The sequence below is a fragment of the Salmo salar genome, chromosome ssa01 (genome assembly GCF_905237065.1).
Source record: "Salmo salar chromosome ssa01, Ssal_v3.1, whole genome shotgun sequence".
NCBI classification, from domain to species: domain Eukaryota; kingdom Metazoa; phylum Chordata; class Actinopteri; order Salmoniformes; family Salmonidae; genus Salmo; species Salmo salar.
Window position 1 is genome coordinate 38,324,740 of NC_059442.1, and position 64,632 is coordinate 38,389,371.

Below are 64,632 nucleotides of genomic sequence, written 5' to 3' on the forward strand. Positions count from 1 at the left end.
AGAAGAAGCGGTCTTCTGGTCAGGCTCCGTAGACGGGCACATCGCGCACCGCTCCCGAGCATACTACTCGCCAATGTCCAGTCTCTTGACCACAAGTTAGACGAAATCCGAGCAAGGGTTGCCTTCCAGAGAGACATTAGAGACTGTAACGTTCTTTGTTTCACGGAAACATGGCTCACTCGAGACACGCTATCGGAGTCGATACAGCCACCTGGTTTCTTCACTCATCGCGCCGACAGAAACAAGCATCTCTCTGGTAAGAAGAAGGGTATGCCTTATGATTAACGAGACGTGGTGTGATCATAACAACATACAGGAACTCAAGTCCTTTTGTTCACCTGACTTAGAATTCCTCACAATCAAATGCCGACCGCATTATCTACCAAGAGAATTCTCTTCGATCATAATCACAGTCGTGTATATTCCCTCCCCAAGCAGAAACATCGACGGCCCTGAAAGAACTTCATTCGACTCTATGTAAACTGGAAACCACATATCCTGAGGCTGCATTTATTGTAGCTGGGGATTTCAACAAGGCTAATCTGAAAACAAGGCTCCCTAAATTCTATCAGCATATCGATTGCGCTACCCGGGCTGGCAAAACCCTGGATCATTGTTATTCTAACTTCCGCGATGCATATAAGGCCCTCCCTCGCCCTCCTTTCAGAAAAGCTGACCACAACTCCATTTTGATGCTCCCAGCCTATAGACAGAAACTAAAACAGGAAGCACCCACGCTCAGGTCTGTTCAACGCTGGTCCGACCAATCAGATTCCACGCTTCAGGATTGCTTCGATCACATGGACTGGGATATGTTCCGCATAGCGTCGAACAACAACATTGATGAATACGCTGATTCGGTGAGCAAGTTTATTAGCGAGTGCATCGGTGATGTTGTACCCACAGCGTCTATTAAAACATTCCCCAACCAGAAACCGTGGATTGATGGCAGCATTCGTACTGAAAGCGCAAACCACTGCTTTTAATCCGGAAACATGGCCGAATACAAACAGTGTAGCTATTCCCTCCGCAAGGCAATCAAACAAACTAAGCGCCAGTATAGAGACAAAGTAGAGTCGCAATTCAACGGCTCAGACACGAGAGGTATGTGGCAGGGTCTACAGTCAATCACGGACTACAAAAGAAAAACCAGCCCCGTCGCAGACCACAATGTCTTGCTCCAAGACAGACTAAACAACTTCTTTGCTCGCTTTGAGGACAATACAGTGCCATTGACACGGCCCGCTACCAAAACCTGCAGGCTTTCTTTCACTGCAACCAACGTGAGTAAAACATTGAAACGTGTTAACCCTCACAAGGCCGCAGGCCCAGACGGCATCCCCAGCTGCGTCCTCAGAGCATGTACAGACCAGCTGGCTGGTGTGGTTACGGACATATTCAATCAATCCTTATCCCACTCTGCTGTTCCCACATGCTTCAAGAGGGCCACCATTGTTCCTGTTCCCAAGAAAGCTAAGGTAACTGAGTTAAATGACTACCGCCCCGTAGCACTCACTTCCGTCATCATGAAGTGCTATGAGAGACTAATCAAGGACCATATCACCTCCACCCTACCTGACACCCTAGACCCACTCCAATTTGCTTACCGCCCCAATAGGTCCACAGACGATGCAATCGCAATCACACTGCACACTGCCCTAACCCATCTGTACAAGAGGAATACCTATATAAGAATGCTGTTCATCGACTACAGCTCAGCATTTAACACCATAATACCCTCCAAACTCGTCATTAAGCTCCCTGGGTCTCGACCCCGCCCTGTGCAACTGGGTCCTGGACTTCCTGACGGGCCGCCCCCAGGTGGTGAGGGTAGGTAACAGCATCTCCACCCCGCTGATCCTCAACACTGGGGCCACACAAGGGTGCGTTCTCAGCCCTCTCCTGTACTCCCTGTTCACCCACGACTGCGTGGCCATGCTCGCCTCCAACTCAATCATCAAGTTTGCAGACGACACTACAGTGGTAGGCTTGATTACCAACAATGACGAGACGGCCTACAGGGAGGAAGTGAGAGCCCTCGGAGTGTGGTGTCAGGAAAATAACCTCACACTCAGTGTCAACAAAACAAAGGAAATGATCGTGGACTTCAGGAAACAGCAGAGGGAGCAGCCCCCTATCCACATCGATGGGACAGTAGTAGAGAGGGTCACATCACGGACAAACTGAAATGGTCCACCCACACAGACAGCATGGTGAAGAAGGCGCAGCAGCGCCTCTTCAACCTCAGGAGGCTGAAGAAATTCAGCTTGTCACCTAAAACGCTCACAAACTTTTACAGATGTACAATCGAGAGCATCCTGTCGGGCTGTATCACCGCCTGGTACGGCAACTGCTCCGCCCATAACCGTAAGGCTCTCCAGAGGGTAGTGAGGTCTGCACAACGCATCACCGGGGGCAAACTACCTGCCCTCCAGGACACCTACACCACCCGATGTCACAGGAAGGCCAAACAGATCATCAAGGACAACAACCACCCGAGCCACTGCCTGTTCACCCTGCTATCATCCAGAAGGCGAGGTCATTACAAGTGCATCAAGGTGGGGACCGAGAGACTGAAAAACAGCTCCTATCTCAAGGCCATCAGACTGTTAAACAGCCATCACTAACATTGAGTGGCTGCTGCCAACATACTGACTCAACTCTAGCCACTTTAAACAATGCCACTTTATATAATGTTTACATACCCTACATTACTCATCTCATAGGTATATACTGTACTCTATACCATCTACTGCATCTTGCCTATGCCGTTCGGCCATCACTCATTCATATATTTTTATGTACATATTCTCATTCATTCCTTTACACTTGTGTGTATAAGGTAGTTGTTGTGAAATTGTTAGGTTAGATTACTTGTTAGATATTGCTGCATGGTCAGAACTAGAAGCACAAGCATTTCGCTACACTCGCATTAACATCTGCTAACCATGTGTATGTGACAAATAACATTTGATTTGATTTGATTCTTGGTCACCTCCCTGACCAAGACCCTTCTCCCCCAATTGCTCAGTTTGGATGGGCGGCCAGATCTAGGAAGAGTCTTAGTGCTTCCAAACTTCTTCCATTCAACAATGATGGAGGCCACTGTGTTCTTGGGGACCTTCAATGCTACAGAAATGTTTTGGTACCCTTCCCCAGATCTGTGCCTCGACACGATCCTGTCGCGGAGCTCTACGGACAATCCCTTCGACCTCATGGCTTGGTTTTTGCTCTGACATGCACTGTCAACTGTGGGATCTTATATAGAGATGCGTGTGCCTTTCCAAACCATGTCCAATCAATTGAATTTACCACAGGTGGACTCCAATCAAGTTGCAGAAACATCTCAAGGATGATCAATGGAAACAGGATGCACTTGAGCAACATTTTTAATCTCATAGCAAAGGGTCTGAATACTTATGTAAATGAAAATGTACTTTGTCATTATGTGGTATTGTGTGTAGATAAGGAAAAATGTGTATTTAATACATTTTAGAATAAAGGCTCAGTTAAGCCTCAAAATATGCTTAACTCGTGTTTTTATGAATTTCTCATGCATTTAAATGGCTAGACAATTAGACGGCTAATGTAACGATCTAGCAAGGCTAATGTAGATAACTAGCTAAGCATGTGCCTTCAGAAAGTATTCACACCCCTTGACTTTTTCCACATTTTGTTGTGTTACAACCTGAATTAAAAATTGATTAAATTGAGATACATTTTTGTCACTGGCCTACACACATTACCCCATAATGTCAAAGTGGAATTATGTTTTTTTTTATAATTTTATAAATTTATAAAATATGTAAACTGAAATGTCTTGAGTCAATAAGTATTTATGGCAAGCCTAAATAAGTTTTACATTGACATTTAAGTCATTTAGCAGACGCTCTTATCCAGAGCGACTTACAAAATGGTGCATTCACCTTGTGATATCCAGTGGAACAACCACTTTACAATAGTGCATCTAAATCTTTTAAGGGGGGGGTTAGAAGGATTACTTTATCCTATCCCAGGTATTCCTTAAAGAGGTGGGGTTTCAGGTGTCTCCGGAAGGTGGTGATTGACTCCGCTGTCCTGGCGTCGTGAGGGAGCTTGTTCCACCATTGGGGTGCCAGAGCAGCGAACAGTTTTGACTGGGCTGAGCGGGAACTGTGCTTCCTCAGAGGTAGGGGGGCCAGCAGGCCAGAGGTGGATGAACGCAGTGCCCTTGTTTGGGTGTAGGGCCTGATCAGAGCCTGAAGGTATGGAGGTGCCGTTCCCTTCACAGCTCCGTAGGCAAACAAGTTCAGGAGTAAAAATTTGCTTAATAAGTTCCATAATGTTTAACATGATTTTTGAATGACTACCTCATCTCGGTACTTCACACATACAAGATCCCTTAGTCGAGCAGTGATTCTCAAACACAGATTCAACCACAAAGACTAGGGAAGTTTTTCAATGTGCACCTATTAGTAGATGGGTTAAAAAAAAGGAGACATTGAATATCCCTTTGAGCATGGTAAATTTATTAATAACATGAATACAGGCCAGGCAGCAGGCTGTTAGCCAGCCTGCCAGCTTAGTGGAGTCTGCCACTAGCACAGTCAGCGTAGTCAGCTCAGCTTTCCCCATTGAGACCGTGTCTGTGCCTCGATCTAGGTTGGGCAAAATTAAAAAGGGCGGTGTTCGCTTTAGCAATCTCACTAGTATAAAGACCTCCTCCATTCCTGCCATTATTGAAAGAGATTGTGATACCTCACATCTCAAAATTGGGTTACTTAATGTTAGATCCCTCACTTCCAAGGCAGTTATAGTCAATGAACTAATCACTGATCATAATCTTGATGTGATTGGCCTGACTGAAACATGGCTTAAGCCTGATGAATTTACTGTGTTAAATGAGGCCTCACCCCCTGGTTACACTAGTGACCATACCCCCGTGCATCCGGCAAAGGCGGAGGTGTTGCTAACATTTATGATAGCAAATTTCAATTTACAAAAAAAAACAATGACGTTTTCGTCTTTTGAGCTTCTAGTCATGAAATCTATGCAGCCTACTCACTCACTTTTTATAGCTACTGTTTACAGGCCTCCTGGGCCATATGCAGTGTTCCTCACTGAGTTCCCTGAATTCCTATCGGATCTTGTAGTCATAGCAGATAATATTCTAATTTTTGGTGACTTTAACATTCACATGGAAAAGTCCACAGACCCACTCCAAAAGGCTTTCGGAGCCATCATCGACTCAGTGGGTTTTGTCCAACATGTCTCTGGACCTACTCACTGCCACAGTCATACTCTGGACCTAGTTTTGTCCCATGGAATAAATGTTGTGGATCTTAATGTTTTTCCTCATAATCCTGGACTATCGGACCACCATTTTATTACGTTTGCAATCGCAACAAATAATCTGCTCAGACCCCAACCAAGGAGCATTAAAAGTCGTGCTATAAATTCTCAGACAACCCAAAGATTCCTTGATGCCCTTCCAGACTGCCTCTGCCTACCCAAGGACGTCAGAGGACAAAAATCAGTTAACCACCTAACCGAGGAACTCAATTTAACCTTGTGCAATACCCTAGATGCAGTCGCACCCCTAAAAACTAAAAACATCTGTCATAAGAAACTAGCTCCCTGGTATACAGAAAATACACGAGCTCTGAAGCAAGCTTCCAGAAAATTGGAACGGAAATGGCGCCACACCAAACTGGAAGTCTTCCATTTCCATTTACATTTTAGTCATTTAGCAGACGCTCTTATCCAGAGCGACTTACAAATTGGTGCATTCACCTATAATATCCAGTGGAACAACCACTTTACAATAGTGCATCTAAATCTTTTAAGGGGGGGGTTAGAAGGATTACTTTATCCTATCCCAGGTATTCCTTAAAGAGGTGGGGTTTCAGGTGTCTCCGGAAGGTGGTGATTGACTCCGCTGTCCTGGCGTCGTGAGGGAGCTTGTTCCACCATTGGGGTGCCAGAGCAGCGAACAGTTTTGACTGGGCTGAGCGGGAACTGTGCTTCCTCAGAGGTAGGGAGGCGAGCAGGCCAGAGGTGGATGAACGGAGTGCCCTTGTTTGGGTGTAGGGCCTGATCAGAGCCTGAAGGTATGGAGGTGCCGTTCCCCTCACAGCTCCGTAGGCAAGCACCATGGTCTTGTAGCGGATGCGAGCTTCGACTGGAAGCCAGTGGAGAGAGCGGAGGAGCGGGGTGACGTGAGAGAACTTGGGAAGGTTGAACACCAGACGGGCTGCGGCGTTCTGGATGAGTTGTAGGGGTTTAATGGCACAGGCAGGGAGCCCAGCCAACAGCGAGTTGCAATAATCCAGACGGGAGATGACAAGTGCCTGGATTAGGACCTGCGCCGCTTCCTGTGTGAGGCAGGGTCGTACTCTGCGAATGTTGTAGAGCATGAACCTACAGGATCGGGTCACCGCCTTGATGTTGGTGGAGAACGACAGGGTGTTGTCCAGGGTCACGCCAAGGCTCTTAGCACTCTGGGAGGAGGACACAAGGGAGTTGTCAACCGTGATGGCGAGATCATGGAACGGGCAGTCCTTCCCCGGGAGGAAGAGCAGCTCCGTCTTGCCGAGGTTCAGCTTGAGGTGGTGATCCGTCATCCACACTGATATGTCTGCCAGACATGCAGAGATGCGATTCGCCACCTGGTTGTCAGAAGGGGGAAAGGAGAAGATTAATTGTGTGTCATCTGCATAGCAATGATATGAGAGACCATGTGAGGATATGACAGAGCCAAGTGACTTGGTGTATAGCGAGAATAGGAGTGGGCCAAGAACAGAGCCCTGGGGGACACCAGTGGTGAGAGCTCGTGGTGCGGAGACAGATTCTCGCCACGCCACCTGGTAGGAGCGACCTGTCAGGTAGGACGCAATCCAAGCGTGCGCGGTGCCGGAGATGCCCAGCTCGGAGAGGGTGGAGAGGAGGATCTGATGGTTCACGGTATCAAAGGCAGCAGATAGGTCTAGAAGGATGAGAGCAGAGGAGAGAGAGTTAGCTTTAGCAGTGCGGAGAGCCTCCGTGACACAGAGAAGAGCAGTCTCAGTTGAATGCCCAGTCTTGAAACCTGACTGATTAGGATCAAGAAGGTCATTCTGAGAGAGATAGCAAGAGAGCTGGCCAAGGACGGCGCGTTCAAGAGTTTTGGAGAGAAAAGAAAGAAGGGATACTGGTCTGTAGTTGTTGACATCGGAGGGATCGAGTGTAGGTTTTTTTCAGAAGGGGTGCAACTCTCGCTCTCTTGAAGACGGAAGGGACGTAGCCAGCGGTCAAGGATGCGTTGATGAGCGAGGTGAGGTAGGGGAGAAGGTCTCCGGAAATGGTCTGGAGAAGAGAGGAGGGGATAGGGTCAAGTGGGCAGGTTGTTGGGCGGCCGGCCGTCACAAGACGCGAGATTTCATCTGGAGAGAGAGGGGAGAAAGAGGTCAAAGCACAGGGTAGGGCAGTGTGAGCAGGACCAGCAGTGTCGTTTGACTTAGCAAACGAGGATCGGATGTCGTCAACCTTCTTTTCAAAATGGTTGACGAAGTCATCCGCAGAGAGGGAGGAGGGGGGAGGGGGAGGAGGATTCAGGAGGGAGGAGAAGGTAGCAAAGAGCTTCCTAGGGTTAGAGGCAGATGCTTGGAGTTTAGAGTGGTAGAAAGTGGCTTTAGCAGCAGAGACAGAAGAGGAAAATGTAGAGAGGAGGGAGTGAAAGGATGCCAGGTCCGCAGGGAGGCGAGTTTTCCTCCATTTCCGCTCGGCTGCCCGGAGCCCTGTTCTGTGAGCTCGCAGTGAGTCGTCGAGCCACGGAGCAGGAGGGGAGGACCGAGCCGGCCTGGAGGATAGGGGACAGAGGAAATCAAAGGATGCAGAGAGGGAGGAGAGGAGGGTTGAGGAGGCAGAATCAGGAGATAGGTTGGAGAAGGTTTGAGCAGAGGGAAGAGATGATAGGATGGAAGAGGAGAGAGTAGCGGGAGAGAGAGAGCGAAGGTTGGGACGGCGCAATACCATCCGAGTAGGGGGAGAGTGAGAAGTGTTGGATGAGAGCGAGAGGGAAAAGGATACAAGGTAGTGGTCGGAGACTTGGAGGGGAGTTGCAATGAGATTAGTGGAAGAACAGCATCTAGTAAAGATGAGGTCAAGCGTATTGCCTGCCTTGTGAGTAGGGGGGGAAGGTGAGAGGGTGAGGTCGAAAGAGGAGAGGAGTGGAAAGAAGGAGGCAGAGAGGAATGAGTCGAAGGTAGACGTGGGGAGGTTAAAGTCACCCAGAACTGTGAGAGGTGAGCCATCCTCAGGAAAGGAACTTATCAAGGCGTCAAGCTCATTGATGAACTCTCCAAGGGAACCTGGAGGGCGATAAATGATAAGGATGTTAAGCTTGAAAGGGCTGGTAACTGTGACAGCATGGAATTCAAATGAGGAGATAGACAGATGGGTCAGGGGAGAAAGAGAGAATGTCCACTTGGGAGAGATGAGGATTCCAGTGCCACCACCCCGCTGGCTCGATGCTCTAGGGGTATGCGAGAACACGTAGTCAGACGAGGAGAGAGCAGTAGGAGTAGCAGTGTTATCTGTGGTGATCCATGTTTCCGTCAGCGCCAGGAAGTCTAGGGACTGGAGGGTAGCATAGGCTGAGATGAACTCAGCCTTGTTGGCCGCAGACCGGCAGTTCCAGAGGCTGCCGGAGACCTGGAACTCCACGTGGGTCGTGCGCGCTGGGACCAGCAGGTTAGAGTGGCAGCGGCCACGCGGTGTGGAGCGTTTGTATGGCCTGTGCAGAGGAGAGAGAACAGGGGTAGGCAGACACATAGTAGACAAGCTACAGAAGAGGCTACGCTAATGCAAATGAGATTGGAGTGACAAGTGGACTACACGTCTCGAATGTTCAGGAAGTTAAGCTTACGTTGCAAAAATGTTATTGACTAAAATGATACAGTACTGCTGGCTGGTGGAGTAGGCTAGCTAGCAGTGGCTGCGTTGTTGACTTTGAACGTGTAGCTGGCTAGGTAACCTCGGTAGTTTCAGTACTACACCTTGTCATGATACAAAGCAACTTTGTAGCTAGCTAGCTAACATAACACTAATCAAGACGTTCCTTGTAGTGTATTTAGTTTCAACAATGCTGCTCGTCGGTAATAGTTGGCTAGTTGGCTAGGTTAGGAAAAATGGCGTCGCGGGGGACGGAAATAGCTGGCTAGCTAACCTCGATGGCTGGCTAGCTAACAATTATCAATTAACAATTATCAAGCTATGACAAAGACAACTAGGTAGCTAGCTAGGTAACACTGCACTAGTCAAATCGTTCCGTTGTAAAGTATTAGTAACTACAGCGCTGCTAGTCGGTAACGGTTGGCTAGCTGGCAGTGGGTTAATGATGACTAGGTGTGTTGAGTAAGTCTGGCGCCGCGTCGCGGCTGGCTAGCACACCTCGATAATACTCAAACTCAAACTACACAATTATCTTAGATACAGAGACAGCAAAGACAACTATGTAGCTGGCTAACTAACACTAACGCCACACTAATCAAGTCGTTGCGTTGTAATGTAATAGTTTCTGCGGTGCTGCTAGTCGGTAGAAGTTGGCTAGCTAACAGTGATGACTAGCTAGCTAGCAGCTAGCAGTGTTGACTACGTTAGGAGGACGAAGATAGCTAGCCTCGATAATTACTCAGTTACTCTAAACTACACAATTATCTTTGATACAAAGACGGCTATGTAGCTAGCTAAGAAGAATTGCTCAGATCAAACAAATCAAGCCGTTGTAATGTAGCGAAGTGTAATATTACCTGTGGAGCGAAGCGTGGTGCGACTGCTCGCTCCAAACCGACTAGCTTGGAAAGACAGTACCGTGCAGTATCGAAGAGCCCTCACTGCTGCTCGATCATCCTATTTTTCCAACTTAATTGAGGAAAATAAGAACAATCCGAAATTTCTTTTTGATACTGTCGCAAAGCTAACTAAAAAGCAGCCTTCGCAAATGGAGGATGGCTTTCACTTCAGCAGTAATACATTTATGAACTTCTTTGAGGAAAAGATCATGATCATTAGAAAGCAAATTACAGACTCCTCTTTAAATCTGGGTATTCCTCCAAAGCTCCATTGTCCTGAGTCTACACAACTCTGCCAGGACCTAGGATCAAGGGAGATACTAAAGTGTTTTAGTACTATATCTCTTGACACAATGATGAAAATAATCATGGCCTCCAAACCCTCAAGCTGCATACTGGACCCTATTCCAACTAAACTACTGAAAGAGCTGCTTCCTGTGCTTGGCCCTCCTATGTTGAACATAATAAACGGCTCTCTATCCACCGGATGTGTACCAAGCTCACTAAAAGTGGCAGTAATAAAGCCTCTCTTGAAAAAGCCGAATCTTGATCCAGAAATTATAAAAAACTATCGGCCTATATCGAATCTTCCATTCCTCTCAAAAATTTTAGAAAAAGCTGTTGCACAGCAACTCACTGCCTTCCTGAAGACAAACAATGTATACGAAACGCTTCAGTCTGGTTTTAGACCCCATCATAGCACTGAGACTGCACTTGTGAAGATGGTAAATTACCTTTTAATGACGTCAGACCGAGGCTCTGCATCTGTCCTCGTGCTCCTAGATCTTAGTGCCGCTTTTGATACCATCGATCACCACATTCTTTTGGAGAGATTGGAAACCCAAATTGGTCTACATGGACAAGTTCTGGCCTGGTTTAGATCTTATCTGTCGGAAAGATATCAGTTTGTCTCTGTGAATGGTTTGTCCTCTGACAAATCAATGGTAAATTTCGGTGTTCCTCAAGGTTCCGTTTTAGGACCACTATTGTTTTCACTATATATTTTACCTCTTGGGGATGTCATTCGAAAACATAATGTTAAATTTCACTGCTATGCGGACGACACACAGCTGTACATTTCAATGAAACATGGTGAAGCCCCAAAATTGCCCTCGCTAGAAGCCTGTGTTTCAGACATAAAGAAGTGGATGGCTGCAAACTTTCTACTTTTAAACTCGGACAAAACAGAGATGCTTGTTCTAGGTCCCAAGAAACAAAGAGATCTTCTATTGAATCTGACAATTAATCTGGATGGTTGTACAGTCGTCTCAAATAAAACTGTGAAGGACCACGGCGTTACTCTGGACCCTGATCTCTCTTTTGAAGAACATATCAAGACTGTTTCAAGGACAGCTTTTTTCCATCTACGTAACATTGCAAAAATCAGAAACTTTCTGTCCAAAAATGACGCAGAAAAATTAATCCATGCTTTTGTTACTTCTAGGCTGGACTACTGCAATGCTCTACTTTCTGGCTATCCGGATAAAGCACTAAACAAACTTCAGTTAGTGCTAAATACGGCTGCTAGAATCCTGACTAGAACCAAAAAATGTGATCATATTACTCCAGTGCTAGCCTCCCTACACTGGCTTCCTGTTAAGGCAAGGGCTGATTTCAAGGTTTTATTGCTAACCTACAAAGCATTACATGGGCTTGCTCCTACCTATCTTTCCGATTTGGTCCTGCCGTACATACCTACACGTACGCTACGGTCACAAGACGCAGGCCTCCTAATTGTCCCTAGAATTTCTAAGCAAACGGCTGGAGGTAGGGCTTTCTCCTATAGAGCTCCATTTTTATGGAATGGTCTGCCTACCAATGTGAGAGACGCAGACTCAGTCTCAACCTTTAAGTCTTTACTGAAGACTTATCTCTTCAGTAGGTCCTATGATTAAGTATAGTCTGGCCCAGGAGTGTGAAGGTGAACGGAAAGGCTGGAGCAACGAACCGCCCTTGCTGTCTCTGCCTTGCCGGTTCCCCTCTTTCCACTGGGATTCTCTGCCTCTAACCATTTTACAGGGGCTGAGTCACTGGCTTACTGGTGTTCTTCCATGCCGTCCATGGGAGGGGTGCGTCACTTGAGTGGGTTGGATCACTGACGTGGTCAGCCTGTCTGGGTTGGCGCCCCCCCTTGGGTTGTGCCATGGCGGAGATCGTTGTGGGCTATATTCGGCCTTGTCTTAGGACGGTAAGTTGGTGGTTGGAGACATCCCTCTAGTGGTGTGGGGGCTGTGCTTTGGCAAAGTGGGTGGGGTTATATCCTGCCTGTTTGGCCCTGTCCGGGGGTATCATCGGATGGGGCCACAGTGTCTTCTGATCCCTCCTGTCTCAGCCTCCAGTATTTATGCTGCAGTAGTTTATGTGTCGGGGGGCTAGGGTCAGTCTGTTACATCTGGAGTATTTCTCTTGTCTTATCCGGTTTCCTGTGTGAATTTAAATATGCTCTCTCTAATTCTCTCTTTCTCTCTTTCTCTCTTTCTGTGTTTCTCTCGGAGGACCTGAGCCCTAGGACCATGCCTCAGGACTACCTGGTATGATGACTCCTTGCTGTCCCCAGTCCACCTGGCCGTGCTGCTGCTCCAGTTTCAACTGTTCTGCCTGCGGCTATAGAACCCTGACCTGTTCACCGGACGTGCTTGTTGCACCCTCGACAACTACTATGATTATTATTATTTGACCATGCTGGTCATTTATGAACATTTTAACATCTTGACCATGTTCTGTTATAATATCCACCCTGCACAGCCAGAAGAGGACTGGCCACCCCTCATAGCCCGGTTCCTCTCTAGGTTTCTTACTAGGTTTTTGTCCTTTCTAGGGAGTTTTTCCTAGGGAGTTTTTCCTAGCCACCGTGCTTCTTTCACATGCTTTGCTTGCTGTTTGGGGTTTTAGGCTGGGTTTCTGTACAGCACTTTGAGATATCAGCTGATGTACGAAGGGCTTTTTAAATAAATTTGATTTGATGATTTGATTTACACCCAGTCACTACAAAGATACAGGCGTCCTTTCTATCTCAGTTGCCGGAGAGTAAGGAAACCGTTCAGGGATTTCACCATGAGGGGACTTTAAAACAGTTACAGAGTTTAATGGCTAACCTAATTGACAGAGTGAAAAGAAGGAAGCCTGTAAAGAATAAACATATTCCAAAACATGCATCCTGTTTGCAACAAGGCACTAAAGTAATACTGCAAAACATGTGGCAAAGCAATTCACTTTTTGTCCTGAATACAAAGTGTTAACTTTAAACCTAACCACACTGCTAATCTGATGCCTAACCATAACCATAAATTAAGACCAAAAGCACAATTTTGTTTTCATGAATTTTTACGATATCACCAATTTTGATTTTGTGGCTGTAGTAACTAGTGGAAACCTGTTTACCGTGAATGCAGTCTCAACTAACATGGGAACGTTGCCTTTAAATTTTAATCACACTGTAACGCTGAACTTTCACGATACGGCTTGAATATGGTTGTCACCACTGAGCTATAATAAGAACCGTTGTCACTGCTTAGGAATACCACAGCCACAAAGTCAAAATTGCCACTATCGTAAATTTTTTAATTTAAGGTTTTAAACCTTAATTTAAGGTTAGGGTTAGGGTTAGGCATAAAATTAGCAGGGTGTTTAAGGTTACGATTAGGGTTAAGGCTAGGTTTAAAATCAGGTTTTTGGGTAGAAATAGGGGAGTTTATGACTTTGTGGGTGTGGTAACCAAGGGGCCAGGTCTAGAAGCACGGTTTTGACTACTCCTACTGTTTGGCTTTGGTACTGCAGTTTCACTGACATCCGGCCCAGAAAGACAATTTCCATAGACGGCCACATAGAAAATTCAGATTTAGAAAATTCTGAAAAAAACACTTTAGTCATCACCTTTGTGCACAAAACATCCATTGAATTGTTCTAATAATTGTCACTAACTACATTTCCATCCACCGTTTCTAAGCAAGTAAAGTCATTTTCAAAAAATGATGTATTTGTTTGTTTTATATAGCCCCCAGCAAGAATAGCTGTTGCATGTGCAGTAGCTAGCGAGGATGCTAATAAACTGAAATAAAATAAACAACCCGCACTGTATCTGCTAGCTGCTGGCTAGAGCACAGGTGCCAAGACCAGAGTAGGCACATTTGCTATTTAACGCAACCCTTTTTGTGACAAAACTATCCGTAGAGTTGAAAATGCGATGGAAGCACAAACTTTTTTTAAATTCAGTACATGAAAACCGGACACAACCCAAATATAGATGGTCCATGAAATGGTGTAAACGAACGTGAGTAGTTTATCTTGAAAACAACGGTCGACATCTCCAGTTCTTATTTTACCTCAGTGGTGGGAACTAGTGATGACCATTGACTACAGTCCGGATGATAAAGCATCACAGATTAGCCATTATATTTACCTGATACCCTAGTGACCGCTCTAACAATGAAAATAAATGTCTTCAAAAATTGAAGTCCGTCTGGAGGAGGCAAGATCAGATGGGATCATTCTAGCCAATGAGAGGGCAGATTAGAGCTTTGATGGCCCGACATTATACATTGGGTTAGGGCCGGGTAGAGCCTGTTTTTTCAACAATTACTAGGTTACGGGTAGGGCTTAGGTATCACTAAATTGATCAGTAATATTTTGAAGCTGAGCCATTTGCTCGTGCTCTGCTGCGCAGCTCAGTCATATCTGTCTAAGATCATAACATGGCGTCAGAAGTCTTTCAACCTCATCAAATATAAAACAGGAGAGATTATTTCACAGTTTGTGCACTCAGCACAAGTTTGTTGGAGTTTAGAGTGATGAAAGTGTAACAGCTCACTGATCTCTCATGTCTCTTCATTGAGCAGAGCAGCCCAAGCAGAGCCATTGATATGAATACTCACCAATTCAGAGCTGCCATGACCAGAGTGCATGCACACAGGGAGCGAGTGACTGACAGAGAGGAGCAATTTATGGATTTACTAGTGGAGAAAGTGGTTTCGGGCAGGGCTGTGCTTTAATTTTGGCAGAAGCAATCGGGCCTGGGTAGGGTAGGGAGTGAATGTTGTGGGCATGGGTAGGGCTCGGGCTTACAATTCATCCCAGTGAAGAGAAATTGAAGAAAAAGGCAGGTTTTATGATTTTGTGACTGTGGTAACTAGTGACGACCAGGCACAATTCCGGTATGGTGTTTTTCTCAAAGTTGCAGGGCAGTCACGTGTCCTACTTACAGTTGAAGTCGGAAGTTTACATACACCTTAGCAAATACATTTAAACTCAGTTTTTCACAATTCCTGACATTTAATCCTAGTAAAAATTCCCTGTTTTAGGTCAGTTAGGATCACCACTGTCATAATAATAGTAGAGAGAAGGATTTATTTCAGCTTTTATTTCTATTAATCACATTCCTAGTGGGTCAGAAGTTTACATACACTCAATTAGTATTTGGTAGCATTGCCTTTAAATTGTTTAACTTGGATCAAACGTTTTGGGTAGCCTTCCACAAGCTTCCCACAATAAGTTGGGTGAATCTTGGCCCATTCCTCCTGACGGAGCTGGTGTAACTGAGTCAGGTTTGTAGGCCTCCTTGCACGCACACACTTTTTCAGTTCTGCCCACAAATGTTCTATGGGATTGAGGTCAGGGCTTTGTGATGCCCACTACAATACCTTGACTTTGTTGTCCTTCAGCCATTTTGCCACAACTTTGGAAGTATGCTTGGGGTCATTGTCCATTTGGAAGACCAATTTGCGAACAAGCTTTAACTTTCTGACTGATGTCTTGAGATGTTGCTTCAATATATCCTCAATCTTCCTTCCTCATGATCCCATCTATTTTGTGAAGTGCACCAGTCCCTCCTGCAGCAAAGCACCCCCACAACATGATGCTGCCACCCCCATGCTTCACGGTTGGGATGGTGTTCTTCGGCTTGCAAGCGTCCCCCTTTTTCCTCCAAACATAACGATGGTCATTATGGCCAAACAGTTCTATTTTTGTTTCCTCAGACCAGAGGACACTGCTCCAAAAAGTGCAATCTTTGTCCCCATGTGCAGTTGCAAACCGTAGTCTGGCTTTTTTAATGGCGGTTTTTGGAGCAGTGGTTTCATCCTTGCTGAGCGGCCTTTCAGGTTACGTCGATATAGGACTTGTTTTACTGTGGATATAGATACTTTTGTACCGGTTTCCTCCTGCATCTTCACAAGGTCCTTTGCTGTTGTTCTGGGATTTATTTGCACTTTTCGCACCAAAGTACGCTCATCTCTAGGAGACAGAACACATCTCCTTCCTGAGCGGTATGACGGCTGCGTGGTCCCATGGTGTTTATACTTGCGTACTATTGTTTGTACAGATGAACGTGGTACCTTCAGGTGTTTGGAAATTGCTCCCAAGGATGAACCAGACTTGTGGAGGTCTACAATTTTTTTTTCTGAGGTCTTGGCTGATTTCCTTTGATTTTCCCATGATGTCAGGCAAAGAGGCACTGAGTTTGAAGGTAGGCCTTGAAATACATCCACAGGTGCACCTCCAGTTGACTCAAATTATGTCAATTAGCCTATCAGAAGCTTCTAAAGCCATGACATCATTTTCTGTAATTTTCCAATCTGTTTAAAGGCACAGTCAACTTAGTGAATGTAAACTTCTGGCCCACTGGAATTGTGATACAGTGAATTATAAGTGAAATAATCTGTCTGTAAACAATTGTTGGAAAGATTACTTGTGTCATGCACAAAGTAGATGTCCTAACCGACTTGCCAAAACTATAGTTTGTTAACAACAAATTTGTGGAGTGGTTGAAAAACGCGTTTTAATGACTCCAACCTAAGTGTATGTAAACTTCCGACTTCAACTGTATATCAGTACACTCGTAACACAGGCATTTGATTTCCATAGGGGGATTTTTTTTCACCAGAATCTATATGTTGTGCATGTGCTTGCACAGCATATATTTGGCTCCCGAGTTGCGCAGAGGTCTAAAGCACTGCATCTCAGTGCTAGAGGCGTCACTACAGACACCCTGGTTCGAATCCAGGTTGTATCACAACCAGCTGTGACTGGGAGTCCCATTTGGCTCAGCGTTGTCTGGGTTTAGCCGGTGTAAGCTGTCATTGTAAATAAGAATTTGTTCTTAACTGAATTGCCTAGTTAAAAAAATTATAAATTAGTATATGTCATGCAAATTTGTAACATATCATACAAATTGTAATTCCAAACATATCATACAAAATGGATGAAGGACATCCATAAATTAATACATACCATACAAAATGTAACATATACTAATTTGCATGTCACAGATTTACATTTGCTATGTTATGTCTACCCATGAGTCCAGGTTGGCCTAATGTGCATGACTAAGAAAGTTCCAGCACAACCTTATAGGTTACGGTCACATTTGAAGGCTCTGGCCAACAGCTGTGTCAGTGAAGTGAGTCCGTATGGATTCTGCTGAGAAGCAACAGAACAGGGTTGTGTTCAGTAGGACACACCGTAGCAGAACGTTTTGCAACAAAAACTGTGTTCCGTTGCAAAACAGTAACTTTGTTAAGAAATTGGTTTCTTCTGCCTACTGAACATGACCTTACACGACCCAAGAGAGGGATGTAATGTGAAGGGTGAACAGGTTTTGTTTTACACCAGCCTCCCTCCCTGTCCCTCCCTCACCAACAGCTGAACTGCTGCTTTAGCTCACAGGGAGCTTAATTCTAATTGCAACACTGGCAGGCTGAGCACTCCATTTACACTAGACCTGAGAGTTATAGTACAAACTCCATGTACCGTGCAGAGTGTGTACGTGAGAACATCCTCATCCGCCAAGTTTAAAAAGTAACCAGCTGCTATTTTCATTTTGAGCCTGTGTCAGTGTTGAATTTGGTCATTGGTTATTCATTTACTATAGCCACTCCCACCAACCTTTTGATTGACGTCTGAGTGGACAACACAATATGCTGTAGGCATATTATGTATATTGCTATATTGTAATTATTTCGCCACTATGGCCTATTTATTGCCTTACCTCCCTTATCCTACCTCATTTGCACACACTGTATATAGACCTTTTCTATTGTGTTATTGACTGTATGTTTGTTTATTCCATGTGTAACTGTGTGTTGTTGTTTGTGTTGCACTGCTTTGCTTTATCTTGGCCAGGTCGCAGTTGTAATGAGAACTTGTTCTCAACTCGCCTACCTGGTTAAATAAAGGTGAAATAAACAATATAAAAAATAAAATTGGCATAGAAGACAGAAACTAAATACTGTTATCTCATTGCCTTCAAATTATTCATGAGGAATTATCTTTCGCAAAAAAACAGATGACAGAGACACAGGTAAATGCTCAATGGAATCGTGGATGAATGCCATGAACTGTATTCATTCTCCTAGGCTGTTAACTTTACTAATTTCATACTCAATACTTTTCTAGATGTACAGGAAATGACTAAGCAAGTTGGAGCCTTAAAATTCCCCACACTAAATACAGATTTATTTTAGAGTATGTGTCCACCGAAATGACACTTCTGAAACATTAACGTTAAAAAAAATAGTTTATGAGATTTAGGACTCAGAATACAGACATTTGGTCATTTTTGTTACATATATTAAAGCTAAGAGAATATCATAGTAAGATTCAGTAGTACTCCCAAAACGTGGTTTTCCAGCCTGGGACTGCTCAGTTGCAAAACAAATATAACATTATCGCTAGCCAACATATCAACTCGAAAACTGTACAGATATGTATACAATCTCATACAATCTTATATACACATACGTGAGAAAATATGCCATCTGGGCCACAATTTCAGGAGAGATTTTAGATTGCCATTAAATAGATTTATGAAAAGGTACAGTTAATAATAAGGATATCTGTACAATAGCAAACAAAACCGTTACATTTGCTGTGCAAACTGCAAAGCAACTCAGAATACAACAATGGTTTCATGTCCCAGAACATCAGATGTGTCACACCCCTCTTGAAATTATGTAATAGTAGAATGTACAAGGTGCAATTTCTAAATTGGGTAGTGCATCATCAGTTCCTCTTGTCATGTTAGTCATTATATACCTTAGAGAGATATTTATAACTTGTCTGAAATGTACAGCTCAACTAGCCCATGTCAGCTAACGTTTTTATATTTAGGTTTCTTAGCCCATAGATATTGCTGTCATTTTTTGGTCATTCAAATATCACATGAATACACATTAGACATGACAAAATGTATAGAATTGCAGGAAATAAGCTTTAAGCCTGCTAAATTCTCTCCACCAATAAGAGGGGAGTGAACAATTTGTCATGAACAGTGCTTGTGCCCATAGAAGTAGATGTTGCTCGCAGGGCAGTGGGGGGTCTCTGCTGCTCCAAATGTAATCAATAGTTGGTTATTTTGTTCATTAAACAGACAAGACACACCCCATCAGTCAACACCACAGGAGGTTGGTGGCCCCTTAATTGTGGAGGATGGGCTCATGGTAATATCTGGAGTGGAATTAGTGGAATGGTATCAAATACATCAAACACCTGGTGCATGCGCAGACCAGCTGGCTGGAGTGTTTACGGACATATTCAATCTCTCCCTATCCCAGTCTGCTGTCCCCACTTGCTTCAAGATGTCCAGGATTGTTCCTGTACTCAAGAAAGCTAAGGTAACTGAACTAAATGACTATCGCCCCGTAGCACTCACTTCTGTCATCATGAAGTGCGTCGAAAGGCTAGTTAAGGATCATATCACCTCTACCTTACCTGACACCCTAGACCCATTTCAATTTGCTTACCGCCTCAATAGATCCACAGACGATGCAATCACCATTGCACTGCCCTATCCCATCTGGACAAGAGGAATACCTATGTAAGAATGATGTTCATTGACTACAGCTCAGCATTCAACATCAAGCTCATCATTAAGCTTGAGGCCCTGGGTCTGAACCCTGCCCTGTGCAACTGGTTCCTGGACTTCCTGACGGGCTGCCTCCAGGTGGTGAAGATAGGAAATAACACCTCCACTTCATTGATCCTCAACACTGGGGCCCCACAAGGGTGAGTGCTCAGCCCCCTCCTGTACTCACTGTTCACCCGTGACTGCGTGGTCATGCACGCCTCCAACTCAATCATCAAGTTTGCAGACGACACAACAGTAGTAGTCCTGATTACCAACAATGAAGAGACAGCCTACAGGGAGGAGGTGAGGGCTCTGGGAGTGTGGTGCCTGGAAAATAACCTCTCACTCATCATCAACAAAACAAAGGAGATGATCGTGGACTTCAGGAAACAGCAGAGGGAGCACCCCTCTATCCACATCGATGGGACCACAATGGAGAAGGTGAAAAACGTCAAGTTCCTCGGCTTACACATCCCTGACAAACTGAAATGGTCCACCCACACAGACAGTGTGGTGAAGAAGGCACAACAGCACATCTTCAACCTCAGGAGACTGAGGTTGAAAAAATTTGGCTTGGCACCTAAAACACTCACAAACTTTTACAGAGGCACAATTGAGAGCATCCTGTCGGGCTGTATCACCGCCTGGTACGGCAACTGCACCGACCACAAACACAGGGCTCTCCAGAAGGTGGTGCGGTCTGCCCAACACATCACCAGGGGCAAAGTACCTGCCCTCCAGGACACCTATAGCACCTGATGTCACAGGAAGGCCAAAAAGATCATCAAGGACAACAACCACCCAAGCCACTGCCTGTTCATCCCGCTATCATCCAGAAGGCGAATTCAGTATAGGTGCATCAAAGCTGGGACCGAGAGACTGAAAAACAGCTTCTATCTCAAGGCCATCAGACTGTTAAATAGCCATCACTAGCACATTAGAGGCTGCTACCCTATATACATAGACTTGAAATCACTGGCCACTTTAATAGTGTTTACATATTTTGCATTACTCCTCTCATATGTATATACTGTATTCTATGGTATCTTAGTCTATGCCACTCTGACATTGCTCGTTCCAAATATTTCTATTTTCTTAATTCCAAATCAAATGTTCTTACTTCGCTACACACACAATAACATCTGCTAAACATGTGTATGTGACCAATAACATTTCATTTGAAATACATGTTTGTACACAATGAGATGAGATTTTGTAACATTTTTGAATGGGTAATTGTATCAAATATATTTTCATCACTGCCCTGTATACCCATTCTTGTAAGTTGGAGCTAATGTACATGATTGTCCGGGGCTGCTGTACAGAGAAGTCGGTCAGCTCATGGTCAGCTCCTAAAAGCTCATGTAGTCTTTCTGGGGGTTTATCCCTAAGGCCCGGGTTCGAGCACGTGACAAGACGTTGACATTTCTGGGCATGTCTCGCCTGTAACATAATAATAATGATGATTATGATAATAATACAAATCTGTCAATCAACCAAATGTATTTCTTAAAACCCAGTTTTGCATCAGCAGTTGTCACAAAGTGTTTTACAGATACCCAGTCTAAAAACCTAAGACCAATCAATGCATTTGCCGAAGCTCAGCATCTAGGAAACACTCCCTAGATGCCATAAAACTAGGATTAAAATGAGAGAGGAACCATATTCCGAGGGCTGTGCTGAGTGCACATTTAAGAGTGCATGTGCCCCTTATTGTTATTCAAGATGTTCTAATGTTCGTAGATGACCAGCAGGGTCAGATAATAACCAGGGTGGCTATAGAGTGGGCAAAAGTTCAACACTCAGGGGTCAATGTCATGTCATAGGCTCAGAGAGAGAGAGAGAGAGAGAGAGAGAGAGAGCAGAGGATCTATTACATAAAGTTATGTAACACATTACAGTGGGAAGAAAAATAATGTGAACCCTTTAGATATACCTGGATTTCTGCATCAAATCGGATCTTCATCTAAGTCACTACAATAGACAAACACAGTCTGCTTAAACGAATAACACACAAACAATTATAATTTTTCATCTCTTTATTGATCACACTGAGTAAACATTCACAGTGCAGGTTGGAAAAAGGATGTGAACCCTTGGATTTAATAACTGGTTGACCCTCCTTTGGAAGCAATAACCACAACCAAACATTTTCTGTAGTTGCGGATCAGACCTGCACAACGGTCAGGAGGAATTTTGGACCATTCCTCTTTAGAAAACTGTTTCAGTTCCACAATATTCTCGGGATGTCTGGTGTGAACCGGTCTCGAAGTCATGCCACAGCATCTCAATCGGGTTGAGGTCAGGACTGACTGGGCCACTCCAGAAGGCGTATTTTCTTCTGTTCAAGCCATTCTCTTGATTTACATCTGAATAATGGGTTGTTTTCCTGTTGCATCACCTGACTTCTGTTGAGCTTCAATTGCCGGACAGATACATTCTCCTGCAAAATGTCTTGATAAACTTGGGAATTCATTTTTGCATCGATGATAGCAAGCTGTCCAGACCCTGAGACAGCCCCAAACCATTATGCTCCCTCCACCATAGTTTACAGTTGGGATGAGGTTTTGATGTTGGTGTGCTGTGCCTTTTTTTCTCCACATATTGTTGTGTGTTCCTTCCAACACAACTTTAGTTTCATCTGTCACAGAATATTTTGCCAGTAGCGCTGTGGAACATCCAGGCGTTTTTCTGCAAACTTCAGACGTGCAGCAATGTTTTTTTTGGACAGCAGTGGCTTCTTCCATGGTGTCCTCCCATGAACACCATTTTTGTGTAGTGTTTTACGTATAGTAGACTCGTTAACAAAGATGTTAGCATCTTCCAGAGATTTCTGTAAGTCTTTAGCTGACACTCTAGGATTCTTCTTAACCTCATTGAGCATTCTGCGCTGTGCTCTTGCAGTCATCTTTGCAGGATGGCCACTCCTAGGGAGAGTAGCAACAGTGCTGAACTTTCTCCATTTATGGTGCCTTACAAAAGTATTCATCCCCCTTGGCGTTTTTCCTATTTTGTTGCATTACAACCTGTAATTTAAATAGATTTTTATTTGGATTTCATGTAATGGATATGCACAAAATAGTCCAAATTGGTGAAGTGAAAAAAAACTGAAAAGTGGTACGTGCATATGTAGTCACCCCCTTTGCTGTGAAGCCCCTAAATAAGATCTGGTGCAACCAATTACCTTCAGAAGTCACATAATTAGTTAAATAGTCCACCTGTGTGCAATCTAAGTGTCACATGATCTGTCACATTATCTCAGTATATATACACACCTGTTCTGAAAGGCCCCAGAGTCTGCAACACCACTAAGCAAGCGGCACCATGAAGACCAAGGAGCTCTCCAAACAGGTCAGGGACAAAATTGTGGAGAAGTACAGATCAGGGTTGGGTTATAAAAAAATATCCGAAACTTTAAACATCCCACGGAGCACCATTAAATCCATTATTAAAAAATGGAAAGAAAATGGCACCACCACAAACCTGCCAAGAGAGGGCCGCCCACCAAAACTCACAGATCAGGCAAGGAGGGCATTAATCAGAGAGGCAAAAATGAGACCAAAGATAACCCTGAAGGAGCTGCAAAGCTCCACAGCGGAGATTGGAGTATGTCCATAGGACCACTTTAAACCGTACACTCCACAGAGCTGGGCTTTATGGAAGAGTGGACAGAAAAAAAGCCATTGCTTAAATAAACAAATAACCAAACATGTTTGATGTTCGCCAAAAAGCATGTGGGAGACAATCCAAACATATGGATGAAGGTACTCTGGTCAGATGAGACTAAAAGGAAAACGCTATGTCTGGCACAAACCCAACACATCTCATCACCCCAAGAACATCAACCCCACAGTGAAGCATGGTGGTGTCAGAATCATGCTGTGGGGATGTTTTTCTTTGGCAGGGACTGGGAAACTGGTCAGAATTGAAGGAATGATGGATGGCGCTAAATAGGAAAATTCTTGCGGGAAACCTGTTTCAGTCTTCCAGACATTTGAGACTGGGACGGAGGTTCACCTTCCAGCAGGACAATAAACCTAAGCATTCTGCTAAACACTCGAGTGGTTTAAGGGGAAACATTTAAATGTCTTGGAATGGCCTAGTCAAAGCCCAGACCTCAATCCAATTGAGAATCTGTGGTATGACTTAAAGATTGCTGTACACCAACGGAACCCATCCAACTTGAAGGAGCTGGAGCAGTTTTGCCTTGAAGAATAGGCAAAAATCCCAGTGGCTAGATGTGCCAAGCTCATGGAGACATACCCCAAGAGACTTGCAGCTGTAATTACTGCAAAAGGTGGCTCTACAAAGTATTGACTTTGGGGGGGTGGGGGGGTGAATAGTTATGCATGCCCAAGTTCTGTAAATAAAAAATAAATAAAAAATAGTTTGCATCTTCAAAGTGGTAGGCATGTTGTGTAAATCAAATGATACAACCCGCCCCCACCCCACAAATGTTTTATTTTATTTCTAGGTAGTAAGGCAACAAACAAAAAATGCCAAGGGGGTTGAATACTTTTGCAAGCCACTGTATAGACTATTTGTCTTACCGTGGACTGATGAACATCAAGGCCTTTAGGGATAATTTTGTAACCCTTTCCAGCTTTATGCAAGTCAACAAATCTTAATCTTAGGTCTTCTGAGATCTTTTGTTCGAGGCATGGTTCACATCAGGCAATGCTTCTTGTGAATAGCAAAATCTAATTTTGTAAGTGTTTTTAAAGGGCAAGGCAGCTCTAACCAACATCTCCAATCTCATCTCATTGATTGGACTCCGGGTTAGTTGACTCCTGACTCCAATTAGCTTTTGGAGAAGTCATTAGCCTAGGGGTTCACATACTTTTTCCAACCTACACTGTGAATGTGTAAATTATGTATTCAATATAGGCAAGAAAAATACAATAATTACTTTGTAATTAGTTTAAGCACACTGTGTTTTGTAAGTCGCTCTGGATAAGAGCGTCTGCTAAATGACTTAAATGTAAATGTAAATGTGTTTGTTTATTGTTGTGACTTAGATGAAGATCAGATCAAATTTTATGTCAAATGTATGTAGAAATCCAGGTAATTCCAAAGGGTTCACATATTTTTTCTTGCCACTGCATATCAATAATTCCCCAAAAATTGGATGTCATTGTCTTTCAGAACTGTTGCAATACAAAACATTGAAATGTTGTATGTGTTAATTTGGTACACATTGAGAGAGCTAGTAGAAAGAGAGAGAGAGTAATATTACACAGTTAAATGAAAGGTAATCACTCACACACAGAGACATGGTTTCATAGTTGGCCAAAGTTTCTAATCCTAGTTTCTAGTCTGAAAGGGTTTGATATAATAAGAGGGTCAAATAGAACCTAAGAGGGCAGGAGCTATTGTCTACAAACCGTATGAATAAAAACAATGGCCACTGCTCAATGGATAAATAGCCTTCATTTTTTTTAAACACAATGAAAACAATTAATACAGATCAGTCTTAAATAATATATATCTATATACAAACAACACATTGAATATTCAACTCATCTTCAAAAAGCTCCATGAGGAAGAAAGAATTCCCAGACTATCTTTTAGACGGATGTTCTGGGATGATGGCTGTTGGAGAGGAGAGGGGCAGTTCAGTGAGCTGGGGCCTTTTATGGCCCTGCCTCTGGGAGCATGTCAGCTTGTGACATGATGAGAGAGTGAGAGAGGGCCTACCTGTAAGATATTTTGTGCTACAAACATACTTTTATTTGAATGGGTTTTTGGACCTAATCTCAAACACTCGTGAAAACATTAAACAATTATTGTCTACACAAAAGACTGAATTTGGTCATAAAAATGCTTTTTGACAAGTTATATGCATGAAAATAAAGATGCTTAAAAAAAATTGACATTTTGGAGAGTTTTGGACACTATAGGGGCAGCCTAGGCCTTGTTAATGATAAATGTCTATAAAGATAGATTGGTATAAGATATCTGATCCATTTTTGGGGCACATGTTGACAAGGTGTTGGGGAATCACTGGGAGGGGAATATTGACCAACTGAGCATCTCAGTGTACAGCTCAATAAACACAATAGGCGTTTTGTTACATTTCAGCCTTCTGTGATGTATTTAAAGTGTCATATTGGGATGCAAAGTCAAAAATGAATACATTTAAGCTATATCTGACATGCTAATGGTGTCTTCTTTTTTAAGCCCATAGCCATGTGTGGTGTATACAGTCGAAGTCGGAAGTTTCATTGGAGTCATTAAAACGCATTTTTCAACCACTCCACTAATTTATTGTTAACAAACTATAGTTTTGGCAGGTCGGTTAGGACATCTACTTTGTGCATGACACAAGTAATTTTTCCAACAATTGTTTACAGACAGATTATTTCATTTATAATTCACTGTATCACAATTCCAGTGGGTCAGAAGTTTACATACACTAAGTTGACTGTGCCTTTAAACAGCATGGAAAATTACAGAAAATGATGTCATGGCTTTAGAAGCTTCTGATAGGCTAATTGACATAATTTAAGTCAATTGGAGGTGTACCTGTGGATGTTTTTCAAGGCCCACCTTCAAACTCAGTGCCTCTTTGCTTGACATCATGGGAAAATCAAAAGAAATCAGCCAAGCCCTCAGAAAAATAAATTGTAGACCTCCACAAGTCTGGTTCATCCTTGGGAGCAATTTCCAAACGCCTGCAGGTACCACGTTCATCTATACAAACAATAGTACGCAAGTATAAACACCATGGGACCACACAGCCATCATACCGCTCGGGACGAAGATGCCTTCTGTCTCCTAGAGATGAACGTGGAAATCAATCCCAGAACAACAGGAAAGGACCTTGTGAAGATGCTAGTGGAAACGGGTACAAAAGTATCTATATCCACAGTAAAACAAGTCCTATATCGACATACCCTGAAAGGCCGCTCTGCAAGGATGAAGCCACTGCTCCAAAACCGCCATAAAAAAGCCATACTACGGTTTGCAACTGCACGTGGGGACAAAGATTGCACTTTTTGGAGAAATGTCCTCTGGTCTGAGGAAACAAAAATAGAACTGTTCGGCCATAATGACCATTGTTATGTTTGGAGGAAAAAGGGGGAGGCTTGCAATCCGAAGAACACCATCCCAACCGTGAAGCATGGGGGTGGCAGCATCATGTTGTGGGGGTGCTTTGCTGCAGGAGGACTAGTGTACTTCACAAAATAGATGGCATCATGAGGGAGGAAAATTATGTGGATATATTGAAGCAGCATCTCAAGACATCAGTCAGGAAGTTAAAGCTTGGTCGCAAATGGGTCTTCCGAAAGGACAATGACCCATGCATACTTCCAAAGTTGTGGCAAAATGGCTTAAGGACAACAAAGTCAAGGTATTTGAGTGGCCATCACAAAACCCTGACCTCAATCCCAAAGAAAGATTGTGGGCAGAACTGAAAAAGTGTGTGCGAGCAAAGAAGCCTACAAACCTGACTCAGTTACACCAGCTCTGTCAGGAGGAATGGGCCAAAATTCACCCAACTTATTGTGGGAAGCTTGTGGAAGGCTACCCGAAATGTTTGACCCAAGTTAAACAATTTAAAGGCAATGCTACCAAATAAATGTAAACTTCTGCCCCACTGGGTATGTGATGAAAGAAATAAAAGCTGAAATAAATCATTCTCTCTACTATTATTCTGACATTTCACATTCTTAAAATAAAGTGGTGATCCTAACTGACCTAAGTCAGGAAATTTTTACTAGGATTAAATGTCAGGAATTGTGAAAAACTGAGTTTAAATGTATTTGGCTAAGGTGTATGTAAACTTCCGACATCAACTGTACTTGGTTTCACAGTAGATTTGTTTGCCTACCAAGAAACACTCTGCATGCCCCTGATTAAGCCCACTGCTTAAGAAGTCAAGTATATGGCCCATCTTAAAGAGTATAATGACCCTTTCAAAGAGGAGGGAGTTTGGCCTCTGGAGTTATTTTTTTTTTTGATTGACTGAGACATCCACCGGCATCCCCCGGACATACCGGACATACCCGGACATACCCGGACATTCCCCGGACATACCCGGACATTCCCCGGACATACCCGGACGCCCCCCTGACATACCCGGACAGCCCCCCAGGCATCCCCGGACTTCCCCCGGACATCCCCGGACGCCCCCCAGGAACTATTTTTAAAAGGGTAAAGGTGAAACAGTTGTAAAGCAGTTGTTTCAAAGACACCTGGGGATCCACTTGTGTACATATAGTTCCCTTGTGTGTACGGGACCCCCTAGATTAGCAACCTATTGACCATTAAATCTGGATAGCTGAGAACTCTTTTTAAAATAATTCAGGTGTAAACGAGGTGCATCAAAACTTTCCACACCCAAACACATCCCAAGACCTCAATGGCTCTTGTGTTGAGAGAGAGAGAGAAGCAGATCGGGGAGACAGACAGAGAGAGACAGAGATTTCGTTAAAGGTAAATTACATTTTCTTTACAACCTATTTTTTTCAAAATTTTTAGTACAGAAATGCATACATATTACAATTATTAAAAGTTTACTATGCAATATTAAACTATAACACTGTTTTTTACTAAACCTTTATATATGTCACAGGTTATGTCGTGGTGTTGAAGAGAGGACCAAAATGCAGCAGAGTTGTGGATACTCATTTTCTTTTAATGAGACACACGCAAAGCATCCACAGTGAAAAAACAAAACAATAAATGATACTCACGACAGCAACAGTTTTGCAGGCTATACAAAACGCAGTGCAAAAACAACTACCCACAACCCCAAAGAAAAACACACACCACTATATAGGACTCCCAATCAAAGGCAACTCAACACACCTGCCTTCAATTGGGAGTCTAATCACCAACACAAACCCCTTAACATACAAAAAACCTGCCACATCCTGACCCAAAACTGATACCGTACCTCCCTCTGCTGGTCAGGACGTGACAGTACCCCCCCCCCCCCTCAAGGTGCAGACCCCGGAATGCACCTAACAACAGAAAATACAAAAAAAAATGTAACCCCAACAAAACCAATAAACAATAACCCCTAAACAATAAGGGAGGGAAGGGAGGGTGGCTGCCGTCAACGACGGCACTGTGCTACACCCTCCCTCCCCAACCCACCTATCCTGGAGGTGGCTCAGGTGCAGGACGTGGACCTCGCTCCACCTTCGGCGTCGCTCACTTCGGTGGCGCTGATAGCTGCGCCGGGCAGACGGGCCACTCGGGCTGACCCTGGCAGACGGACCACTCGGGCTGGGCCGGAGGACAGGCGGGCCACTCGGGCCGGGCCGGAGGACAGGAGGGCCACTCGGGCCGGGCCGGACGACAGGAGGGCCACTCGGGCCGGAGGGCCACTCGGGCCGGGCCGGAGGGCCACTCGGGCCGGGCCGGAGGACAGGCGGGCCACTCGGGCCGGGCCGGAGGACAGGAGGGCCACTCGGGCCGGGCCTGAGGGCAGGCGGGCCACTCGGGCAGGCGGGCCACTCGGGCCGGGCCGGAGGGCAGGAGGGCCACTCGGGCCGGGCCGGAGGGCAGGAGGGCCACTCTGGCGGCTCCGGGCAGTCGGGCCACTCTGGCGGCTCCTGACTAGCGGGCGGCTCCTGACTGGCGGGCAGCTCTGGCGGCTCCTGACTGGCGGGCAGCTCTGGCGACTCCTGACTGGCGGGCAGCTCTGGCGACTCCTGACTGGCGGGCAGCTCTGGCGACTCACGCCGGCCGGGCAGCTCTGGCGATTCACGACTGGCGGGCAGCTCTGGCGACTCACGACTGGCGGGCAGCTCTGGCGACTCACGACTGGCGGGCAGCTCTGGCGACTCACGACTGGCGGGCAGCTCTGGCGACTCACGACTGGCGGGCAGCTCTGGCGACTCACGACTGGCGGGCAGCTCTGGCGACTTACGACTGGCGGGCAGCTCTGGTGACTGTTGACTGGCGAGGCTGGGCTGACGCACTAGACTCCTAATGCGTGGGGCTGGTACTGGACGTGCCAGCCTGGAGACACGCACCTCCATGCTAGTGCGTTTAGCGGGAAACACCGAACCGTAGAGGCGCACTGGCGGTCTTGAGCGCAGGATTGGCATCACCCCTTCCGGCTCGATGCCTACTTCGCCCTGGCACATGCGGGGCGCTGGTACTGTGCCTACCGGCCTGAAAATCCCAGGCCTCACCACAGCCCCAACCCCAAAGCACGGGACCTGTCCAGTCTGCCCTACAAGGGTACGGGGAGCTGGCCTGGGGCTCCAATCTCGCCCCGCCAAATAGCCCTTGTGCCCCCCCCTAAAAAATTCTTGGGGCTGCCTCTCGGGTTCTACCTGCCTCCCAGGCAGGTTGTCACAGTGGACCCGCAACTGCTCCCATGTCCAGTCAATCCTTTCCGTCAATACTTCCAGCGACCAGGAATCCATCACCGCCCGAGCGCGCTGCTTCCAACTATATAGGACTCCCAATCAAAGGCAACTCAACACACCTGCCTTCAATTGGGAGTCTAATCACCAACACAAACCCCTTAACATACAAAAAACCTGCCACACGTGACAATATAGATCATACATATTATTATTAGTACACAACACTAAACCTTTACATGTATCATACATATTATTATTGCACAATACTACACTTTACTACACATTATTTTGTTGGAAAGTATTGTTTCTTAGAAAAGAAGGCCTTGAGCAGGGCCCTCGTCTGCTTGTAACCCTACAAGCAGAGCAGGACCCTCGTCTGCCTGTGCCATTCGGGACTCCCGAGTGGCACAGCGGTGTAAGGCACTGCATCTCAGTGCTTGAGGCGTCACTACAGACACCCTGGTTCGAATCCAGGCTGTATCACAACTGGCCGTGATTTGAGTTCCATAGGGAGGTTCACAATTGGCCCAGCGTCATCTGGGTTTGGCTGGTGTAGGCCGACATTGTAAATAAGAATTTGTTCTCAACTGACTTGCCTAGTTAAATAAAGGTTAAATGTACTTTAAAAAAAATATGTAAACCCAATTTTAAATAAAGGTTAAATGTACTTTAAAACATTTTTAAACCCATAGCTTGTAACCTGACACCACGCCTGCAACCAAGCCCCACACACACATGCAAGGGGAAAGACGAGAGAGCTTTATTTAATTGAAGGTAAATGCAATTTTCCTTCAAACCTTTTTATTTTCTTCTAAAACTTTAGTAAAGACATTTAAACATAGATATTACAATTATTAAAAGTTACTATGCAATATTTAACTATATCACCGTTTTTTTCATAAACCTTTATATAAATCATACATATTATTATTACACAATACTACACTTTAATACCCTATAAATGTTTGTATAATAATTTTTTGTAGGAAAGAGTTCTTTGTAAAAATTTATTTTTCTTCGAAAATAATGCCTTGAGCATGGCCCTCGTCTACTTGTAACACCCACAGCTTGACATCACCCCATGCAACCAGGCCCCACACACACCCACCCAACGTGAGACTGTAATTCATTGAAGATAAATAACATTTTCTTCAAAACCTTTAGTACAGACATTTAAACATACATATTACAATGATTAAAGTGTACTATGCAATATTAAACTATGACACTGTTTATTATTAAACCTTTATATAGACCATACATGTTATTACACATTACATGTTTCTTTTGTTGAAAAAAAAACGTTTTTAAAGTAGAATGAGCATTTTCCTCCTTTTCAGGGGCCTATCGTAACCTGACACCAACCCCATCAGTCTCCAAATCCCCGTCTTCAAGCGGTGAGGACATCAGACATCGTCTCTTCCATGCAGGCTCTCCATGGTCTGCTAGGCTTCGTATGTTCTCTTTTTGATGATAGATCAACCTTCTTGCCTTCAAAGCCAAGTTTTGTCTTGATGACAGAAGGGACCATTTTCGTAAACGTTCACGATGGTGGAAAGATTGTTGCACTCGTTTAATCATATCAAGCACTTTAAACCAATCTTGCCACCTGAAGCTAAAGACAGGCACAGAGTAGTTGACCTCTGTGCAAATGTTTGAAAATACATACAAACTAACAGATTTGGAGGCATATGCGCTATTGAATTCAGAACAACCTAAAACTGTCACTTTGGAGTCTGGACTATACGCTACTGAAGAGATTCATATTGCCTTCACTCATATCAATCACACCATTAAAACAATCAGGTGCATCACACAGAATGTCATCAATAGTTTTGTTATTGTGGCCCAGACATGAACACAATACACCTGTTTTCTGTAGTTTTCTGTGGTTTATCTCTCTTGAGGCTTCTTCTCTGTCATAATGTTCACAGGACAAGTCTAAGACTTACCTGTAACTCAGGCAGACCTACCGAGAAATGACTTTTTCCCGTTCATTCTACAAGGGGTCACAAGATCACTACACAGCAGCTCCGTAAGTTCACTACAAAAATTCCCAACTGTTTCAAATGTTCAAACACATTTTCTTTAAGTTCAACAAGGTCACTAGACGACACATCAATCACCAAGCCATTACTTTTTCTTTCAAACATGTGCTTTACTTCAAAGAAACAGCTTCACTATCAAGTTACATAAGCACACACTACATGTCGTGAGAACATCCGGACAGGATGTCATTAACAGCCCAAACACAGGAACAACTCACTTTTTGACAGCAACCGTCTACTATAGTCTCTCTGGCACCGTTAGCTAGTTAACATTTGCCTTTTACATCTAGCTACATATTGAACTTCCATCTTCTCAGGCCAGGGGCACAACAATGTATGAATGAATGGTTGGATCAGAATCGCCATTATAATCATTGGCCAGTACGCAGAATTAAGTAAAACCACAATTCCTAATCCTTATCTCCATCCATGGCTAATGTAGCCATCTGGCTAGCTAGCCACCGGAGGGCAACACAATAAGAGTTTTTCTGTCAATGACATATTCTCTCAAGGGGATTTGATAGGAGTGACGCCAAAATCCAAGGTGGCTTCCCTTTATTTGGTGCGCCAAGACGATTCACAGTTGAGCTTGCTCAGTTCACCCCAATGCTGGTTGGCAAATTTGTTATATATATTTTTTTTTATCAAGGGAGGCCAGATGCTCGCTGGCTTTGCTTGCCTTCAATGCTACGGGCGGCAACAATATCATACTCGTTTGGACCAGACAGAATCAGATAGATGGCCTACAGATACAGAGTGGTGCTGTTTCGCTTGCTCTGATGTTTTCTCCTGTGAGATACATACAGCCTCGGGAATTAAAGGAAAATTATGAAACACACGAAAGATAAAACAATTTGTTTAGAATTTTTTTAATTGGTAAATTTTTTGGGGAGCCTGGCTTCCCTTGGCATCCATGAATACACACCACTGCTTATCAGGGCTATGAAAGGGATAAAATCATTCTTATCAGGCCTATGAAAGGGATAAAATCATTCTTATCAGGCCTTTGAAAGGGATAAAATCATTCTTCAGTCATAATTGTTCAGTGATGTGATCAACAGTAGCCTAATTTGATAGTCATATCTTCCTCGCCTCTTTTTGACCAGTTTCCAACTTACTTGAGTAGCCTAACATATCAAATCAGTCTACACCAATGACTGTAGGCTATATGAGGTCTACACATGCACTTTTTATGCCAGATTAAGCTGATTAAAATAATCATTTTGATGACATTTTGAAAGGTCATCCAACTCGGAAACTCTGGCATCTTTCTAGAGCTCCCCCTTTACGACCTGATAACTGACATCGGGATTTGACCTCGATTTGACCAAGTGGAAAACCCTGGCCTCATCTTTCTACAACGAGTTTTTATGTCGGATATTACCGAGTTGTCTTGAATGCACCAACAGTAGGCTACACTGTGTCCACCTAAGCTAGTAGCTATAGCCTACTGTTATCGTTTCATAGTCTATTGTTCAGCAATAAAGGTTAACCAACAAATAGGCTACTTGCTAACTATTCGAAATTACAAGGCAAGGGGTTGTAGTTAGTTACCTATCCAGCTAAAATACCCAGTAGCCTAGTTATTTTCAAACCATTCTGGAACCAAAAAAGATACTGCAGATGGTTCTCTCCCAAGGCTTCAACATGTATAAAGCCGTGACGAGAATATACTGGTAACACAAGCAGGATATTTTCTTCATAACTTGAAGTTGTATTTATTGTATTTTTTTGTGATTGCCGATTATTTCTTGGTAGATAAAGCGTTTTTCAAAAGCAATCACTTTGCATGTGAAATCACAGAATCGACTCTTACTCAACATGCCAATTACGTCCCTTTTGTTTTGAGCCAAATATCCCTGTTGGCTTAGAACAGGGCACCTGGCTCACATCCAGGAGGCAGCCCGTTTCCAAAACGAATGCAATCATCTGTCAACAGGTGCAGATTAATCCCCCCAGTGATGTTTAACAGCTTTCTTTCTCAACTAATCTCGAATCACATGAAAAAGTGACGCGCAAAGGGCAGTTTCCACTTCCTGTCCCGACTCTAATCAGATTTCCAAACGGTTATTGCTATCCGGAATCCTTGGGACGTCCATACCCTAACCAAAGACAGTAAAGTATGAAGATATACAAATCTTTGGTTTAACAAAAAAAAAATATATATATATATATATATTTAAAAAAATACCATTGGGGTAAACTTAATAAAATGTTGGCAGACAATGGCTGTAATCAAATCTTTACATGATAATACACCCCTGTCTAATACCATAAAAAGATGTACATTCAGAAACCAAAAGTCTTATCAGGGATATCACAAAGGTCATATCAACAGTGGCTGGCGAGGATGTTAAAAAAGTGGTAGACCTCGTCCTTATCGAACACTGCCACCTCAGTGGAGCACTCCGTACACTGAACAGGATGGTAGATCTCCTCTCCGCCCATCCCCAACACCGCTCCTGAATCTGTGGCTTCCATTGTGGTTGTGGTTGACGCTGTTGGCTCTGGTTGATGCCCTTTCCTCCTCTTTCTGCTCCTCAGATTTTTCTCATTGAGCGTTTTGTACCGTAAAATCTCCTCTTTGTTTACTGTACAATTCATGACAAACATGGCTCTGTATTGGGTCCTGTATTTGTCATGCCTGTAGACAAAAAACAAACAAGAGGTCGATTGAGACAAATCCTTTCTAGAATTGTTCAACCTTTACAATTGTAGTGGGTGTAATGTTTGGCTGTGTAAAATGCTGTGAGTTCAGTTCAAAATGATATTCATAGCCAAATTAACTCTTTATTTCCTACCTTTGACAGTCGAGGCACAGCGTGGTCATGCATGCTGGGCAGTTAAGGACAGCGTCGCTGCTTGGAAGCCCCTGGGACTGCCCTCTTCTGTTTCGTGAAGATTGCAATCTTCTCTTTTCGTTGTACCTGATCAAATAGGCAATAGGGGAACATAGTTGACATACAGTGCACTCAGTATTCAGACTTTTCCACATTTTGTTAGGTTACAGACATTCTAAAATTGATTAAATCGTTTTTTTCTTCATCAATCTACACACAATACCACATAATGACAAAGCAATAACAGTTTTATCAATTTTTGCAAATGTATAAAAAATAAAATAAAATGAATACATAAGTATTCAGACCCTTTACTCAGTACTTTGTTGAAGCACCTTTGGCAGCGATTATAGCCTTGAGTCTTCTTGGATATGACGCTACAAGCTTGGCACACCTGTATTTGGGGAGTTTCTCCCATTCTTCTCTGAAGATCCTCTCAAGCTCTGTCAGGTTGGATGGGGAGCGTTGCTGCACAACTATTTTCAGGTCTCTCCAGGGATGTTCGATCAGGTTCAAGTCCAGGCTCTGGCTGGGCCCCTCAAGGACATTCAGAGACTTGTCTCGAATCCACTCCTGCGTTGTTTTGGCTGTGTGCCTAGGGTCATTGTCCTGTTGGAAGGTGAACCTTTGCCTCAGTCTGAGGTCCTGAGCGCTCTGGAGCAGGTTTTCATCAAGGATCTCTCTGTACTTTGCTCCGTTCATCGTTGCCTCGATCCTGACTAGTCTCCCAGTCCCTGCCGCTGAAAAACATCCCCACAGCATGCTGCTGCCACCACCATGCTTCATCGTAGGGATGGTGCGAGGTTTCCTCCAGACGTAACGCTTGGCATTCAGGCCAAAGAGTTCAATCTTGGTTTCATCAGACCAGAGAATCTTGTTTCTCATGGTCTGAGAGTCTTTAGGTGCCTTTTGGCAAACTCCAAGCAGGCAGTCATGTCCCTTTAACTGAGAAGTGGCTTCCGTCTGACCACTCTACCATAAAGGCCCAATTGGTGGAGTGCTGCAGAGATGGTTGTCCTTCTGGAAGGTTCTCCCATCTCCACAGAGGAACTCTAAAGCTCTGTTTGAGTTTATTTTATTTTTTACAGGGACAGTGCACATTAATCAACGTTTCAGTAAAAGTGCTGGTTTTAGCCAGCCGGCTAATTTTCAACCACAGTCCCTGGGCAGGTTATTAAAAACAATTACAATATAGACAATCATTGAGCAGTGAGCACACGCAGAGCAACATAGGACAAGCAAGACATAGCATGCAGATAGAAGCAAAAGCAACAAGACAAAATCCATAAAAGCAACAAAGTGTTTCCACACCACACAAGCTACAGACAACATGGAAAGTGGCAATGTCAGAGTGACCATCGGGTTCTTGCTCACCTCCCTGACCAAGGTCCTTCTCCCCCGATTGCTCAGTTTGGCCGGTTGACCAGCTCTAGGAAGAGTTTTGATGGTTCCAAACTTCTTCCATTCATGAATAATGGAGGACACTGTTCTTGGGGACCTTCAACGCTGCCAAAATGTTTTGGTAACCTTCCCCAGAGCTGTGTCTCGACACAATCCTGTCTCGGAGCTCTACTGACAATTCCTTCGATTTCATGGCTTGGTTTTTGCTCTGACATGCACTGTCAACTGTGGGACCTTATATAAACAGGTACGTGCCATTCCAAATCATGTCCAATCAATTGAATTTTCCACAGGTGGACTCCAATCAAGTTGTAGAAACATGTATGATCAATGGAAACAGTTAAATTTTTGAGTCTCATAGCAAAGAGTCTGAATAATTATGTAAATAAGGTATTTCTGTTTTTTGGTTTTAATAAATTTGCTAAAATTTCTATGAACCTGTTTTCGTTTTGTCATTATGGGGTATTGTGTGTAGATTTCTGAGGAAATTGTTTTATTTAATCCATTTTAGAATAAGGCTGTAACGTAACAAAATTTAGAAAACCTCAAGGGGTCTGAATACTTTCCGAAGGCACTGTATGTGACTACAACCAACCCTACTCATGGACTAAAAAGCACTATCAATGGAAATTCTCCACTGAGCATGCTTTACTAATCTGGGTCTGAGAAACCAACCTTAAATATTTGGATATTCTTTCAAACTTCACCCTGTTATTACATAGAAAAACACTTTTGTAACATTTTGTATGATGGATGCATTGCTTACCTCCTCCTCTTGGCGTCCACCCATGCCTGATCCCGGTCATCCTCATCCGGGTCGTACAGTAGTTCATCGTTGGTGGGGATGGATCGCTGTTTCCTGTGTCTCTGACCCGAGGAACTGCCTGCAGAAGAGGATCAAACAATCGTGTTTCGTATTGCATCATCTGTACAACAATAGGACTCTGTCCTTTTAAGTCCAAGGTTAGGGCTTAATCTATGCCCTCAGAGTCAATGTTTGGTTTACAGATGAATTCTAGCTACACACTTACTTGGAGCAGTTTCCTCCTCGTCTGAATCAGAGTCAAAATAAACATTGTCATAAAGCTCTGGCTGTGGTAACCCAGGCGTTGCAGCATTGTCATTGGTACCCAAAGCCTCTCCTGGGATGGACAGATGGACACTGTTATTAATGAGTAGAGCAGTACAATATTATTAATAGACAGGGGCGCAACTTTCACTGGGGACAGGGGGGGGACATGACCCCCCACATTCTGAAATATAATTTTTGTCCCCCCCCAGTTATATCATTGCATTGTAATACAAAAAGAGGCATTGGTGTTCTGTGCTTTAGGACCATGCAGGGGCCTCAGCGCGGTAGGGTAGGCTGTTTGGTGGTTTCAGCCGGTTTGATATAGGAATGCGTGGACACCACAGTGTGCGCGAACAGAGGCAGCTATTGTTTGTGTGTGTTGTGTTTTTTTTGCCCCCGAGTTGTAAAAGCAAGCTGAGCAAAAACTGGCTACTCTTTATTTGACTGAATGAGCTGGAAATGTAACTGCTCTTTGACTTAACAGAAAAAAGTCATTTATTCCCAGTGCTGAGCTAGTAGTGTAACTGACATGTAACGTTAGCTAGTGTTTCATCCAGACTCGACTGACGTTCTGTCTGAAGTGAATGAACTAGCAGCTACCACAGCCAGTTCAGCTCTAGCCTCTAGCGATCTGTCAGGTAGCAGTATCTAACAGATTTCGTGTTGATAGAAATGTTTTGTAACTTTTGTTTCTTCCCGTTTCAAATGCAGGAAATTAGCTTTAGATGCCCCCAGACCCCCGGCCAGTAAATGCAGCTGAATTGTTATCCCTACTGCCGCCAGCCAAAAACACACAAACATCTATTGATGCTAGAAGAAAACTCCACCTGCTGGTGCTGTAGGTGGCGCCCATTTGCACTCCATAGTCTTGATGGTGGTGCTGAGCTCTGCCTCCATCTCTTTCTCAAACTCATCCCCACTGGAGGACTCACTCTCCCCAGTCAAGTATTCTCGGATGAGCTTCCTCTTCTGATCTGGGGTCCCGTTCAAGAGCACATCCAGCTCATCCTCAGAGCTGGAAATACAGCAACAAATTAGGAGGGTCTTGATGACATACCGTTTTCATATTGGACAGTCATTGGTCAGATCCTGTTTGAACAACACTCACAACTTTGCGCCCTAATAGTAAAGTACTTCTTTATAACAGGACTGGGGTCAATTATATTTCAATCCAGTCACTTGTTGAAATGGAATTGACCCCAACCCTGCTTCAGAGCCAAACCCTGCTTCACAGGGCCCAAGTAACGTTAATATTGAACGTTAAGGCCTTCAAGTAAATCAAGCTATAGAATATGGAAACTGTACCCAAACATTTAACATTGAAACCGGTTTACATGTTACTGTTCGGCTACTAGGTAGATAGCATCACCAGCAACCATGCTCGCATTGGACGACCAGCTTGCGTTCTTAGTGTGTTAGCTAGCCAAACGCTACCTAACGTCAAATCATGCAACCACAATTACCTGTCTTCGGCTCTTTCTTCATCACTTGGCTCCTCTATCTCATATGAATCATACTCTGCTTGTCTGTTCATTTTTATTTTATGAATTCTAGCTAGCAAATTAAGTTACGAAAACGGTCGAGGTAAACAAAGGTGGAAACTTGGTAAAGCTTCGTCGCCAGGACCTTCTAGCTTACTTCCTGATATTTCACGACTTCCGATTTGCACTTTTCAAAGTAAAAGTCCCAGAAGTTCAATACTAGTAGGCAACTGTAGATTGGGAATTGCTCAAATACAGAGCCTTGTGTAAGTATTCACCCCCTTCCATTTATGAAATGTAGATTCCCCCACACCAATCTACAAAACATAATCCACACTTTCAAGATGAAAGAAACAACCTAGTACAAGCAGTTTAAAAAGTGGCCATCATCTTTTTATTCAACCATAATACGAACAGTCGAAATGGAGTTTAATATGATATTGAAGGTATTGGCTTCCCCTGGCTTTTCTTCCATGTTTCTCAGAGTCATAAAAGATACAAAATTAAAAATGTTTACAACTAGATAGATGGACAACAAATAGCCTAGTCAAAACATTTCATGAAATATGTTCAGGACGGTTCTAAGGTAAACAGTATCATTTATTATTCATATTTTCATAATCATTTTAATCTTCATCAGTACAACGATTTGTTTCAGCATTTCCCCATCTAAATAAATGGAAGCTTTGGTCACAGAAGGAAAAAAACATTCATATACAGAGCACATAAAAAATAAAAAAACTGGGGAAAAACAAAAACTTATCCATTTGTTTTCTTTTTTTTACAATACTTGATAGGCTTACTCTACATTAAGGCAAACATATTGAAGCATTACTTGTCTGGAATGAAAAAAAGAACAGAACTTGTATGAAATTACTGAAAAACAAAAGTATTAGTAAAGATTAAAACAATCATTAGCAGTACAGTGAGAACTAATACAACATGTACAAGGCTTTTAGTGACAATACACTTCAATAATAGTAAGAATGAGCTCAACTTGAACAAAGTAACTGAGCAGCATCACTTAAAAAAGTTTTACTGAAACTATTGGCCTCAAAGATTACACTAAGCAAAATAATAACAAATAATCAATCTGGACAGACATGACGTGATATAGATTGGGAGAAGATTCCCATGGAAAATTATGATTGTTGTTAACAATAAAAAAGTTGACGTGATTTAACAACGTTATAGGTTCTTGTGCTGTGTGGATATTGCAGGTATTCCACCGCGGCTTCCTCACGTTTGAAGGGGGGTTGTGGGTGGAGTTCGGTGTCTCTGGTGATGACTACGAACAGACATCCTGAAAACAAACTGACCCCAGATATGCTCTCTTTTCCATCTTCTCAGTGAAGACCAGACCAAAGCGGGGAAAGCTCTGTACAGTGAACCTAAAGTAAAGATCTAAGTGTCTCCTTTGAGGACCCCGACACAGCTTTGCAATAATTGTAAATTACCCTGTGGAGAAGTAGCGAGAAAGAGGATTAGCCTAAACCTGGGGAAAAAGCAGTTTTGAAAGTCATAATTATTTTATTTAAAAAAATGTAACTAGGCACGTCCGTTAAAAACAAATTCTTATTTAAAATGACGGCCTACACCGGCCAAACCCGGAAGTTGCTGGGCCAATTGTGCGCCACCCTATGGGACTCCCAATCACGGCCGGTTGTGATACAGCCTTGATAGAATCGCTAATAGACAACCATGTATAATAAAAAATGACCTTAGCATGTTTGAGTTCCAGTTCGGCAAGTTCCACCAAGTTCTTTCTGAAGGCTGCTACTCGTCTCGTCTTGAAGTCTATAAGCTCTATTCCGGAATGGCAGAACATTATCAGATTTACCCCTCTACATCCCTAATCTGGTTAAGCTTCTCTTACATGCAAAACTTGGGACTCTGATTTCATTTTCAACAGGGAGGGATACTTTTTGGAAAAGTATGAAATGCCTTGAATTATTAATACTGCTAAAAAGGTCCAATGCAGCAGTTTTTATCTCAATATCAAATAATTTCTGGGTAGCAATTAAGTACTTTACCGTGACGGTTTTAAATTAAAATTGTCAAAAAGAAACAAAAATAGTTTCTTAGCAAAGATCAATTTCTCAAGCAAGAATTTAGCCAGGACTGTGAAAAAAATATATGTAAAGAAAGTGGATAAAGTACCTTGCTTTGCGGACTCTGTGATTTTCTCAAACTTCTGACAGCACACCTGCTGGCTGGTCTCTGCCTGAAGCACATCTTTGTTCTTTGCCCTGGCTTTGTCCAGAGCTTTGTTTGCGTTCTCGTAATCTACCAGGGCCCTCCCTCGTCTGTACAATAGATCCTGAAGAAAAGCAGATTCCATAGAGCACATTAATACTAATCTAAACACTACAACACTGTCTGATGAAAATGCTCAGATAATACCTCTGATAACTGACCAGGGTATCTAATCATAATTGATTGATGATTAAGAAAAGCAGGGTCGAGTTATGTACCTTAGCAGCTTGAGACTCCCTGAGATAATACTTCAGTAAGTCGGCAAGTTTCAGGTCCTCATCTGCAGCCACTCGAGCCTCTATTTTCTGTAGAGGAAGGGACACCAGCAGAAACTTGTGAACTTTAGACAAGATCTACATTGCGACCAATAGATAGCTCATCACCACATGTCTAGATTTTGGCTATAATGTACATAGTTACTGACCATAGCCTATGCTTCGGTGTTCATAGCTGGTACACAACAAATTGACAAAATTGTGTCACACATTGAACACAATATTAAAAATAAATCAACGTACCCGTGTTTTCTCAAACAGCTCAGAAACTTTCAAGAAAAATCTGAAAAACAGTAAATTGCATTTGAGTTACTATAGTTTCTAGATTATATTTTGGAGTTATTATAGATTATTGGCAGCAGACAATGTATGGAGAGAAAAGGGGAAACTTTTTGCATACTTGCACACATCTGTGGAGTCCTGGGTTCCTAAAGTGTACAGTGTGGAGGCGATTCTATTGATATCATCTGCAGCACCTTCAACAGAGGAACTCCTATTAGATGACATTACATTTCAAATAACAGCTCAACCCCCATACTCACACACACATAGATGGTCAGTCAATCATGTACAAAATATATCAATAAAATGCAAGCAAACATCTTTTAGAAAATAAACTACAATGATAAAACATCTGCAGCAGGACAATTTCAAATATGCAGGGAGTCACTTTTCAAACACAGTATCATTTTTTAATGCTGTGGAAATGAGGTAACAAACATACATAGTAGTTCCTACACAAAGCTGAGGACATGACAGATGTATTGTCTGATTCTTGGGAATGACAGAGGACTAGATTTCTGAGGGGAATTTGTTTCCTGAAGCTGTCAAAGCAGGATTGAGGTGTGAAAAAACTAGCAGAACATTTTATTTCTTCAAAAGATTAAAGGGAACCTCATGGCTCTTACCTGTTAAGATATACAAATCTGGACAAAAAAAATATGTCTACAAAAAAATACAGATAATTTACAAGTTATTGTGCTCATCCCAAAATTTTTTTAGGAACATGACAAGGAATTGAGTCGGCTGTCATCCCCAACATTTTAAGACTGACTGACCCAACTACAAATAAACAAACAACTTACCCATTTCCATATTTGTCAGCGAATTAATATAAAACAGAAAATAGACGTAAAATACAACGCACATCACAAGGACAAACAGGCTGGTTTCCACAAACATTAAAACATGATACCAAAGTGACTCAGAACCCACTCAGCAACAGTTCACAGCAAAAATGGCATTTCAATACTTTCAATTGGAATTACTCAAATCAATCTCATTCTCAATAACTGATTAAAATCCATTTATATAGCAGAAAGCTTACCTAGCACGTGGAGATTACGAGACAGTGAGGAGACTTACTTTTGTGAGACCTGATCATTCTATCAGATTTGGAGGAGGCATCTTTGACACGATTATGGTACTCTAAAAGGAATGTCTTCTCATGCTCAAAGAAATCATCTACATCCTGAAATCCAAAAGACAATTATGTCAAACTTTATACACGTACTAATTGTTAAAGAATAAATACAAATCTGAAGATACAGATTTTGACAACGGCATTTATAGAAATGTGAGCAGCATTCATGATGCTAAACAATGTTTTTCGACCAATGCGTAAGTCGCAAAATACTTATGTTGTGATTTCATTCAAATATAAAACTCAAAGCAAGTTCAATGCCCATTTACTTGGCTGAATGGATTTATACCGAAAAGAGTGGAGGAATGGTTGACACCGAAAAGAGTGGAGGAATGGTTGACACCGAAAAGAGTGGAGGAATGGTTGACACAGAAAAGAGTGGAGGAATGGTTGACACCGAAAAGAGTGGAGGAATGGTTGACACCGAAAAGAGTGGAGGAATGGTTGACACAGAAAAGAGTGGAGGAATGGTTGACACAGAAAAGAGTGGAGGAATGGTTGACACAGAAAAGAGTGGAGGAATGGTTGACACAGAAAAGAGTGGAGGAATGGTTGACACAGAAAAGAGTGGAGGAATGGTTGACACAGAAAAGCAAACCCAACTCACCTTCACCCCTGCCACTAACACGCCGTCTGCTGACTTCACCACATTCTTGAAGAAATCTTCCATCTTCTCCCTCTTGTTTTTGCCTCGTACACTCAGCTGTGAACAAAAGAGGTCAAGTAAGGACAAACTGACAATGATAAAACTAAGATAAGGTAAGGAAATGGCATATGCTTTCAGGCACATTCGACTAGCCTTTTGAGTTATCTAAAGTTAAAAGAAATGAGAGAGAGAGAGAGAGCTTGTCTAATAACATTTCCACAGCTACAATCGTCACCAAAATACAGTCAGGTTAAAAATGATTGGCACCCTTCATAAAGATGAGTAAAAAAGACTGTATAAATCCCTTGCATGGATAACGGCACTGAGCCTTTTTCTAAAATGTTGTAAGAGATTAGAGTACATATTGGGAGGTATCTTAGACCATTCCTCCATACAGAATCCTCCCAGATCCTTGATATCCTTCTTCTGAGCGTATGGACTGCCCTCTTCAATTCAAACCACAGTTTTCAATGGGATTCAAGTTCAGAGACTGAGATGCCCATTGCAAAATGTTGATTTGTGAATTTTGATGTGTGTTTGTGGTTATTGGCTTGCTGGAAGATCCATTTTCTGCCGACTAGCAGAGGCAGACAGATTTTTGACTAAAATGTCCTGGTACTGGGTGTTCTCCAAACAGCTTCCATCTCAAGGCCATCAGACTGTTAAATAGCCATCACTAGCCAGCTACCACCCGATTGCTCAACCCTGCACCTTAGAGTCTGCTTCCCTATATACATAGACATGGAATCACTGGTCACTTTAATAATGTTTACAGACTGCTTTACTCATCTCATATGTACAGTTGAAGTCGAAAGTTTACATACACCTTAGCCAAATACATTTAAACTCTGTTTCACAATTCCTGACATTTAATCCTAGTAAAAATTCCCTGTCTTAGGTCCGTTAGGATCACCACTTTATTGTAAGAATGTGAAATGTCAGATTTAATTATTTATTTCAGCTTTTCTTTCATCACATTCCCAGTGGGTCAGAAGTTTACATACACTCAATTAGTATTTGGTAGCATTGCCGTTAAATCTGGGTCAAACGTTTCAGGTAGCCTTCCACAAGCTTCCCACAATAAGTTGGGTGAATTTTGGCCCATTCCTCCTGACAGAGCTGGTGTAACTGAGTCAGGTTTGTAGGCTTCTTTGCTCGCACACGCTTTTTCAGTTCTGCCCACACATTTTCTATGGGATTGAGATCAGGGCTTTGTGATGGCCACTCAAATACCTTGACTTTGTTGTCCTTAAGCCATTTTGCCACAACTTTGGAAGTATGCTTGGGTCATTGTCCATTTGGAAGACCCATTTGCGACCAAGCTTTAACTTCCTGACTGATGTCTTGAGATGTTGCTTCAATATATCCACATCATTTTCCATCTTCACGATGTCATCTATTTTGTGAAGTGCACCAGTCCTCCTGCAGCAAAGCACCTCCACAACATGATGCTGCCACTCTCGTGCTTCACGGTTGGGATGGTAATCTTCGGCTTGCAAGCCTCCCCCTTTTTCATCCAAACACAACGATGGTCATCGTGGCCAAACAGTTGTATTTTTGTTTCAGCAGACCAGAGGACAAGTCTCCAAAAAGTGCAATCTTTGTCCCCATGTGCAGTTGCAAACAGTAGTCTGGCTTTTTTATGGTGGTTTTGGAGCAGTGGCTTTTTCCTTGCTGAGTGGCCTTTCAGGTTATGTCGCTATAGGACTCGTTTTACTGTGGATATAGATACTTTTGTACCTGTTTCCTCCAGCATCTTCACAAGGTCCTTTGCTGTTGTTCTGGGATTGATTTGCACTTTTCGCACCAAAGTACGTTCATCTCTGGAGACAGAATGAGTCTCCTTCCTGAGCGGTATGACGACTGCGTGGTCCCATGGTGTTTATACTTGCGTACTATTGTTTGTACAGATGAACGTGGTACCTTCAGGTGTTTGAAAAATGCCCTCAAGGATGAACCAGACTTGTGGAGGTCTACAATTTTCTTCTGAGGTTTTAGCTGATTTCTTTTGATTTTCCCATGATGTCAAGCAAAGAGGCACTGAGTAGGTAGGCCTTGAAATACATCCACAGCTACACCTCCAATTGACTCAAATGATGTCAATTACCCTATCAGAAGCTTCTAAAGCCATGACATCGTTTTCTGGAATTCTCCAAGCTATTTAAATGCACAGTCAACTTAGTGTATGTAATCTTCTGACCCACTGGAACTGTGATACAGTGTATTATAAGTGAAATGTTCTGTCTGTAAACAATTTTTGGAAAAATGACTTGTGTCATGCACAAAGTAGATGTCCTAACCGACTTGCCAAAACTATAGTTAGTTAACAAGAAATGTGTGGAGTGGTTGAAAAAGTTTTAATGACTCCAACCTAAGTGTATGTAAACTTCCGACTTCAACTGTATATACTGTATTCTATTCTACTATATTTTAGTCAGTGCCACTCCGACATTGCCCGTCCTAATATTTATACATTTATTTTACTTTTAGATGTGTGTATTGTTGTGAATTGTTAAGATACTATTGCACTGTTGGAGCTAGGAACACAAGCATTTCGCTACACCCACAATACCATCCGCTAAATATGCGTATGCGACCAATAAAATTTGATTTGAATTAATGATGATGTCGTTGACCTTAAAAAGCGCCCCACGACCAGTGGAAGCAAAATAGCCCCATAAAATCAAAGATCCACCAACTTATTGTATAGTTGGTTCTGGGGTTATTTTCGCATATGCATCCTTCTTCAACAACAAACCCACCCCTGGTGTGCGTGGCTAAATAGCTCTATTTTCATGTCATCTGATCATAGCACCGGTTTTAATCCAAGTGCCAATGCTGTTTAGAAAACTCCAGGAGTTTATATTTGTTAGATGAATTGAAAATAGAGCTCTTGGGCCACGCACACCGGGGGTGGGTTTGGTGTTCACACACCGCTTGCCCATATGACAACATACATGTGGTCTGCGGCTGTGAGGCCGGTTGGATGTACCGCTAAAATCTCTAAAACAATGTTGAAGGCGGCTTATGGTAGAGAAATGAACATTAAATTCTCTGGCAACAGCTCTGGTGGACAGAGCTTAGTCAACATGCCAATTGCACGCTCCGTAAAAACTCGAGACATCTGTGGCATGGTGTTGTGTGACAAAACTACACATTTTATTGTCTCTAGCACAAGGTGCACCTGCGTAATGACCATGCTGTTTAATCAGCTTGTTAATCATGCCACACCTGTCAGGTGGATGGATTATCTTGGCAAAGGAGAAATGCGCACTAACAGGGATGTAAACAAATTTGTGTTTATTTTTTTTTTGAGAAATAAGCTTTTGTGAGTATGGTACATTTCTGAGATCTTTTATTTCAGTTCATGAAACATGGGACCAACGCTTTACATGTTGTGTTTCCATTTTTGTTCAGTGTACATGCTTTTACTGGTTGGTTCTCCTCTGTGTCTTTCCCACTTAAACACCCACACGCTCAGCAACACACAGCCCCCAAATACCACCCCCTTCCATTTTAACTGTTGGATTTTCAAATACAAACAACCAGAGGTCACAACAAAATAAACACTTGAGAGAACCAATCAATGCCTCTCCTCAATTTCTAAGCGAATATTGCATTTACAATGCTCTCCTGTCCAAGATCAGTGTGCCACAACTCTCCCTGCACTGTGAGTCATGTCAGCCAAGCTAGGTAAAACCACAAGTGGATCTTCCAGCAAGCCAATAACCCCAAGCACACATCAAAACCACAAAGAAATGGTTAATTGACCACAAAATCAACATTTTGCAATGGCCATCTCAGTCTCCGAACTTGAATCCCTTTCAAAACCTGTGGTTTAAATTGTAGAGGGCAGTCAGTCCATAAGCACAAATGAAAAATATCAAGGATCTGTATGGAGGAATGGTCGAATATCCCTTTCAATGTGTTCTCCAATCACATCAAACATTTCAGAAAAAGGCTCAGTGCAGTTACCCTCGCAAAGGGAGGGTGCCAGAGTATTGAAATCAGACGTGCCAATAATTTTGACCCATATCTTCTTTAGAAAAAAAGATTACTTGTTAAACAAAATCTCTTTCTCTGAGCAATTTAGGATTTACCCAATGTCGCAGGAGAGGATGGCTGCCGTTTTACGGGCTCCTAACCAACTGTGCTATTTTGTTTGTTTTTAACTTATTTTGTACATGTTGCTGCTACTGTCTCTTATGACAGAAAAGAGCTTCTGGATATCAGAACATTGATTACTCACGTCGAACTGGACAAAGATTTTTTATTTAATAAGTCCGACGAGAAGGATATACTGCTTCCCCGGGACCAGGCCCAAATCCCCGTCATTTGCGTGAAGAAAAGACGGAAATACAGGGGGCGGAGATCGGGGTGCCTTGTGAGAATTTGTCGATGAGTGGGAAACCCGCCTGCCATCCATTCTATCGACCAACGTGCAATCACCGTTCGAGATCGTCCTACCAACGAGACATTAAAAACTGTAATATCTTATGTTTCATCGAGTCGTGGAGGAACGACGACACTGATAATATAGAGCTGGCTGGGTTTTCCGTGCATCAGCAGAACAGAACAGCTAAGTCTGGTAAGATGAGGGGTGGAGGTGTGTGTCCATTTGTCAATAACACCTGGTGCGCGATGTCTAATATTAATGAAGTCTCAAGGTATTGCACGCCTGAGGTAGAGTACCTCATGATAAGCTGTAGACCACACTCAACGAGCTGTATAAGGCTATAAGCAATCAAGAAAATGCTCATCCAGAAGCGTGGCGCACCTAATGGCCGGGAACTTCAATGCAGGTCAACTTTAATCCATTTTACATCATTTCTACCAGCATGTCACGTGCAATCAGAGGGAAAAAAATTACTCTAGACCACCTTTACTCCACACACAGAGATGTATGCAAAGCTCTCCCTCGCCCTCCATTTGGCAAATCTGACCATAATTCTATCCTCCTGATTCGTGCATACAAGCAAAAACTAAAGCAGGTACCAGTGACTCGCTCAATACAGAAGTGGTCAGATGATGCGGATGCTACAGGACTGTTTTGCTAGCAGAGACTGGCATATGTTCCAGGATTCATCCAATGGCATTGAGGATTATACCACCTCAATCATCAGCTTCATCAATAAGTGCATCGACGACGTCGTCCACAGTGACCGTGCGTACATATCCAAACTAGAAGCCATGGATTACAGGCAACATCCGCACCGAGCTAAAGGCTAAAGCTGCCACTTTCAAGCAGCGGAACACTAATCCGGACGGTTTTAAGAAATCATGCTATGCCCTCAAACAGGCAAAGCGTCAATACAGGACTAAGATTGAATCCTATTACACCGGCTCTGATGCTTGTCAGATGTGGCAGGGCTTGCAAACTATTATGGACTAGAAAGGGAAACCCAGCCGCGAACTGCCCAGTGACGCGAGCCTACCAGATGAGCTAAATGCCTTTTATGTTCGCATCGAGGCAAGCAACACTGAAGCATACATGAGCACCAGCTGTTCCGGACTACTGTGTGATCACGCTCTCCGATGTGAGCAAGACCTTTAAACAGGTAAACATTCACAAGGCCGCGGGGCCAGACGGATTACCAGGATGTGTACTCAGAGCATGCGCAGACCAACTGGCAAGTGTCTTCACTGACATTTTCAACCTCTCCCTGACCAAGTCTGTAATACCTACATGTTTCAAGTAGACCACAATAGTCACTGTGCCCAAGAAAGTGAAGGTAACCGCCCTGTAGCACTCACATCGGTAGCCATGAAGTGCTTTAAAAGGCTGGTCATCAACACCGTCATCCAGGAAACTCTAGACCCACTCTCACTCACATACCACCCCAACAGATCCACAGATGACGCAATCTCAATCGCACTCCACACTGCCCTTTCCCACCTGGACAAAAGGAACACCTACAGTACCGGTCAAAAGTTTGGACACGCATACTCATTCTAGGGTTTTTCTTTATTCTTACTATTTTCTACATTGTAGAATAATAGTGAAGACATCAAAACTCCTTCAAGACAGTTGGAAAAGCATTCCAGGTGAAGCTGGTTGAGAGAATGCCAAGAGTGTGCAAAGCTGTCATCAAGGCAAAGGGTGGCTACTTTGAAGAATCGCAAATATATTTTGATTTGTTTAACACTTTTTTTGTTACTACATGATTCCATATGTGTTATTTCATAGTTCTGATGTCTTCTCTATTATTCTACAACATAGAAGAAAAAAAACTTTAATGAGTAGGGGTGTCCAAACTTTAGACTGGTACTGTATGTGAGAATGCTTTTATTGGCTACAGCTCAACATTCAACACCATAGTGCCCACAAAGTTCATCACTAAGCTAAGGACCCTAGGACTAAACACCTCCCTCTGCAACTGGATCCTGGACTTCCTGACGGGCCGTCCCCAGGTGGTAAGGGTAGGCAACAACACATCTGCCACACTGATCCTCAACACTGGGGCCCCTTAGGGGTGCGTGCTTAGTCCCCTCTTGTTCAAACACGACTGCGTGGCCAAGCACGACTCCAACACCATCAGTAAGTTTGCTGACGATACAACAGTGGTAGGGCTGATCACCGACAACGACGAGACAGCCTATAGGGAGGTCAGCCACCTGACAGTGTGGTGAGCAAGACAAAGGAGCTGATCGTGGACTACAGGAAAAGGAGGGCTGAACAGGCCCCCATTAACATCGACAAGGCTGTAGTGGAGCGGGTCTGGAGCTTCAAGTTCCTTGGTGTCCACATCACCAACAAACTATCATAGTCCAAACACACCAAGACAGTCATGAAGTGGGCACGACACCTTTCCCCCTCAGGAGACTGAAAAGATTTGGCATAGGTCCCCAGATCCTCAAAAAGTTCTACATCTGCACCATTGAGAGCATCCTGACTGGTTGCATCACCGCCTGGTATGGCAACTGCTCGGCATCCGACCGTAAGGCGCTACACATGGTAGGGCGTACGGCCCAGTACATCACTGGGGCCAAGCTTCCTGCCATCCAGGACATATATACTAGGCGGTGTCAGAGGAAGGCCAAAAAAATTGTCCAGTCACCCAAGTCATAGTTCTCTCTGCTACTGCACAGCAAGCGGTACTGAATCGCCAAGTCTAGGTCCAAAAGGCTTCTTAACAGCTTCTACCCCCAAGCCATAAGACTGCTGAACAATTAATGAAATGACCGCCCGGACTATTTACATCAACCCCCCCACCCCTTGCTTTACACTGCTGCTACTTGCTGTTTATTATCTATGCATAGTCACCTTACCCCTGCACATTGACTCGGTACCGGTACCCCCTGTATATAGCCTCGTTATTGTTATTTTATTGTGTTACTTTTTATTACATTTTTTACTTTATCTATTAAGTAAATATTTTCTGAACTCTATTTCTTGAACTGCATTGTTGGTTAAGGGCTTGTAAGTAAGCATTTCACGGTAAGGTCTACACCTGTTGTATTCGGCTCATGTGACAAATACAAATCAAATCAAATTGTATTCGTTTAAAATAACAATTTCAAAAACATTGGAGCATGCAATATAGCTCAGTATTTGTATTATTTATTTTAAACAGTCTTTTTTACTCATCTTTATCAAGGGAGACAATACTTTTGGACCTGACTGGAAATCTAAATCCTAAATTGGTAATCTCAACCCCACTTACGTCTTGGTTGTACTCTAAAAAGACATGGAAGTTCATGTCTTTCCTTAAGACAGGATGGGCAGCCACACGGCAAAGAAACACTTCATGCATCGCCACGGTCTTCTTGAAGATAGCCAAGTATTCGCTGAAACACAGATATAGCCAAAGATATGAACCAATGGCATTCAGTGCATCCATGTAACCCAACCAAACCATTATAATGAAACACAAAAACAATGTCAGAGCAACATGGGTCGTGTCAAGTAGGCACGAAAGGTTATAAAACACAGAGAGCATGCAATGAGGTTGTACTATCCTAATTCTTTTTTAATGTGACCTAATGAACATGACCATGAACTCACGCTTCAAGTTCCTGTTTCATTTTGGTGAACTCTTCCTTGGTCATGGAACCTTCACCTTCCCCCAGTTTCTGTAACTTCTCTCTGGAAGCATCGAAGTCGGGTCTTGGTGGGGCAGGGGGAATCTACAATTCAACAAATCACAGTTAAATCAGCAGTTTCTTGAAAATGAACATCAAGCTAAGTTCATTACTCCATGACACCAGACAGTTTTAATGAGAAAGGGAATTGACAATGAATAATTTAGTTGTTTTCTAAAACCCTGAAGTTTATTAGCCAATCCTAAAAGCCAAAACAGTCATCTCCCAAATCGCACCCTATTCCCATATAGTGCACTACTTGTCAAAAGTAGTGCACTATATAGGGAATAGGGTGCCATTTGGGGGACACACACAGAGTACCGTGGATGGCGCTCAGTACTTACAATGTAGCCTGCATACTCCTCATTCTCCACAAAGGAGTCATGGAGCCAGATGAACTCCTCATGCTGCCTTACCACTGAAAACTCATTCTGCTTGAAGTTAGGAAGAGTGCTCTGGAAGGTAAAACAAAATAATAGGAATCAGACGTCAATCATAGAACACATTATACTTAAAAACAGAGCCAAATACAGAATAGAGTATTTCTCTATGGCTCTTTTGAAAATATCTTCCTGACAATTAGAATGTGCAGCTCATTTTTAAATAAAAGGGGGGAAAACAGGACCTGATCATCTCAAGACAGTGACCAACCCCTTTGAATCATGATCGAATTCCTTCCTTCACAAGAGTCCTTGAAACATTATAAAAGCAGCCGTAAAAACAAATAAACCCATGACATTATGAGGTTATACTTTGACAGTGACAGGAAATGAATGACTATTGGAATTCTCTCTGCATAGAAAATGAAGTGGAGTGGAATGCCATCATGCAGTTTCTTAACCTTAGATCTTCATTTGCGTTCCATGAAATCAACAAAGGTTATTTTGCATACATGCACACTTATTTTCAGAAGACATCATGAATGTGGAGATAAGACGACTGCTGAGGAGGAACATAATTGCAAGTCATGTGACGAGTCTCGATTCACACAGCCATAAAAATGCACATTATTGGCCTTTCATTTGCCAAGTGCCAGGGCAAACAGGAATAAATATTGACAGGTAGCTAAACTCTCCTACCTTAGTATGGACAGTAAACTTAACCTTGTCCCGCTCACTCAATGCATCAGAAATGTCCACTTGAAGTGTTGCATCAGTTTGGAGGTCAACATTGACTGCCCTAGGCTGCAAAATATTGTAACGGATGTTGTATTTAGTGACAAGCAAATGACAAAATCACCATTCCCCACTAGCTAGCTCTGTCAAATAACATCTTGGCTAGTCTGATTAATCAGGCTGTAATACAAAATCATGTAAATATTCCTTAAAAGCCAGAATGTTAAATAAAATGTTATATAAACTTCCTCTACTGGTTGTCTGTGCGGTTTGTTTGTAGATCGCTGCTCTAAATTTTAGACCGAATATCCACAGGAAAGTATTGTTTACCCAACTTTATAGGAGAGCCGGTAGGTATATGGTTCAGAATGCCAAGCGAAACCAGGCAACGCTCATCACCTGGCCAATACCATCCCTATAGTGAAGCATGGTGGCGGCTGCATCATGCTGTGGGGAAGTTTTTCAGCGGCAGGGACTGGGAGACTAGTCAAGGTCAAGGGACCTGAATACTTTCCAAATGCACTGTAAAACATTTACATTTACGTCATTTAGCAGACGCTCTTATCCAGAGCGACTTACAAAGTGAAGGTAGAAATATGCTATATCTTTCTTATGCATATTTGGGTATTATTCTACACACTGGCTATTATTGTAATGAGTTCCGCCTCTAAACAAGACCATATTTGGTTGGTCCGGACCAGACCAAATCTGAAATAATAATAGACGTCTATGTTTCACAAGTTTGGACATCACAGCACAGTACAATACAGAACACTATACTATACTCTAGTGTGCTTTACTGTACTCTTTACTGTAATGTACTGTTCTCTACTGTACTGTGCTGTTCAAACTTGTGAAACATAGACGTCTATGGTTGGTTCATATTTGGTCCGGCCAGGGCGGACTGACCAAATTTCAACATCCATGGACGTACGGTGTTGGTTGGTGCTCAGTGGGTCAGGATACCTGTTACAGTAAATGGAAAGAGGGTTGGTGGTAGGTGCAGTTAGAGCAGGGAGAGGTGACGTTAATGAGAGAGGGAGGGGTTGTCCAGACTTTTCACAGTCCTTCTTTGACCAACAGATGACGGAAAGAGAAAGAAAAAAAAACGTATGAGCTGAACATAACAGTATGCCAGCGGAAGGGAGGACAGCAGCAGTTATCCCAACTGTGGTTTGTGACTACTATGATTTTTACATTGTAGCCAAATCAATTGCCGCAATTCTGTTCCGTTTAAATCACTTAATAATTCATGATCAAACTTGATATCAGTGAAAACACTAAATTACTAGATCTAACTTTAATTGTCATTTCTGTGAACTTTCATTATGCTCCCTCATGAGGAAGAGAAATTAGAAAATATCTTAAAGATGTGGGTTTTGGTTACGGAATTACAAAGCAGAAGGCAAATTTTCTTACACTACCGTTCAAAAGTTTGGGGTCACTTAGAAATGTCCTTGTTTTTGAAAGAAAAGCTCATTTTTTGTCCATTAAAATAACATCAAATTTATCAGAAATACAGTGTAGACATTGTTAATGTTGTAAATGACTATTGTAGCCGGAAACGGCAGATTTTTTACAGAATATCTACATTGGCGTACAGAGGCCCATTATCAGCAACTATCACTCCTGTGTTCCAATGGCACGTTGTGTTAGCTAATCCAAGTTTATCATTTTAAAAGGCTAATTGATCATTAGAAAACCCTTTTGCAATTGTGTTAGCACAGCTGAAAACTGTTGTTCTGATTAAAGAAGCAATAAAACTGTCGTTCTTTAGACTAGTTGAGTATATAGAGCATCAGCATTTGTGGGTTCGATTACAGGCTCAAAATGGCTAGGAACAAATAACTTTCTTCTGTAACTCTTCAGTCTATTCTTGTTCTGAGAAATGAAGGCTATTCCATGCGAGAAATTGCTGAAGATCTCGTACAATGCTGTGTACTACTCCCTTCACAGAACAGCGCAAACGGGCTCTAACCAGAATAGAAAGAGGAGTGGGAGGCCCCGGTGCACAACTGAGCAAGAGGACAATTACATTAGTGTCTAGTTTGAGAAACAGACACCTCACAAGTCCTCAACTTGCAGCTTCATTAAATAGTACCTGCAAAACACCAGTCTCAACGTCAACAGTGAAGAGGCGATTCCGGGATGCTGGCCTTCTAGGTAGAGTTGCAAAGAAAAAGCCATATCTCTGGCCAATAAAAAGAAAAGATCAAGATGGGCATAATAACACAGACATTGGACAGGAACTCTGCCTAGAAGTCCAGCACCCCGGAGTCGCCTCTTCACTGTTGACGTTGAGACTGGTGTTTTGCTTTTCTTTCAAAAACAAGGACATTTCTAAGTGACCCCAAACTTTGGTAGTGTACATTAGGAAAACTAATTCTCCAAAACGAAATATAAAAGTGTTCATAATAGTAGGCAGGGGTCTTAACTTTAACATGATTGTGTTTTTAATATCGTTTAAGACTTTCTGTTAGACGTTTTCTAAGACCCTATTCTATCTGTTTGACCAGAAATCAAAGCCTTAATCCTAATTTTTAGGATGGAAAATGGTTTACAGATTTATATATGCCTTAATATCTAAAAAATAAAGTCTCTTCGCTTTCATTTGACATCCTCCTATGAACTTAACATGTTGGTGAACATACGTCCTTTTAGATGGAAATGCCATTTTATATTGGATAGTCGGTCTCATCTCGTCAATAGCTATTGAGCCAAGCAAGCCATGACAATATAAATATGCACTGAGTGTAGAAAACATTATGAACACCTGCTCTTTCCATGGCATAGACTGACCAGGCGAATCCGGGTGAAAGCTATGATCCCTTAATCATGTCACTTGTTAAATTCACTTCAATCAGTGTAGATGAAGGGGAGAGGACAAGTTAAAGATGTATTTTTAAGCCTTGAGACAAATGAGACGTGGATTGTGTATGTGTGCCATTTAGAGGGTGAATGGGCAAGAAAGTATTTAAGTGCCTTTGAACGGGCTATGTTAGTAGGTGCTGGGTTTTTCACACAACAGATTTCTTGATACACACAGGATGGACCACCACCCAAAGGTCATCCAGCCAACTTGACACAACTGTGGAAAGCATTGGAGTCAACATGGGCCAGCATCCCTGTTTAACGCTTTTGACACCTTGTAGAGTCCATGCCCTGACAACTTGAGGCTGTTCTTAATGATTTGTACACTCCAATACAGACCACTTGACTTTTTCCACATTTTGTTAAGTTAAAGCCTTATTCTAAAATGGATTAAATATACCATTTCCTCAGCAATCTACACACAATACCCCATAATGACAAAGTGAAAACAGTTTTTTAGGAATTTTAGCAAATGTATTAAAATTGTAAAACAGAAATACTTTATTTACACAAGTATCAGACCTGTGAGACTGGAAATTGAGCGCAGGTGTCCTGTTTCCATTGATCATCCTTGAGATGTTTCTACAACTTGATTGGAGTCCACATTCAAGTAATTGGACATGATTTGGAAAGGCACACATCTGTCTATATAAGGTCCCACAGTTGACAGTGCATGTCAGAGCAAAAAGCAAGCCATGAGGTCAAAGGAATTGTCCGTAGAGGTCCGAGACAAGATTGTGTCGAGGCACAGATCTGGGGAAGGGTACCAAAACATTTCTGCAGCATTGAAGTTCCCCAAAAACACAGTGGCCTCCATCATTCTTAAATGGAAGAAGTTTGGAACCACCAAGACTCTTCCTAGAGCTGGCCGCCTGGCCAAAATGAGCAATCAGGGGAGAAGGGCCTTGGTCAGGGAGGTGACCAAGAACCTGATGGTCACTCTGATAAAGCTCTAGAGTTCCTCTGTGGAGATGGGAGACACTTCCAGAAGGACAACCATCTCTGCAGCACTCCACCAATTAGGCCTTTATGGTAGAGTGGTCAGACGGAAGCCACTCCTCAGTAAAAGGCACATGACAGCCCGCTTGGAGTTTTCCAAAAGGCACATAAAGACTTTCAGACCATGAAAAACAAGATTCTCTGATCTGATGAAATCAAGATTGCACTCTTCGGCCAAAATGCCAAGCATCACGTCTGGAAGAAACCTGGCACCATTCCTACGGTGAAGCATAGTGCTGTGGGGATGTTTTTCAGCGGCAGGGACTGGGAGACTAGTCAGGATCGAGGCAAAGATGAACGGAGAAAAGTACAGGGAGATCGTTGATGAAGTCCTGAGCGCTCTGGAGAAGGTTCTCAGACTAGGGCGAAGGTTCACCTTCCAACAGGACAACAACCCTACGCACAAAGCCAAGACAACACAGGAGTTGCTTCGGGACAAGTCTCTGAATGTCCTTGAGTGGCCCAGCCAGAACCCAGACTTGAACCCGAACGAACATCTCTGGAGAGACCTGAAAATAGCTGTGCAGCAACGCTCCCAATCCAACATGACAGAGCTTGAGAGGATTTGTAGGGAAGAATGGGAGAAACTCCCCAAATACAGGTGTGCCAAGCTTGTAGCGTCATACCCAAGAAGACTCGATGCTGTAAATCGCTGCCAAAGGTGCTTCAACAAAGTATTGAGCAAAGGGTCTGAATACTTATGTAAATGTGATATTTCAATTTTGTATTTGTAGCTAACGGTAGCAAGCTATTCAACTAATTTGACATCTGTTGTTAGCCACGGCTGTCACCTGTCTAACAGCTGATCAGATCATGCAATAAGGAATTACTGCAGAATACCAATAATACAAATAGCTGTCAAAGGTGCTTCAACAAAGTACTGAGTAAAGGGTCTGAATACTTCCAGTACCAAGTTGACACACCTACTCATTTAAGGGTTTTTCTTTATTTTTACTAATTTCTACAATGTATAATAATAGCGAAGACATCAAAACTATGAAACAACACATAGAATCATGTAGTAACCAAAAAAAGTTAAATCAAAATATATTTATATTGAGAATCTTCAAAGTAGCCACCCTTTGCCTTGATGACAGCTTTGCACTCTTGGAATTCCCTCAACCAGTTTCACCTGGAATGCTCGAGATCCCACATATGCTGAGCACTTGTTGGCTGCTTTTCCTCTAATCTGCGGTCCAACTCATCCCAAACCATCTCAATTGGGTTGAGGTCGGGTGATTGTGGAGGCCAGGCCATCTATTGCAGCACTCCATCACTCTCCTTCTTGGTCAAATAGCTCTTACACAGCCTGGAGGTGTGTTGGGTCATTGTCCTGTTGAAAAACAAATGACAGTCCCACTAAGCGCAAACCTTGAGGGGATGGCGTATCGGTGCAGAATGCTAATGAAATCCTCTGCAGCAGAGGTAACTCTGGTTCTTCCTTTCCTGTGGCGGTCCTCATGAAAGCCAGTTTCATCATAGGGCTTAATGGTTTTTGCGACTGTACTTGAAGAAAATGTTTAAGTTCTTGAAATTTTCCGAATTGACTGACATTCATGTCTTAAAGTAAGGATGGACTGTCGTTTCTCTTTGCTTATTTCAGCTGTTCTTGCCATAATATGGACTTGGTCTTTTACCAAATAGGGGTACCTACCTTGTTACAACACAACTGATTGGCTCAAACGCATTAACAAGGAAAGAAATGCCATAAATTAACAAGGCACACCTGGTAATTGAAATGCATTCCAGGTGGCTACCTCATGAAGCTGGTTGAGAGAATACCAAGAGTGTGCAAAGCTGTCATCGAGGCAAAGGGTGGCTACTTTGAAGAATCTCAAACATTAAATATATTTTGATTTGTTAAACTTTTTTTTTGGTTACTACATGATTCCATATGTGTTATTTCATAGTTTTGATATCTTCACTGTTATTCTACAATGTAGAAAATAGTAAAAATAAAGAAAAACTATTGAATGAGTAGGTGTGTTCAAACTTTTGACTGGTACTGTATGTTGACGTGATATTTCAGTTTTGTATTTGTAATAAATGTGCAAACATTTTTAAAAACCTATTATTGTTTTTTCATTATGGGGTATTGTGTATACAATTCAATACATTTTAGAATAAGCCTATAACGTAACAAAATGTGGAAAAAGTCAAGGGGCCTGAATACTTTCCGAAGGCACTGTGCATGAATTGGATTTAAATCTTAAGAAAAATCTAAAATTCACACAAAAAAGGTATCGCTTGTTCTTCATCCTCCCCTGATTAAGAACCTAAAATGTTCATGTCATGCATGGCACGCTTGGGTCAATAGCTATTGACGAGAGACAACCGAATATCCAATAAAACTAACTTTACCTCGGTGCCAAACCAAACCATAAACCTACCGGCTCTCTAAGAAGTTGGGTAAACAATACTTTGTCTTAAATTTTGAGCAGCTGAAGGACAAATCGCACAGACAACCGGTAAGTTTCAATGTCATTTTATTCAACATTCTGGCTTGTAAGGAACATATACATGGTTTTGTAGGCATGGATGTCTAGCTGTATACCAAATTATTGTGTATCACAGCCTGATTAATCAGACTATGTATTGGCTTACTAGCCAACTCAGAAGCTGTGCACGTCCTAGCCCATTCATAGATGCTAACTACCTTTAGTGCCTATTGATGAAGGTATCTTCTTCCCCAGAACTTTTGTTAAGAGCCCCGAGGCATGCTCTAAACATGAACACGTATCGCTTGCGGTATGGTTTTGGAAACATATCTTTCATATCAGCAAGAACTCATAATAAAAATGAAACAAAAGTTCAATTACTACACACCTTTAATAGGGTTAGGATTAGTGTTCCCACACGGCATGTTTAAGGAAAGACGGGAAGGAACAGGCGACCACCTCTGCTAGTTAGCTATCTAGCATGCTCCGAACACCTGTGTGAAACGGAAGAAGGCCGCCAGAAACTTGTAACTGAAAAATACTGTCCGCTGCAACTGTGATAAAGCCGGCTAAAACAGTAAGTGTATATTTTGCATGTGTGAAAATACCATTATGAAAAAGATTGCAGTCAGAGTGCAGTATGCTTCAAATACTGCATAAAAAATAACCTTTTTTTTTTACTACAGTAATTTTTCAGTGTAACTGCAGTTACAATGCAGTTCAACTGCTGTGCATTGCGGTTATTCTGCAATTACTGCATCCAAAATACCACAGTTGACTGCACTTTCAAAACTGCGAATATTTTTGGTAAGGGTTTGATGTGATATGAAAGTAAAGAGCTTTATGTTTCTAGAACCGTATCGCAATTGATAATCGATTCACGTTTAGATGGAGTATTTAGCTGTTTTGGCTGCCAGAGCCGGTCTACCGTTGAAAATAACATAAGGTATGACACTCTAACAAGGTATGAGTAACTTTACATTATTGGGCTATGCACTTCCTAGCTTAGCTAGCAAGCTAGCCTGCAAAACAATAACAGAAATCTAATAAATGTGCATAGGTACATGGGTCTGTTACTAGTTAGCAATGGTAATAGAGTTAATCATACAGTGAGCAGTTAAAAGAAGCTTATGTTCATTGTTAACAAGAGGTAACTAACGTAAGCTAGCTAGCTAATGGATTGTAACGGTTGCCAGCTAGCTGGCCAGCTAGTAGGAAGTCAACTGACTCCTGATGTGGTCAAGCTGGCTAGCTTAGCTAAAGTAGCTAGCTATTCAACAAATTTGACGTCTGTTGTTAGGCACTGCTGTCACTTGTCTAACAGCTGATCAAATCGTGCAATAAGGAGTTACTGCAGAATACAAATAATATAAATAACTGATCGAACTGTTAAGACCCAAATACAAATAAGATAAATATTTGTATTTAAAATCAAAGAGAAAAAAAAAAAAAAAAACTTACTCCTCTGTCCTCCTCGGAGAGGAAATCGGGACCATCGTCCAGCCCTTCTTGCTAGGTAAACAAAAGACAGGATGCATTAGCCACATTAACTTTCAATGGGCAAATCATCGTTTATTGATGAATGTGTCAGATGATTGCGACATATAAAATAATAAGGTGCGCTAGCTAGCTAGAGTAAATTGTGTGTAACACCTACCATCATGGCTGCTGCGGGTGGAATAGTGAGGAAGTCGTGTGACGGTGGGATCTGAGAAGGTGGAGCCAAAGTCAGTAAATAGTGTGGTGGAGCTTTCAATTCAAACTTTCAAGTGGGGTCAAGAGTAGCCACTTCACTAGTGCTACTAGGCTAGGCCCTTCCAAATATTTTTACTCACAATTTCATCCCAACACATTCACAAAACTATTTAAAAAGTTGAAACATTGTCTATACCCTTCATGGATAGATCCATCCAAGTGGGTTATTTGTCCTTTGGGGATTAGATTTGCATTTGCAGCACAAACCACCAATTTGTGACCTTGGTTAACCCCCTGAATCTGTAGGTAAGCTATCATGTGATCTAGATGAGCCCATTGATTCAGAATCAACAGCAAAAGGCATTCCATAATTCTTTGAATTGCATTACTTTTTCCCTAATTTAATTGTGTGTGTGTTTCCCCTCCATTCAACCAGGTCGTCAGGTGTATTAAGAAAACCTGTATTCAGAGGGTTTATTGTAGTCTTTCGTCAGTGTGGTACATTACCATAGCTCATATATATCAATTGACCTAATATACTGTACTGTATTTTGTAAGAATAGAATTGAATAGACATAAATCTTCTGGCTACTGATCTGCCTCTCTGCCTACCACCCCGCAGAATATGAACTGAACAATGTGTGTTGGTTAGAAACATCAATCTGACTGTCCAGAACAGCTAACCCCAAGTTATATCAGTTCTGTTGTGTTTGTTATAGAAGAAGCTGGGTGTGGGAAGGGGGAAAACAGAATCAAAGAGCTATACTCTCAGTCTTAAGCGAAGGGGGAAAGAGGCTTGTGCTGGACCCTGTCGGCACACTTGAAGGCCGCGTTGAGACAATTAATTATCCGTGACCCAAGCCCTGCTCAGATAATCCCTACCATTGTGTCGCTGAGTTGTCGTAGTGCAGCTGCAAATGTACATTGTCCCAGGGGTGTCAGCAGTCATAATGTAAGTAACCTAATTTATGTTCCTCGAACTCCCTTGAATGCCTCTTTCAATCCAACATTCATATACTGACTATCTCTGAAACTCACTTAGATAACACCTTTTATGATACAGTGGTAGCAGAACATGGTTATACCATCTCTAGAAGAGACAGGAATGCCAATGGAGGAAGTGTTTCTGTTTATATTCAGAGTCATAGAGTATCTCATGCCAAATGCTGTTGAAGTAATATGGCTACAGGTTCACCTGCCTCACCTAAAGCCTATTCTGGTGGGAAGTTGCTATAGACTACCATGTGCTAACAGTCAGTATCTGGATAATATGTGTGAAATGCTTCGTAATGTATCTGATATCAAGAGCGAGGTATATTTTGTGGGTGACCAAAATATTGATTGGCTTTCATCAAGCTGTCCACTCAAGAAAAAGCTTCAAACTATAACCGGTGCCTGCAACCTGGTTCAGGTTATCAGTCAACCTACCAGGGTAGTTACAAACAGCACAGGAATTAAATCATCCACATGTATTGATCACAACTTTACTAATGCTGCAGAAATCGGCTCTAAACCAGTATCCACATCCATCGGATGTAGTGATAATAATATAGTATCCATATCTAGGAAAACCAAAGTTCCAAAGGCTGGGCCTAGTGTAGTGTATAAGAGATCATACAAGAGGTTTTGTAGTGATTCCTATGTTGAAGATGATGAGAAACTGAAAAATTATATGGTTGAGCGGGATGAGGCAAAAGGAATGGCAAATAAGTCTGGCTGAACGGCAAACATACTGTAAATTGAGTAAACATGTGACTAAACTAAAATAAGATACTGTACTATGAAACAAAGATAAATTATATAAAGAATGATAGTAAAAAGCTTTGAAGCACCTTAAATAACATTTTTGGGAAAAAGGCAAACTCAACTCCAATATTCATTGAATCAGATGATTCATTAATCACAAAACCCACTGATATTGCCAACTGCTTTAAGGATTTTTCCCCTTTGTAAGATTAACAAACTTAGGCATTGCATTCCAACAACAAATTATGAACCTTCCCACCATGCATAACTGACCAAATTATGAAAGACAAGCATTGTTATTTAGATTTCCGTAAAGTGGGTGTGGAAAAGCTGAAAGAATTATTGTTGTATATCAACTTGGATAGAAAATGACTGAGGATGATAGCGGACTGTATTGCCACTCCTATTGGCCATCTCTTCAATCTAAGCCTACAGGAAAGTGTGTGCCCTCAGGCCTGGAGGGAAGCAAAAGTCATTCCGCTACCCAAGAATAGCAAAGCACCCTTTGCTGGCTCAAACAGCTGACCAATCAGCTTGCTACCAACCCTTAGTAAACTTTTTTTTTTAAATGGTGTTTGACCATATACAATGCTATTTCACAGTAAACAAATTATCAAATTATTTTCAACACGCTTATAGGGAAGGGCACTCAATATGTACGGCGCTTGCACAAATGACTGATGATTGGCTCAATATTATACCCGTCCGCTACCACAGCAAGTGAAATCACTGCAACACTTAGAGCTGCAGTCAGTCTTACAATGGGTGGTAAGTAGTAAGCTACCCCTAAGTATTTCAAAAACTAAAAGCATTTTTTTTCATACAAATCATTCACAAAACCCTAAACCTCAACTAAATCTTGTAATGAATAATGTGGAAATTGAGAAAGTTGAGGTGACTAAACTGCTTGGTGTAACCCTGGATTATAAACTGTCATGGTCAAAACATATTGACACAACGGTAGCTAAGATGGGGAGAGGTCTGTCTGTAATAAAGAGCTGCTCTCCTTTCTTCACATCGCTATCAACAAAACAAGTCCTACAGGCCCTAGTTTTATCGCACCTGGACTTCTGCCCAGTCATACGGTCAAGGGCCATAAAGAGAGACATAAGCAATAAAGCAGCACGGCTGGCCCTTAAATGTACTCTGAGAGCCAACATCAATGGCATGCATGTCAACCTCTCCTGGATCAAAGTAGAGGAGAGATTGATTGCATCACTACTTGTCTTTGTGAGAGATATTGACATGCTGAAAGCACTGAGCTGTCTGTTCAAATGACTAGCACACAGCTCAGACACCCATGCAAAACCCACAAGACATGCCACCAGGGGTCTCTTCACAGTCCCCATGTCCAGAACGGACTCTGGAAAACGCAGAGTATTACCGGTACATGGAACTCATGCAGTAAAATCAGATTAAAAAAAAAACCCTGATAAACTACACCTTATTGAATAATGCAGACTGTGAGACACACAGGCATATGCATACAGACACACATGCCAGCAAACACACTCTACACATGTATGTATGGTGGTGTTATTAATGTTGTATGTTGTAATGTTATATGTAGTTTTATTGAATTTTTGCCTTATTTGTTTGGACTCCAGGATGATTGATGGGAATCCTTAATAAATACAAATACTCCTTCTCTTGGAGCTATATCGTTGTGGTATGATTTTTGGTCTGTGTGCTGTTTCCATTGGATTTAAATACATAAAGCCTGGTGTGTATATATAACGAACACTAGACGGCACTAAACTCACACAATGATAATAATCTTTGATTAACAGTCTATGTGCAAATTATGGGTTGGTGACGCCATGGTATTACCATGTAATAAACTAAAAATATATTTTAGCTTTCTTACCTTGAAAGTAATATTTGAAATATTCATTATATTAAAGGGGCAATCAGCAGTTTCTACATTCATTGATTCTTAAAGAAAATAACTTCTAAATGCCTCATCAGTTTAGTTTAACTGTCGTACTCCATCTGAGTCCAAAATATCAGCTTGTTTTATTCCAGTGTTTGACAACAAAGTAAATGTAAACAGTGTTTAGCCATAAAAACATTTTTAACTGTAATTTGTATATCATGGATGGTTAGTCTTGGATCCATAGCTCTGTCTAGGAATTTGAGAGTGATTACATTTCTCCCGCCCCATCCCTCAGCTTTTTACTTAAACAGTGGCGGGGAACCGCTTTGTTATTGTTTAAAGTGCTGATTGACCCTTTAACTTTCTGTGATGCAATTATACAAAACAACC

At 42.6% G+C, this 64,632-nt stretch overlaps 2 protein-coding genes across 3 annotated transcripts; both read right to left on the reverse strand.

Annotated features, from left to right (window-relative positions):
- Positions 1 to 33,102: 33,102 nt before the first annotated feature.
- LOC106601994 (E2F-associated phosphoprotein) lies at positions 33,103 to 39,021 on the reverse strand. The gene is made up of 6 exons (XM_014194442.2): positions 38,803 to 39,021; positions 38,167 to 38,354; positions 37,299 to 37,409; positions 37,034 to 37,151; positions 34,828 to 34,953; positions 33,103 to 34,670 (listed from the first exon to the last, which is right to left on the reverse strand). Exons 1-6 carry the CDS (start codon positions 38,871 to 38,873, stop codon positions 34,358 to 34,360), a joined length of 927 nt encoding a protein of 308 aa, XP_014049917.2. The 5' UTR covers positions 38,874 to 39,021; the 3' UTR covers positions 33,103 to 34,357.
- A 170-nt stretch (positions 39,022 to 39,191) lies between these two features.
- On the reverse strand, positions 39,192 to 60,646 carry LOC106602024 (sorting nexin-6). 2 transcript variants are annotated; one of them, XM_014194473.2, is made up of 14 exons: positions 60,583 to 60,646; positions 60,387 to 60,437; positions 52,582 to 52,686; positions 51,847 to 51,957; positions 51,426 to 51,547; positions 51,085 to 51,208; positions 43,382 to 43,477; positions 42,717 to 42,822; positions 41,752 to 41,827; positions 41,595 to 41,634; positions 41,295 to 41,381; positions 40,981 to 41,140; positions 40,541 to 40,626; positions 39,192 to 40,278 (listed from the first exon to the last, which is right to left on the reverse strand). In XM_014194473.2, exons 1-14 carry the CDS (start codon positions 60,586 to 60,588, stop codon positions 40,225 to 40,227), a joined length of 1,224 nt encoding a protein of 407 aa, XP_014049948.1. In that variant the 5' UTR covers positions 60,589 to 60,646; the 3' UTR covers positions 39,192 to 40,224. The 2 variants fall into 2 exon arrangements, with proteins under 2 accessions (XP_014049948.1, XP_045573612.1); XM_045717656.1 differs by lacking the exons at positions 60,387 to 60,437; positions 60,583 to 60,646 and adding an exon at positions 59,314 to 59,419.
- Positions 60,647 to 64,632: the final 3,986 nt, after the last annotated feature.

Excerpts from the sequence above, each read along its gene's own strand:
- LOC106601994 (XM_014194442.2), bottom strand. The coding sequence starts at position 38,873 with ATGAACAGACAAGCAGAGTATGATTCATATGAGATAGAGGAGCCAAGT. Across the intron at positions 37,152-37,298 it reads CGAGGAGGAAACTGCTCCAA|GCAGTTCCTCGGGTCAGAGA; the intron begins GTAAGTGTGTAG and ends CCTCTTCTGCAG. Across the intron at positions 34,671-34,827 it reads CTGTGCCTCGACTGTCAAAG|GCATGACAAATACAGGACCC; the intron begins GTAGGAAATAAA and ends TTTTGTCTACAG.
- LOC106602024 (XM_014194473.2), bottom strand. Across the intron at positions 42,823-43,381 it reads TGTTAGTGGCAGGGGTGAAG|GATGTAGATGATTTCTTTGA; the intron begins GTGAGTTGGGTT and ends TTTGGATTTCAG. Across the intron at positions 41,828-42,716 it reads AATGATCAGGTCTCACAAAA|GTGCTGCAGATGATATCAAT; the intron begins GTAAGTCTCCTC and ends CCTCTGTTGAAG.